Raw genomic sequence first — 72,089 nt, forward strand, 5'->3', positions numbered from 1 at the left:
TCCTTCATTTCAATCTTGGTGAATCTGACAATTATGTGTCTTGGAGTTGCTCTTCTCGTGGAGGATCTTTGTGGTGTTCTCTGTATTTCCTGAATTTCAGCATTGGCCTGCCTTGCTAGGTTGGGGAAGTTCTCCTGCAGAGTGTTTTCCAACTTGGTTCCATTCTCCCCGTCACTTTCAGGTACACCAATCAGACGTAGATTTGGTCTTTTCACATAGTCCCATATTTCTTGGAGGCTTTGTTCGTTTCTTTTTATTTTTTTTTCTCTAAACTTCTCTTCTAGGTTCATTTCATTCATTTGATCTTCAGTCACTGATACCCTTTCTTCCAGTTGATCAAGTCAGTTACTGAAGCTTGTGCATTCGTCACGTAGTTCTCGTGCCATGGTTTTCAGCTCCATCAGGTCATTTAAGGACTTCTCTACACTGGTTATTCTAATTAGCCATTCTTCTCATCTTTTTTTAAGGTTTTTAGCTTCTTTGTGATGGGTTCAAACTTCCTCCTTAGCTTGGAGAAGTTTGATCATCTGAAGCCTTCTTCTCTCAACTTGTCAAAGTCATTCTCCGTCTAGCTTTGTTACCTTGCTGGCAAGGAGCTGTGTTCCTTTGGAGGCGGAGAGGCACTCTGATTTTTAGAATTTTCAGCTTTTCTGCTCTGTTCTTTCCCCATCTTTGTGGTTTCATCTACCTTTGGTCTTTGATGATGGTGACGTACAGATGGAGTTTTGGTGTGGATGTCCTTTCTGTGTGTTAGTTTTCCTTATAACAGTCAGGACGCTCAGCTGCAGGACTGTTGGAGTTTGCTGGAGGTCCACTCCAGACCCTGTTTGCCTAGGTATCAGCAGCGGAGGCTGCAGAACAGTGAATATTGCTGAACAGCAAACGTTGCTTCCTGATCGTTCCTCTGGAAGCTTCGTCTCAGAGGGGTACTCAGCCATGTTGGTGTCATTCTGCCCCTACTGGGGGGTGACTCCCAGTTAGGCTACTCAGGGGTCAGGGACCCACTTGAGCAGGCAGTCTGTCTGTTCTCAGATCTCAAGCTCCGTGCTGGGAGATCCACTGCTCTCTTCAAAGCTGTCAGACAGGGGCATTTACCTTTGCCGAGATTTCTTCTGCTTTTTGTTTAGCTATGCCCTGTCCGCTGAGATGGAGTCTACAGAGACAGGCTGGCCCCCTTGAGCTGCAGTGGGCTCCACCCAGTTCGAGCTTCCTGGCTTTGTTTACCTACTTAAGCCTCAGGAATGGCAGGTGCCCCTCCCCCAGCCTCGCTGCTGCCTTGCAGGTAGATCTCAGACTGCTGTGCTAGCAATGAGGAAGGCTCCGTGGGCGTGGGACCCTCTGGGCCAGGTGTGGGATATAATCTCCTGGTGTGCCATTTACTACGACCCTTGGTAAAGCACAGTATTAGGGTGGGAGTTACCCAACTTTTCAGGTGTTGTGTGTCTGAATTTTCTTTGGCTAGGAAAAGGAATTCCCTTCCCCCTTGCGCTTCCCAGGTGAGGCGATGCCTCGCCCTGCTTCAGCTCTCGCTGGTTGGCCTGTACCCACGGACCAGCGCCAACAGTCTGACACACCCCAGTGAGATGAACCCGGTACTTCAGTTGAAAATGCAGAAATCACCTGTCTTCTGTGTCCGTGATGCTGGGAGCTGGAGGCTGGAGCTGTTCCTATTTGGCCATCTTGGGTGCGCCGCTGACAGTTAAATTTTTAACCTAGAATAAATGGTGAATTTAAAAATATAATGCAATTTGTTTTCATAAATCTGTATACATGTTTACTTGCAGATTTTCTATAGTGGAAAAGAGAAACATCTTTGGCATCAGCCAGAACTGGGCTTAGATCCTGGCTCTGCTACTTACTAGCTGTGTGACCTTGGTTTAAATTAATTAACCTGCTTGAGTGCCCAATTTCCATCTCCCAATACGCTTACCTCACATGTGGTTGTGGGGATTAATTGAGCTATCATATACAAGAAACTTTGAGTATACTAATGATGTATATAAGGAACTTCATGGGTATTTGAGATAAAAATGTGATTTCTTCTCCTTAAACTTATTCTAGGCAGATGGCATCTCATAAAGAAGCATTATGGAAATTTAGGCTTGAAATGAATTTTGGGAGGCAGTATAATGCTGAGGTTAAGAGCAGTAGCTTTGGAGCAAGACCAACCTAGGCTTGAATCCCAGCTTTGTCATTTGCTAGTAGTGTGTCCTTGTGTATCTAACACTGTCCCTGAACCTCAGTCGTGACACTTGGCATTGGGGCTTCAGCACTGCTTTTGCTGGAGTGTGGTGTGTGTGAGGAGAGGTCGGGAGTGTGAGCCTCAAGCTGCTTCCAATCTGTCCCACCTTGTTTGTTTTGGTTGTGTTGAGCAAACTCTCAGTGCATCAATGGACATTATTGTCACTGGATGATCAACAAGGGACCTACTGGCCACTGCAGATGGAAAATGCACACTGAGCTGTTCTTGGTACAAACAACTCTCAGGGTGCACTTCCATGGCAGTGCACTGCTAAGTTAGACTAGGCTCCCTTTGCTTCATCAGTGCTAAAAGGAAGTATCTATATAGGCAGAGGCTGGCACTCTTTTAAAGAAGATTCCCCTCCTCTTTCCATGACCCCGTCTGACCTCATGACTCTCCTCTATAATAGTTGCTCCTCCATGTCTCTTCCCTCTTGGTAGATGAGCTTGGGCAACCCTCGTCTACTTAAATCTATATCTTTTCCTCTTATTTCAATCACTTGCTCAGGGCATAAGCTCCAGGCTTTGCTTACTCAAGTATTAACACTGGATTCTCAAATTGTTCTTTTCTCAGGAAGCCTGCTTTATAAAAATAAAATGCTTTGGTCTTCAGACTGCTATTTTTGCTATGGTTTTTAAAATTGATTTAGCAACTAGAGACCAAAGCACTATTGGTTTCTTTTTGTACTCCTGTTGAGCAGTCCTAACTCTCTGAAGGAAAAATGAGGCCTCTGAGAGCAATGAGAGATGGGATAGAAGATCACAGGGGCAATAAGGAAAACTTCACATTTTATTTTGCTGCATCTGTTTTAATTTAGAATGTACTTTACTTTGATGTGATTATTTTAGCAGAGAATCCTAAGTATAATCTTGACTTAGGTTTTGTGCTTCAAGAATACTTGAATAGGAACTGCTGATTCTCAACTTTCTATCTGCCTTGTGAAGACAGGCATGTTTTATTATCTTGATCTCGTCCAGTTATTTTATTATCCATTGTTGTAACCATGGAATGAATGAAGTTGTTATAGAATTAAGATAAGAACTTTTTTTGGACAGCATTATTGCAAAAATCATGCTTTAAGGGTCAGGTTACTACTTGATGTTTCCTTGCTTCTAACATTCTCAGTCCATTAGCAAAATTTCTAGGGAAGACCAGTGATCAGATGGCAAATATAAAACATGTTCATGCTGTGCCTTCTACAGCGATTAGTACTATATGTTATAGTGGAGTCTTTCAATGAAATGAGATATTCTAAATGAATTAAAATGAATCATACCATAGTCTAGTCTAGGGTTGGTGAACTGTGGCCTGTGGGCCAAATTTGGCCCATGACATGAGTTTTTAAGCCCAAGAGCAAAGAATTTTGTCTTTTTAGAAAACATTTTTAAAAGGCTGTGAACAAAGCAAAACAAAACAAAGGAGAATGTGACAGAGACCTCATGGCCTGCAAAGCCTAAAATATCTAGTAACTTGTCTTTCACTGGAAAAGTTTGCTGAACCATGGTATAGAAAAAAATAAAACAAAACAAGAAAACCTCCTAGCATCCTACCTATCTTTATAAATGAGCTGTTTAAACAATGACACATATTTCTGATCACAAATCAGGTTACTAACCCTGTTTTCTCATGTACAAACTGAAGATGATAATAACAATGAAATGATATGCATTACAGTGTTTGTGGCACAGTAGATACGGAGTAGAAAAACCCTCTTTATTTTATTTTCAACTTTGTGTCTCTGAGATTTTGCAGAGTGCCTGGCCCCTTATAAGTGTTAAAGATTGTAAATGATTTTCCTGGGATGGAAACAGAAAAATATTATCAATAAGAAAGGAAGTCTTAATTTACAACCATTATGTCAAAAAGCCTTGAAACATGAAAGCTTTAAACTATTTTCATCATCAACCAGTGGGAGGATGGGCATGTTTTTGGCACTTAGACTTCATATGGCTTCCTTTCAGAGTAGAGGAAAAACGACCTATAGCTCAGCAGGCCTGTGGCTGTTTTTTAATGGATGTATTAAAAATCTTAGGGATGTATTAGGGAGCAGTACTTTTATTCACTTATTTTAAAAATTTTAAACTTATATTAAATTTATATTATTAAACTTTATGTCATGGAAAATTTTGAACATATATAAAAGTAGAGAGACTAGTGTGATGAACCTAGCTTAAACACTTATCAACAGACACCCAGTTTTGTTTCATCTGTATCTTCTCCCATTCCTCATGATCTCATCATATAGATTTTTTTTTTTTTTTGAGACAGACTCTCACTCTGTCACCCAGGTTGGAGTGCAGTGGTGTAACCAGGTAGCTGGTATTACAGGTGCCTGCTATCACGACAGGCTATTTTTTTGTATTTTTAGTAGAGATGGGGTTTCACCACGTTGGCCAGGCTAGTCTTGAACTCCTGACTCTGGGTGATCTGCCACCTCGGCCTCCCAAAGTGCTGGGATTACAGGTGTGAGCCCCCGCGTCTGGCCAATATAGATTATTTTGAAGCAAATTTTAGAGAATATATTACTTTATCTGTGTTTTTTCCAGCATGTATGGCTAAATATTTCAGTATGTATTTTTAAAGACCTCTTCAAAAACACAGTCATAATACTATTAGCATGCTGAAGAAATTGACAAGTCCTTAATATCAACAAATGTTGAGTGAATTCAAATTTCTCTTTTTTCTTTTTCTGTTAAAAACAGGATTTAAACATCATCTACACAAAGCTTCTAGTTGACATGTACTTAATTTTTTTAAATCTAAGTTTATCTTTATTTTAGTTTTATCCCATGAAATTTATGTACTGCTGAATTCAATTTGTTAATATTTGGGTGAGACACATTTGTGTCTATGCTCATGAGGAATATCAGTCTGCAGTTTTCTTTTTTGATTGTATTTTTGACTGGTATTTATAGGGTAATAAACTCATAAACTGAGTTGGCAAGTGTTTTCCCTCGTTCACTTTTCTGGGAGGGTTTGTGTAGAATTAATAACAATTGTTCCTTACATGTTTGGTAGGATTCCTTAGTGAAATCACCTAGGCTTGGTGTCTTTGTTGCAAAATTCTAAACTACGAATTTAATTTTTCAATATATATTGGATTATTCATGTCATCTATTTCATTTTTAGTAAGCTTTCATAGCTGGTTTCTTTCAAGGAATTTGTCTATGCTATGTGAGTTATCAAGTTTATTGGCATAAAATATTCCCTTATTATCCTTTTAATGCCTCTGGGATCTATAACGATGTCTTCTTTTTTTATTCCCAGTTTCAATAATATGTGTCTTCTCTTTTTATTATTTGTCAGTCTTGCTATCAGTTTATCAGTTTTATTAGTCTTTTCAAAGGACGAGCTTTTAGAACTAAATAAATATATTTATTATGTTTCTGTTTTGAATTTTATCAGTTTATGCTAATTATTTTTCTTCTGCTTGGTTTGGGTTCAGTTTGCTCTTCTTTTTCTCGTAAGGTAAAAATTCATATAATTGATTTGAGACTGTTTTTCTTTTCTAATATAAACATTCAATGCCACAATTTACCATGAAGCATTGTTTTAGCTGTGATATGATTTGGCTGTGTCCCTACCCAAATCTTATCTTGAATTGTAGTTCCCATAATTCCCACATGTGGGTGGGACCTGGTGGGAGATAATTGAATCATGAGGGCGGTTTCCCCCTTACTGTTCTTGTGGTAGTGAATAAGTCTCACGAGATCTGATGGTTTTATAAGGGAAAACCACTTTTGCTTGGTTCTGATTCTCTCTTGTCTGTTGCCATGTAAGATATGCCTTTCACCTTCTGCCATGATTGTGAGGCCTCCCCAGCCATGTGGAACTGTTAGTCCATTAAACCCCCCCCTTTTTTTAATAAATTACCCAGTCTCAGGTATGTTTTTATCAGCAGCATGAGAACCGACTAATACAAGCTGCATCCCACAAATTTTCGTATGTAGTTATCATTTTCATTCAAGTCCAGATATGTTTCCACTCTCTTGTGACTTCCCCTCTTATCCATGGGTTATTTAGAAGTGTGTTGTTCAATTTCCAAGTACTCGGGGATGTCCTGGTATTTTTGTTATTGATTTCTATGTAAATTTCTTAGAGTCAGAAAATATACTTTGCATGATTTCAATTTTTTAAAAATTTAATGTTTGTTTTATGGCAGTCTTTCTTGGTAAATGTTCCATGTGCACTTGGAAAACATGAGTATTCTGTTTTTGTTGGTTGAAGTGTTCCAAAAATGTTAATCAGGTCAAGTTGTTTAATGATGTTAGTAATGTCTTCTATATCCATACTGATTTTCTTTATACTATCAATTACTGAAAGAGGGGTGTATTAATTAGTTCATTCTCACACTGCTATAAAGAACTGCCTGAGACTGGGTAATTTATAAAGGAAAAAGGTTTAATTGACTCAGTTCCACAGGCTTAACAGGAAGGATGACTAGGAAGCCTCAGGGATCTTACAATCATGGCAGAAGTCGAAAGGGAAGCAAGCATGTCTTACATGACAGCAGGCAAGAGGGAGCAACTGAAGTGGGAAGAGCCCCTTATAAAACCATCAGATCTTCTGAGAACTCACTCACTATCATGAGAACAGCATGGGGGAAACTGCCCCCAGGATCCAATCACCTCCTGCCAGGATCGTTCCTTAACACCTGGGGATTACAATTCAAGATGAGATTTGGGTGGGGACACAGTCAAACCATAGTAAGGGATGTTAAGTTTTTTATTATAATTGTAGATTTGTCAATTTCTCCTGTCAGTTCTATTAGTTGCTGCTTCACTTTCTAAAGTTTTATTTTTAGGCATATATGTATTTAAGATTGTTATGTCTTCTTGGTGAATTCTGTCACTGATAACATTTCTTTGTCTGATATTAATGTTGCCATTCTAATTTTCTTATTAGTATTTGCATGGCATATAACTTTTCATCATTTTACCTTTAACTGATTATCAGTAGGCTTCTTTTAGACAGCTTATAGTTGGATCTTGCCCTTGTATCCAATCTGAAAATCTTTGTCTTTATTTGAAGTATTTAGACTATTACATGTTATGTAATAATTGACATAGTTGAGTTTAAATCTACTGCTTCTCAGTTGTGTTTGATTTAGTTCATCTATCTTTCCTTACTTTTTTGGCCTGCTTTTGGGTTAATTGAATTTTTTTTAGGATTCTATTTGGTTAACTAATTGTACCTTCTTTTTTAATCTTTTTAGTGATTTGAACAATATTATGCCACTTCATGTGTAGTTTAAGAACCTTACAAAAGTATATTTTCCATCTCTTCCTTACATCCTTTGTGCTACTTTGTTACTTATTTAAAGAAACTGGATCATTTGTCCTGAAAAAACTCCTGTAGAGTTTTCCACATTCTGGATTTTCTTATTGCATGCCTATGACGACGTTTAACATTTATCTTCTGTATTTTTTACTAATAATAGTTAGAACAGGAAACTTGGTCAGATTCAGCTATAATTTTTATGACAGATACTTATATCAGGAGGCATGTAAAGTTCAACTATTCCATTTTATTATGCTAACAGCCATTAATTATTATTGCCTGTCCATTATTTCATTAAGGGTATTAAAATGGTGAAGTTCTAATTCTATCATTTTCCCATTTATTAGCTAGAATATTTCTATAAAGACACACTTTTGCTCATTTATCTGATTACCCTGAAGGGCAGTTTATACAGAAAAGCAACTTAAATGTTTGATTATTTTCCTTTATTTACTAGTTCTCAACATGAGGTTTTTTTAGCTTTCTCCAAAGGTGAGCAATAGGTTTTTATTTTTTTGTATCTATGAATTCAGAGATTTTTAAGCATCTTTGATGTTTGATCCATTTTTCTATGTATGCTCAAATTGTTTCAGTTGACTTCAAAATTTTTCTGATGTAAACCCAGTGATTTTAAATATTTCTCTCTTTATAAGCTCTGACTTCATGTTATACATCATGTCACAGAGTTGGAATCAGACATTTCTGCAATGAACTTTGGTTGTTTTTGGTGACTGTGGAACTTAGAGAAACGAGCTGGTTGCCAGGAGTTTGAAGTAGAGTACTAAAATTGCCAATATGATTATTAAAAACAGCGATATTAGCTGTGGATTTTTCATAGATGTCCTTTATTAGATTGGGGACATTCTCTTCCACCTCTAATTTCTTGACTGTTTTTGTCATGCAGTGGTGTTAGATTTTTGTCAAATATTTTCCCTCCATCTTTTGAGATCATCATATATTTTTTTGCCCTTTATTCTATTAACATTGTGCATTACTTTGATTAATTTTTGCTTGTTAAACTGACCTTGCACTCCAGGGATAAATCCTACTTGGTCATGGTATATAGTCTTTTCTGTATGTTGCTGGATTCAGTTTGCTAGTATTTTGTTGAACTTTCTGTATTTATATTCATAAGAGATATTATTCTATTATTTTCCTTTTTGGTAATGTCTTTGTCTGAACTTGGTATTGGAGTAATTCTGGCTTCACAGAATGGGCTGAATTGCATTCCCTCTTATTCTGTATTTTGGAAGAGTTTGTGAATGATTGGAGTTCATTCTTCTTCAAATGTTTGATAGAATTTATTGGTGAACCATCTGGGCCTGGGCTTTTCTCTGTGGGAAATGTTTTGATTACTAAGTCAATTTCTTTAGGTGTTATAGGTCTATTTATATATCTTGTATTTTCTTGAGTCAAGAAAATACAAATAGTAGTTTGAGTCTTCTAGGAAGGCATCCAATTAAACTAAATTATCTAATTTGATGGCACATAGTTGTTCATAGTATTCTTTTATAACCCTTTGATTTGTGCATTATACATAGTGACACTTCGTATTAATTTCTGATTTTGGTATTTTGAATATTATCTTTTTTATTTTGGCTAGTTTAGCTAAAAGTTTGCCAATTTTATTTATCGTATCAAGGTTTCAATATTGGTTTTATTTTTTCTATTGTTTTTCTTTTCTCCATTTCATTTATTTCTGCCCTAAACCTTATTATTTCCTTTTCTTTCTTTATTTTGGATTTAGTTTGCTTCCATTTTTTCAGCCTCTTAAGGTAGAAAGTTAGGTTATTGCTTTGGGGTCTCTTTTTTTAAGCATAGGCATTTACAGCTATACATTTTGCTCTGAGCAGTGCAGTAACTGCATCCTGTAAGTTTTGGTATGTTGTATTTTAGTTTTCACTAATCTAAAATTATTTTCTGATTTTCCTTTTATTTGTTCTATTATTTCTAATTTTAATTTTATTTGAACCATAGTTTATTTAGGAGTGTATTTTTTAATTGCCACATATTTATATGTTTCTTGAATTTATTTCTGTTACTCATTTCTAATTTCATTGTATTTTGGTCAGGGAACTTTGTGTACTAGTCTGCCAGGGCTACCATAACAAAACACCATAGACTGGGTGGCTTAGACAGCAGAATTTTATTTTCCTGCAGTTCTGGAGGTCTGAGTTCAAGGTGCTGACAGGCTTGGATTCTTCTGAGGCTTCTCTCCTTAGCCATGTTCTCCTTGCGTCTATCTGTATGTGTCTGTGTCATAATTTCTTCTTCTCATATGGACATAAGTCATACTGGATTACGGCCCACCCTGGTGAACTCCTTTGAATGTAATTACCTCTTTAAAGACCGTGAGTCCAAATACAGCCTCATTCTGAGATACTATGGGTTAGGACTTCAACATATGAATCTAAGAGGGGACATAAACATCCCATCAAAACAAACGTGTACACGCATTTTATTTCTACCCTTTTCTGAGATAAAATAGCATACTGTACATACTTTTTTCCATCTTTGTTTTAAAATTTAACAATATATATTGTTAATAACTCTAAAATACTATTTAGAAACATCATTCTTTCTTATAGCTAGAGTCATCCTTTGAAATCTGAGTGACAATTATTATGCTATCAACAAATCCACTGCTTATTATTACTGGATCATTTGTGATGTTCACAAAATAATTGTATCTTTTTGGCTGCGTTAGAATGTTTCCTCAGAAGCAGATCCTGATAGGTAGCTTAGAGTCATGTATAAGTGATTCATTAATGACATGTTCTCCAAAGAAGTCACTAATGATATTGGGGAAGCAAGGCAGGGAAGGGGAGAAGCCAAGCTAGAGTGTGCAGTCTTAGGTAATGTCTCAGGAAGGATAGCTTCAGCATGATCCCACAGGGGGATTCTTGAGAACATGTCTCCAAATGGCCCCACTAAAGACAAGGCAGCTGGACTTGCATAGTCGTTGGTAAGTTTCCCCTCCCTTGGTCTCCCAAGGGACATATAAATTCCCAGGCATCTGAAGCCCTACACTGTGGCCCCAACAGGTACGAGTAGCATAAGAGCAGTGTCTGGAAAATTGCTACAGGTAGCAAATGCATACACAAAAGGGAATGAGGCTTAAGGTCGGAGGTGCTGCCTAAAGAGACAATAATAAGATAAATAATTGGGAATGGTGTCTGAGTTACCTGGAAGGAGCACTGACATTGTCCATTACAGTGGCAAAATTAAGACCATAGGTAATGTTAATAAGCCTATATGGTTTACTGAACAATAAATTTGTTCCCTACTTTATTTGTTAGAACAACTGATTTAAATATAAATGGTAGCCCATGAGGCTATGAGATAAAAATCTAGGAAATAGAAAATCACCAACACCCAGAAAAAGAAGGGTTTTCTGTTCAACAAACCTATTTATTAGCCTTTCCCCAAATATATGATTAGCAAACTAAAAGACATTAAAATTAAGGTTTAGAAGAAAATCTGAAATCTAAATTTACTAGAATGAGAGAAAAAAAGGTTTCAATTTCCACCTTGCCTCTCATTTTGCTTTTAATATGGCCAGAATCGAACAGATGATTGGTGAGGGCTTGGAAAATTAGACTGGATTCTCCAATGACTGAACTCACGCTGTGGCTGGACTTCAATAAAGAAAAGGAGGGCTCATTAGAACATAGCATGGATTTCCAGGTCTAAAATAATATCATCTGAAAGTGAACAGAAGTAATAAATACCTATCTTAACCTTTTTTTGCAGAAAGAAGGGAGTCAGTGGACCAGTTCTTTAGGAAATTCTACTGGAGATGTATTCCACAAAGACTGTTTTCCATTCTACAGTACCATCAGCTGCATTATCAAAAATTGACTGAATTAGAAAGAGAACACATAAAATCTCAGACAGAGAAGGCTTATAACCAGAAAATTCTTTAATACCTTAATGATGTATTTGAGCCAAAGTAGATACAACTGTATACTGGAAATCATGCTTATACTTGTTTTCCTTAAGGAATTCATTAAATGAAATATTGAGTAAAATCTTATTAAGATTAAGGAGTGCATGGGAATGGCTTCATCTGGAATACTCAGAGGAGAGATTATATTGTTGCTTTGATTGACTTCAGGAAGAGCCAAGAAATCTCCATGTTAGGTTTGCTTAGGAAGGGAATGATTATGGAAGATTGATGGCCTTTTTCTGAGACTGAATAGAGAGCTAATTGGGAGGGAATGAAGACCTATGACAGGCATCAGAATTAGTTAAGCAACCAGTATTATATATGCATTACAAGATAAACTCTGAGAGTTCTATTCTGTCTCCTCTAATTAGTGAACTGTTTATTCATTCTTTAAGAAAATTTTTTTTATCATACTTTAAGTTCTAGGGCACAATATGCAGGTTTATTACGTATGTATACATGTGCCATGTTGGTGTGCTGCACCCATTAACTCGTCATTTACATTAGGTATATCTCCTAATGCTATCCCTCCCCCCTCCTCCCACCCCATGACAGGCCGCGGTATACGATGTTCCCCTTCCTGTGTCCAAGTGTTCTCTTTGTTCAATTCCCATCTATGAGTGAGAACTTGCGGTGTTTGTTTTTTTGTCCTTGTGATAGTTTGCTGAGAATGATGATTTTCAACTGCATCCATGTCCCTACAAAGGACATGAACTCATCCTTTTTTATGGCTGGATAGTATTCCATGGTGTATATGTGCCACATTTTCTTAATCCAGTCTGTCACTGATGCACATTTGGGTTGGTTCCAGATCTTTGCTATTGTGAATAGTGCCGCAATAAACATATGTGTGCATGTGTCTTTATAATAGCATGATTTATAATCCTTTGGGTATATATCCAGTAATGGGATGGCTGGGTCAAATGGTATTTCTAGTTCTAGATCCTTGAGGAATCGCCACACTGTCTTCCACAATGATTGAACTAGTTTATAGTCCCACCAACAGTGTAAAAGCTTTCCTATTTCTCCACATCCTCTCCAGCACCTGTTGTTTCCTGACTTTTTGATGATCGCCATTCTAACTGGTGTGAGATGGCATCTCATTGTAGTTTTGATTTGCATTTCTCTGATGGCCAGTGATGATGAGCATTTTTTCATGTGTCTGTTGGCTGTATGAATGTCTTCTTTTGAGAAGTGTCTGTTCATATCCTTTACCCACTTTTTGATGGGGTTCTTTGTTTTTTTCTTGTAAATTTGTTTGAGTTGTTTGTAGATTCTGGATATTAGCCCTTTGTCAGATGAGTAGATTGAAAAAATTTTCTCCCATTCTGTAGGTTGCCTGTTCACTGTGATGGTAGTTTCTTTTGCTGTGCAGAAGCTCTTTAGTTTAATGAGATGCCATTTGTCAATTTCGGCTTTTGTTGCCATTGCTTTTGGTGTTTTAGACATGAAGTCCTTGCCCATGCTTATGTCCTGAATGGTATTGCCTAGGTTTTCTTCTAGGGTATTTATGGTTTTAGGTCTAACATTTAAGTCTTTAATCCATCTTGAATAATTTTTGTATAAGGTATAAGGAAGGAATCCAGTTTCAGCTTTCTACTTATGTCTAGCCAGTTTTCCCAGCACCATTTATTAAATAGGGAATCCTTTCCCCATTTCTTGTTTTTGTCAGGTTTGTCAAAGATCAGATGGTTGTAGATGTGTGGTATTATTTTGGAGGGCTCTGTTCTGTTCCATTGGTCTATATCTCTGTTTTGGTACCAGTACCATGCTGTTTACTCAATGGGCAAAAACTGGAAGCATTCCCTTTGAAAACTGGCACAAGACAGGGATGCCCTCTCTCACCACTCCTATTCAACATAATGTTGGAAATTCTGGTCAGGGCAATCAGGCAGGAGAAAGAAATAAAGGGTATTCAGTTAAGAAAAGAGGAAGTCAAATTGTCCTTGTTTGCAGATGACATGATTGTATATTTAGAAAACCCCATTGTCTCAGGCCAAAATCTCCTTAAGCTGATAAGCAACTTCAGCAAAGTCTCAGGATACAAAATCAATGTGCAAAAATCACAAGCATTCTTACACACCATAACAGACAAACAGAGAGCCAAACCATGAGTGAAGTCCCATTCACAATAGCTTCAAAGAGAATAAAATACCTAGGAATCCAACTTACAAGGGATGTGAGGAACCTCTTCAAGGAGAACTACAAACCACTGCTCAGTGAAGTAAAAGAGGACACAAACAAATGGAAGAACCTTCCATGCTCACGGATAGGAAGAATCGATATTGTGAAAATGGCCATACTGCCCAAGGTAGTTTATAGATACAATGCCATCCCCATCAAGCTATCAATGACTTTCTTCACAGAATTGGAAAAAACTACTGTAAAGTTCATATGGAACCAAAAAAGGGCCTGTATTGCCAAGACAATCCTAAGCCAAAAGAATAAAGCTGGAGGCATCACACTACCTGGCTTCAAACTATACTACAAGGCTACAGTAATTATTCAATTCTTTTAAAGCATCTTGTATGGGCTAGGGAGATAATGATAAGTTAGACAGTCTAGTTACCCACTAGACCCACTAGACAATTCCTTTCCTTATTTATGAAGAATTCAGTTTGAAGAACTTTAGTTATTTGATTTTGCTACCTTCAGTTGCTCTCAGAAGGTATTTGTATATATGTTATGCAGTGTTTGCTTTCAAAATTTATTTTTCCATCCATCAGTTCTATAAATATGTATCAAATACAGACTATATGTTTGTATGCCATAGTTATAAGATAGAAATTACAACCTTTTTCGTGGAGCTGCTAGCCTAGAAGGGTCTATAGAGAGAAAGGCCTATGGGGTCTATAGGGAGATATAGGTCTATCAAGCAATTATGATCCTGCGATATAAGTGTCATGAGAGGAAACTCAGAGTCCCGGGGTGTGAGTATATAGGAAATGCCCCTCTTGGACTTGCATGGGAGCAGGAGTCAGGCTATTTCTCTGACAGCAGATGACTTCTAAGCTGAAAATGGAGGATTGTGCTTTTATATATAGATGCAAGATAAATGATTGATCATTACCTCTTGCCTTAGATAAAACTACCCCTTATATTAAGTCTGAGGGCAACATTTTATATTGTCCCTTCACTTCTATTTTAGTCCCTAATTGTATGCATGAGAGCCTAGAAGTTATTCTGGGTAAGCAGCTTGTACTGATGCAAGAATAAAGAACTATGCTCCCATGCACTCTCTTTCTTTCTCCTGCCCCTACAAATCAGCTCATTTAATGATGTAGTTTTATCTTCACCAAATAGATTATAGGCCATTCTTCTTTATTGAGTATGAGAGTGATAAAAATATCTGACATTACAGAAAATACCCAAATATTAGTTTTTGTTTCCACTTCTCTCCTTACTGAAATCTTAGACCAGATTTTTCATAAAATATTTCCATAACAATCTCCATAGGATGTCTGCTTGACAGCTCTTTTAGTCTACTTGTCCGTGATACATCCTATAAACCTCCTCGTGGGTACTCATAAATGTGTAAAAACTTCTGTGTTCAGATCTGCTAAAATGCACTGATGTATTCTTGTTTATGTGAACAAATAGTCCCAGTTGAGATCGCCGTTTATTCAGGCCCAATTAAAGCCTTCGGAAGCAGGCATACCTTAACACAAGATACTAAGACGGCTTTGGTTTGAGGGATACAGAAAAACAAACATAAACAAACTATTGGGAAAGTCACAACCATGCAAAATTTTACACTTACAAAAGTCAATCCATGTGGCCTGTGGTGTTAAGTGGTCATGCAAAAGTGGTTTATTAATCAGCTTTTCTCTGAATTGGCAAGTCTTCTGGCAAATGGGCAACTTCTAGTTGTAATGTACTTTTTGGTTTGTTTTATTTACTGCTGTGTTCCAATGCTTGGAACAGTAGCTGCTATAGGAGAGGCTCAGTAAATATTGGCTGTATGTGAATAAAAGTTCTATAGCTTTGCAAAGAAATTGGTTCTGTATTGTTAGATGTTTCTAGTTTGTTTTGCCTGTAATAATTTATTTATACATTTTACAGATGAATTTATAATGTCTGTCTCCTTGAAATCCCCTGAGGGTAAATGCTAAGTCTTTTAATATTTAATAACTCACCAGTGTTTGGCCCAAAGTATACTAGAATGGGAAAACATATCAAAGGCATGTCTTATTGATGGTGAACGGCAACAAATGCATTTTTTGTCTTATGACAAAATTCTCATACATGCTAACTTCCTATCCTTGCAACCACTCTTGACAAAGGCAGAGAGAGTGGTGATGTTTCTAATGTGAGTAAACTGAGGTAGAACAGAGCAAATTGGCTTGCCACAGGTCTTATGGCCTGCAGGTGGAAGAACTATGAGAAGGACACAGATCTTGTGGCTCCTTTTGTGTGTGAAATGTTTATCCAGGTTAAAAAAGCACTTAATTTATATGTTTTATAGGAGCAGTGTTGAAGGAAGGCACTTCCACAGATTTAGATACCTCCTTTTATGTGTCATGTTAAATTTTAGTGACCCAAACTCTAGTTTTGGTTGAAGAAGTCATTATGTAACATTGAACACTTGCCTTTTTAGGCCTTTACTGTCTGAATGGTGGACTTTCTGAACTCTGGTGTGATTGTAATTCTATCACTCCATCACTCTATTTTCCTGCTATTTATATCTCTTTCCTAGTGGCTAAGTTCCAAAATCCATTTGTGTTTCAGTGTTCAATAGAAATATTGAATGGGATCCATATTTTTTTTAAACCCATTTAAGAATGGACAAATATGATAAGGTAAAATAAGCAAGACAGGAGGAAACAGGATCAGGTTCCAAGATACATAACTAAGGCACTGAAGATGTTGGAGAGGCTTTTGCATGAGTAGAAACAAAACAATTATTATTTTGACTTACAGGATTCCACTGTGATGAGTGTTAACTATCATTATTACTAAAGCAATTGTCATTAACATTAGCTACAATGTCCTCTCTATATCTCCATCTTCCTCTGAACTACCAAGGTGTCAAGCTCATCATGTAATGAAACAACAATACATTAAAGATTTTACTCAGATAATTTGTGGTGAATTAGATCATTGTTCAGCAAATATTCACTGTCTTCTTTCCAACTGCATGAGGATGGATGTATTTCCTTGCCCCTTGACTTTGTACATGGACATGTGATTTGCTTGGGTTAATGATATTTTGGCAAATGTGATGTAAGCAGAGGCTGATGCAGCTGGGTTATGCATTAAGGGTTAAACCCTTGAGCTTCTGCCATCACAAATGAGAACAAGTCCTGAAGAGCCCACTAGTCTCAGAAGATTGAGAGCGACATAGTTCAGACCTGAATGGAGCCTGCACCCTGGAGGCTTCCCAAGCCCAGGAAAGTCCAGCTGAGATCAGCAGTGTTTCCCAGTTATGTGAGAAGAAGGCTTTGAGGGCATATGTAATTAAAACAGCCTTTTCAAAGTCTCTGTGGATTATAAGAATAAAATTCATCACCATGGGAAGAGTTAGCTGTGATACATTTTATGAATGGAATTTGTTGTACTCTCTGGGCAGTTATATGACCAAAACTCGCATTCAGAGTGTCACCTTGGACCTTTTATTTTAAAAAGAAAAGGAGATAATTGTCAAAGCACATAACATTGGCCCTTAATCTTGCAACTTGATAGATTTCATGCATTGCACATGGTTCTGAATGTTCCACAATAGAGTGCAAGTGTTAGAAAAACATCTCATGAGTGGTGGACCAGGGGAAGTTCTGAATTGTGGAAAATATTTATTCTCACACAAAAATGAAATTAGAAAGTCATAGTTGGGGATAATCTGTGTAGGTACAGACAGGGTAGGAACAGAATAGTAGTACTGACTTTGTCCTTTGCTTTGCTGGTTAAATTCACCTTTATTAGGATTGTATTTGGACACGTGAGAAGACAATGGCTTAGTTCTTTCCTAGTAACTGTACAGGTTATTTGTATTTATAGGAAAGGATATTGGCTCTGTATCCAAGAGGACATGTGTCCAGTGTCCTTCCAGGCTTAAAGGTGAGCTGAAGGTACTTTTGATATGTAAATGCCTTTGCCCACTTCTATATTGGTAAAAAAATGGATCCTGATCAGTAATTTTTTTTTCAGAGCTTTGAACCATCCATTATGATTCAGGAAGAGATTTTCTCATAGATTATGTTTTCAGTAATTATCTATAGACCAAATTTCTTGTGCCAAACAAAGGGGATGCAATCACAAGACACAGTTCTTGTTCAGTATCTGATGGTCTAAATGGAGATTCAAGCTAAAAGACTATCAGAGGACCATATGATAAGTTGTATGATAAGGGTCTTCACTATACACTATACAAGCTAGCCTTCAAAGTAGGCAGGGAAAGCTTCCCAAAGAAAGCAGTTTCTGCAGATGAATGAGCAGGAGTTATATCTGGTGGAGGAGGTATTCTTATCTAGGGAGAGCTTTTGGGCAGAAAGACCTACAAAAGGCCTTGGGGTGATAGCATGAGGTATAAGAGTCATGGCCAGTTGGTACTAGACACATCAGCTGAGTGGGTTTCTCTAAGCTGGGACCATGGCAAAAGCACTGAAACACAATGGTAAAATCTTCTTTCATATGTATAAAACTGCATAAGTATAAAATCATGCAGTTTTTTTGCTTCCCTGGAATGTTATGATCATCTCTGGTCAATTTAAGGTAAAAGAATAGAAAGACAAGATACAACTGGCCCAGTTTTGAAGAGAGGTGGCACCCGAGACACTCAAATTAGTGCATTAATGGATCACTTTTGTATGAGTGAACACTAAAGCAATTAGGATTTCCAGTTGGGTAAAATGAAAGCTGAGACAACATATGTGATTAAAATTAATAAAAAAGGAGGAAGTCAGAAGTGGGTTTTGGATGAACCTCTCAGTCACCATGTGACAAGTTCTTAGTTCTGCATCTGTACCAAGAAGGGATCAGAGTAGGAACCATCTGTGGAAGTGCTCAGCTTTGGTGTTTACATGACCAACAGCCAGCACCTCTATTGAAGGGCTTCCCTCAGGCTTCCAGAATCTGCTTTACCTGAATGCATTGAGAGTCAGAAGTACCTGGGAACTTAGTCATCCCTTACTTCAAAGGCAGCCTTTAACCAAGAATGGATAGGTGGGGTGTGAAAATACTTCAGTTTCCTTAATCTCTGTTGGAGCACCTCTGAAGCATGACCAACATGATCTCTGAATGTCCCTGTGGGGTTGTCTCCAAGTTACCCTCTGTGGAGCTTTGCTTGATATTGTGCCCTTTACCACCTTCCCTTTCCCCTGGCACCTCCCATGCCCTTCCCCAAACTATTCCAACTTCATCCAATTTAGATAGTAGCTCTGGTATTCTTTAGTATCTTTATTATATTGCTTATTTACATATATAATAAATACATGTTTGTGGCAGACTAGAAAAAATACGTATTTTACATCTAATATTGTTTAGAACCATTGAGTACTATACACAAACGTACTCACTAATGAGTTCATTAAGTGTTCAATAATTCAGTAATTGGTGTTTTAAATGTTTGCATTCTGTAGAAATCTTTGGTGGACTGTTTATAGGTGTTCAAGGGTTTTAGTGACATTTGGGGCAATATGTCAGGAATTTTGGATGGGTTGGGAATACATTCTTACTTTTCCTATTTAAAATAATGAAATAGAGTCTTTCACTATTTGAAACTTGATTCAGAGTCCAACACAGTTTTAGAAATGGATTAGATATTGCAAAAATATCCCTGGGTTGCAATGGGCCTGAACTAATTAATCCATGGTAATCTAAAATTCTGTTCTGGCATTAGTAGCTACCATATACAACCATAAAATATAATAAAAAATAAACAAAAACATATAATTAAGCATGTCTAGTTTTCTTTTTTTTGAAACAGACTCAATCACTAAACAACATATTTGGTGGGGGGAAGAATGTGGGATGTAAATACTTGAAATAATATGGAGGTTATGGATATTGAAAATGGTTTATCCTCCCTGTGAAGTTCCCTTCAAGGTTAGGGAAGTGAGGGTAATTGATACAAACAAAGAAATATAAACAAGCCAGAGTGATCCCACAGGGAAATTTCTCACCAGTCCTCTCAAGTTCCACTTTAGTCAGAACTGGGGTATGCCCTCATGCCCACATCTTAACACAGAGCATCTGCTGCCCGGAGAGCTTATGAGCATCTGGTGCCCTTGGGCCAAGTTGATCCCCAGTGGTACGTGGGGGATAATAGGAGAGAAGTGTCCATGCTGAAGGCCAGGCTGGCCTTGGAAGACCCTCCATACCTCTTTTAGGTCCTCTGCAACAGAAGCTCCCTTTTATCTTGCCACTTCAAGGATGTCCTGTTGATATGGTTTGGTTCTGTGTGCCCACCCAAATCTCATCTTGAATTGTGATCCTCATGTATTGAGGAAGGGACTTGGTGGGAGGTGATTGGATCATGGGGATGGACTTCCCCCTTGCTGTTCTCATGATAGTGAGTGAGTTCTCATGAGATCTGGTGGTTTTAAAGTGTGGCACATCCCCACTTGTTCTCTCTCCCTCCTGCCAGCTTGTGAAGAAGGTTCTTGCTTCTCCTTCACCTTCTGCCATGACTGTAAGTTTCCCAAAGCCTCCCCAGCCATGTGGAGCTGTGAGTCAATTAAGCCTCCTTTCTTTATAAATTACCCAGTCTCAGATAGTTCCTTATAGCAGTGTGAAAATGAACTTATACACCTGTACTGCTCATACTCTTGTCCTCGTCTTGCTCCTTTTCTCCAGTCTAGCCTTTCATCTCACTGGAGGGAAAAGCTGGCCCTAAAGCCAAGCCTTTGTTTTGCTCTTAGATGGTCATTTCTTTTGAATTTTTGTTTCAGGCTCCTTGTGTGCTCAGGGAGAGAACACAGGCCTAGGGCACTTCCTTTCAATTCTGGTTGCACATTAGAATCACCTAAGCATTTTTTGACACCTGTACTCCATCAGTAGGCCAATTAAACCAGAAGATCAGGGTGTGGGACCCAGAAATCAGTACTTTTTAGCAGTAACTTTCCCAACGTTACTGCTGTGCTGCCAAGGTTGGAAATCATTGCCCTAGAGAGAGGGGTGGCAGGAGGAAGGGAAGGAACATCGAGATCAATACTCAGAGACCTGACCTTGTTATTAGAAATTATAATTGTGAATAGAAATTATCCTATTACTGGCTTTGTGAGAAATATACAAGGTCCAAACAAGAGTTGCTACTATGAGGATTCTTAGGATCAGATTTTAAACAGAATCTGAAATGTCTTCACCTTGAAGCTTAGGTTTTGATTAGGGACAATTCTAAGATATTAATTCCATTAAAGTCAGAATTAATGAGCATGCAACATTTGCAGATGTGACTCTTGTATTACAGATACTTGGGACATGAGGGTCTGATTATTTTCCAGGGATCTTGATCTTCATACTTACTGGCTAGAACCTCCATGCAAAAGCTTGGAAGAATTTCTTCCTTCGGTAGCTGGGTACTTGTTGGACACTTGCAAGCTTTGACATTTCAGTATTCTCTCTGAATTCTCTCTGCACCTCCCACAATAGCCAAAAAATAGATGCTGAAAAGCAAGAGCACAGAGTTCTGTAGCACCCTGTAGTGTGCATCATCCACCAAGGTATTACCAGTGTCTGCAGGCCTAACTCAGTCTGGATTAACTGTCCTTTCCACGGGAGGCACTGTTTCAGTCCAGTGGGATGACTCCAACTCTTCTCCATCTTTTAGCCCTTCCCTTGATCCTGACGCCTGCCAGTGACTTGCTTTAGGATCTGTTGATATCTTGGTACACTCTAGTATTTCTAGATTCATTTTTTGGCCTATAACTGTCCTGTGGAGCTTAGAAATTCATGTTGATTTGGTGTATCAGCAAAGTTTTCAAAATAAAGGATTATTTTTCTTGATGTAATTCTATTTGTTTGCAGTCCAGGATCTTTAGGCCAGATTCAGAGTGCTGAGCCCCAAGAGAGTTACTTGCAAGTTATTCATCTACTCATTAATTCATTAATTCATTCAAACAGCTAGTCAATTGTCAAATGCTTGTTTAACAATTATATTGTGTTTGGTACTGGGGACAGGCTCTGCCCTCAATGAACTCAAAGACTCAAATACAATAATAAACTTATTCCAGATCGTGTATACTTTCAATTTTCCCAATATTGTTTCCATTTTTTCCCCAGGAGAGTGCTTATTGTGGAATTAATTGTAAGATACCCCAATTTTCTCTTGATGTTGGAATTTTAAGCATTTGCCTAATGAAATAGAATGTTTGGTGGACCTTAGTGCTTTTGTGGTTCCAGACTTCATAACCCAGAGATGCATGGTTTTGTCATTGTATTTAGGTTTAAGGTACTAACTGAAGGCATCAACTGGGAGCATCTCATATTTATTTACATTGCATGTCAATGCTCTAGCTTAGGGATAGACAATTTCCTTAAATGGATTTAAAAAAAAGCAGTAGGTCGGGCGCAGTGGCTCACGCCTGTAATCCCAGCACTTTGGGAGGCCAAGGTGGGTGGATCACCTGAGGTCAGGAGTTCAAGACTAGCCTGGCCAACATGGTGAAACTCTGTCTCTACAAAAATACAAAAATTAACCAAACCTGATGGCAGGTGCCTGTAATCTCAGCTACTCAGGAGGCTGAGGCAGGAGAATCTCTTGAACTCGGGAGATGAAGGTTGCAATTAGCCGAGATCTTATACTACTGTACTCCAGCAGGCGAATGAAAGCATGTATTGCCTAGCATTCATTTCCTCAGTTTAGGTTTCTATATATTTATTTGTGCTAATCTTCTTTTGTTTTAAGGAATTTATTAAGACGAGAACTTAAAAAAAATTAATAGTTTATCTAGAATAAAAATTTAAATTGCAGAGTAGAAGGGACCATTTTCTTATTGTCTCTACAGTTAGAATAAATCTCTTCTTTGATGGTTTAAAGGAAAATCATTGCTGGGTAAAAATATAACCATAGATGCATAAGGCATGTGTGTTAGATGTACTTTCTGGAAAATAGAAAACTTTGTAGGTTACAAAGGGACCATGAGCAAGATCAAGTGACCCAGGACTTGAGAAGTGTACCAACGTGTCCCTTTTATTGGGCTCTAGGGCCAGAGCCGGAGCATATCCTTATTGGGAGTCAGAGGGCCCCATTGCAAGTCTGGGTTAAGTTTCAGCAAGAAACAAGGATGTAAGGGAGGCTGGCCATGGTCTGGAAGAGGAGGAAGGGGAAATGTCTTTTTCTCTTTTTTGAACAAGGATGAGAATCAATTGGCTAATTCTGAGGTTCTGAAAGACTTTGATGGAAGGGAATGGTCTGCCTCTGGTCTGGTGAGACAGATGTGGAGTAGGGCAGGAAGCTAGTTTTGAGAACTTAGGTGGGATCTAGGCCTGTCAAACAGAAGAGGCAACACTGAGAGGCAACACTGAGGTGTCAACAAGACATGGATATGGTGCTAGTCCATCTATGTTAACATGTCTTAGTTATTTGTTCCAGGAGACCTTTGTCTAGGAAAGATAAGATTTTGCACCAATACATAACCTGTTTGCTTCAGAAAATTCCTGCTGATCAATTATCAGAACCAGCTGTGTGGTTATGAGGGCAAAGAGCTCACTTATCAAACAACAATTTAGTTATCAAGATTTGCTTCCAGACTCTCACCTCTGTATCCACCAGTCCTAAACTATAAGGTCACAGACTTTGCCCAATTCCAGTTTCACACCTTGAGGGACAGGCCTTAAACCACTTTAGACCAGACCCCCAAGTAGAAGTAAATGCTCTACTTCTGTTAAGATGATGTTCTCCCTTACTGTAGTGAGAGAGAATAAACTTAGCTTTATTAATGAACTGTCTCTTGACATATTGGGGAGTTCAACAGAGGCCTTTGCCTATGCTTGCTGTGGAGGAAAATCAGGGTCCCCTGAGATAAGGCCGGAGGGCTGGTCTTGGCAGCAGTAGGTGGCAGAGGACAGCCATGTCGTATGGATTGCTGATATATAGCAGGTCATTGGCAATAGAGGCTGAATGACGAAGACAGCAGAAGAGGGGAGAATGAGGATGGAGGGTTTGTTTCTGAATGCACAGGTGGCTGATTGTGTCCTGGAACAGTCTTAGAAACAGCTGAAGTCATGAGTGGTAGCCAATTTCTGGCAATCAGGAAAGAACTTTGGTATAATAGTTTGAGTACACAAAAGAGAATGTGACCTCATTTTGTAGTCATAGAGGGACATATTGGTTATATAAAATCATTGGGTTATGATTGGAGCATTTTCTTTCCTATATAAATTATGGCTTACATTTCTTTCATTTAAGGGGTTTTGTATATATTTTGGAAATGCAAAATGAAATCCTTTCAGCATGGGGTCATTGAGACAGCACTAGAAATCAAAGAACATATACAATATTTGAAAAAAAGAAGATCTGTAAATTACATGAAGGCATTTTTATTTGCTTAGTAGAAAATTAAACCCAATATGCACAAAATGACTGTACCCTGCTTGCAATAAGCAGATTTTTTAAACACAGAAGCAGTAATAGGCAATATGGCAATAAAACACCAAAGTATCTCTTTCTGCCTACTTATCAGTCAGTATTAAAAACCAGAACCCAAACGAAACTTGAAACATTCACAGTAAAACTGTGTTTTAAATCAAGCGAATCACAATTTTTACATCAGCATTTAAGATTATTGGATCATCTGCTGCCAAACTCTGAGCCCTGCTGCCTTTGAAGGTTGAAGCTCAAATTCACAGTAGCCTAGAAATTTAGTTGAAAGCGTCAAGTCACCTTGTTCCCAAGGCGTGACCTTTTATTATTGATCTTGAACATAGATTGGATAAAGGACAAAGTTTTATGATTTGGTAACAAGTGTTTAATTCAAGATGATAGAATGCTTTCTTACTGCTGTTTGCTCTCTGGGTTAGTTCTGGGCTTTAGCAAGTTGCTAGATAAATAAATCAAATGCTCTGGGTTTCCAATCATTTGTTGTAATAAATGAGTTAGGCACAAACCACATCAAAGGTAAGATGACTTATCTCACATCGGGATGCTATAAATTACTAAGTCTATTCTCCACCCAACAGGCACAGTCTCCATCTCCTGTTCTTATTTAGCCTTCTGGAACATCTTCCCTTGCACCCAAACCCCCACCCCGCAGCAACCAGGCCTCTGTTTTAGAGCACAATCTCTTTTTTGTTTTGTACTAAACAACAACAACCTACAAGCTTTATTATTTTTCTTCCCACCGACTCTTTTTGATTAATCTTATTTCTTTCACTACACGGTGTTTTAAAAAAACAATCTGGCTAGAGGAAGAAAAGAGAAATATAATTGAAGACTTCTTTCCGATCTGTATCTTTCATCTGAACAGTTTTAAAGTAGGCTGTAAAAGTTCTCAGCAGGCCTGGTAGGGGAAACGCTTCTGCTTGGTTTTCCTTCTCAGCTGTGGCAACCTTTCTGCTGTTTTTCTTCTTGACAATACTTGTGTATTTTATTCTTGGCCATAGAAGACCTTGGTTTAATTAAAATTTGTTTTGTTTCCAAATCCTATCAAAGGGCTCTTCTTTGAATCCTAGGAGATGAGGGTATGTGGGGACAAGCAGTTCGCCAATGAAACTTGGTGAGTGCTTTGTTGTCTTCTTAATCAGCAGCCCCGTGGCCATCACATGTCATAGGACACTATATTTTGGTGGCATGTACACATGATCCTGCCATGGGTATTGCTTTTGAGGAATATGTAGGATAGCAGGTATTCATTTTGAAATAAAAACAGAAAAACATACTCTTGAGGCACAATGAAGGGTGGTTCTGGCAGAAGATGGGATATTCTTACTAAGTATCAGAAAAGCCAAAGAAAATGAATATGAGGACTTGTTGAACTAAAAGGGGAGCGAGCTGCACACTGAGCAAGTGGGCCTCACAATATGGATTGAAATCTGTGGGATAGTAAGCTTGTGGGCTGAGGTTTCTGAAATAGTTTCTGTTCAGCATCAGATCCTCCAAAAAGCAGAGCATGAGACAAGAACTAGTGGAGGTTGTTAATTTTGGGAACTGACCCTAGGGAATTGGAGCCTGGGGCTTGGAAAAGTGGAACAGAAGGAAGTAGAGCCATACTAAAGGCGTGTGATTAAACTGGTTACTGCTGGGGGCAACCTGAACTCAACTGTATTAGGACCTTGTAGGAATCTGATAGAAGTGTCTCATGATTGTTCACTGAGAGGCGGAAGACAGACTCATTTGCCCACCTGCCTATCCAGTGCCTGGTCTGCACCAGCTAATGGTTTTCCCAGGCCAGGTTTTGTCAAGGTCTTAGACCAGCAGTATGGGAATCACCTGGGAACCTTTTCACAATGCAGATTCTTGGGTGTCACCCCAGGCCTGCAAATCAAAGCCCTAAGGCGGGGGTGGGGACAGCACTCTGCTTTCACCTCCAGGTGACTCTGCTGCACCTCTTGGGTCTCCACCTTTAACGTCCATCCAATCATCTGCAGAGCTTGTGAAGCCACAGATTGCTGACCCTGCCTTGGAGTTTCTGATTCAGTAGGGCTGACCTAGGGCTGGAGATGTGCATTTCTGGCAAGTTCTAAAGTGATGCTGAGGCTGTTAGTCCAGGGGTCACACTTTAAGAACCGCTTCCTTATGAAAGTGAACTCCTGTGTTTTCGTTTCTTTTGGCAGCCGCTGGCAAGCATCTCACATTGCAAAGCCCTGCCAGAAGGGGCGTTGTCAAAGATTCCTTGTCCACAGTTGGTTGCTGCAGAAATGACCTCAGAATAAAAGGTGAGACATGAAAATATGAGTCAGGGCAAAAAAGATGTCTGGCTTTTTTTTTTTTTAAATGAAAATAATTTGTGGTACGTTGTATTTGGAAGGAAAATGGCATTTGACCTAGTTATCCATAGATCCTGGGCAAATTTACATGAGTAACTTGTGTTTTAAACAAGATATTGCTTGCTTCTTGACATGTTTTATTGTGTTTCAAATGGTCTTTCTGGTGCTGTGTGAAGATTTGTGTATCTACCTCTACAGCTAGAGTAAGTGCCTGTATAACTTGTTACATAATGGCAGGGGCTACCATAATATTCATTAGATCACTCCCCATTGCTGGCTAATGCTATGGATTCTGAGAAGGTCCCTAAGGTGAATTAGTCCAGAGCAATATTACAGGCCCTGGTGCAGTTGACATCTAACTTAAATTAATGGTCTTAAAGTTCTGAGAGCTAGTTCTAGTACCCCTTCTACCTGCTGCAAGCGGCTTCCCAACTTTATTGTGCAGAAAAACTTCATCTGGAATACTTGTTAAAGCAAATTTTCAACCTGCCTCCATTCCTTGCAATTTTCATTTAGCAGGTTTGTGTTGGTATCCAGAAATCCACATTTTCTAACAAGGTTCCTAGGAAACGTTGGTTCGGGTACTCTAAGAATCACTTTTTGAGAAATACTATCTTAGAGCTCCTGGCACTTGAATTTAGACTGAGTTTGGGGTATAACATTATACTTTCTGGTGTTTATATCAGAATCTGGAAGAAACCTTTATTTATTTTTTTCTTTCCTTGTTTTGTTTTTCAATAAAAGAATTCAGGAGACCAAAACAAAAATGAACTTTTTATCATTAATATATTTATAAGCCAATAAGAAAAAGATTAACACCTCCTTAGAAAAATGGACAAAGGATATGAGCTAGTAATTTATATAAGCAAAGTAATTCATAGAAAGGTAAATTTAGAGCCAATAAAATAGGAAATTCGTTTAACTTCTCTAGAAATAAAGAACGAAATAGCATTGAAATATTGAAATGCCATTTTTTTTTTTTTGAGACAAAGTCTCACTCTGTTGCCCAGACTGGAGTGCAGTGGCACAATATTGGCTCACTGCAACCTCTGCCTCCTGGGTACAAGCGATTTATGGCTAATTTTTGTATTTTTAGTAGAGATGGGGTTTCACCATGTTGACCAGGCTGGCCTCGAACTTCTGACCTCGAGTGATCCACCTGCTTCGGCCTCCCAAAGTGCATGAGCCACTGCGCTTGGCCGTGAAATGCCATTTTTAATCTTTCAAGTTTACAAAGGTAAATATTTGACTACCTTCTTAGCATAGGGGGGTAGAAAAAAGGAATTCTGTGAGTGTGAATTAGTGCAACCTTTCTTGACAGCAATTCAGCACTGTATATCAGAAACCATTAAAATGTACACCCCATTCAACTAAGATATTCTGCTTATAGGAGTGTGTTACAAAGAAAACATCAGAAATTCATTAACAGATTTATTTGCATAAACAAGATTGCAGTGTTATGCATAATAGTGAAAAACTGAAAATACATTAAAGGTCCAACATCAAGAGGAGCTGGTTAATTGAATAATGGGATATCCATATATAATTTACTTTAGAAAATGTTTATGATCTATTATTTTAAAAAAGCAGGTTACAATATACTTGTGAAGTATTATCTTTTTTTTTTTTTTTTTTTGAGATGGAGTTTTGCTCTTGTTGCCCAGGCTGGTGTGTAATGGCGCAATCTCAGCTCACCACAACCTCCGCCTCCCAGGTTCAAGCAATTCTCCTGCCTCAGCCTCCCTCGTAGCTGGGAATACAGGCATGAGCCACCATGTCCAGCTAATTTTGTATTTTTAGTAGAGACAGGGTTTCTCATGTTGGTCAGCCTGGTCTTGAACAGCCGACCTCAGGTGGTCTGCCCACCTCAGCCTCCCAACATGCTGGGATTACAGGTGTGAGCCACTGTGCCCAGCTGAAGTATTATTTTAATTATGAAAATATCCCCAATTATGATAGTGTGTGTCTCTGGGTAGAGAGGATTATGGGTGATTTAAATTTCCTTCATTGATTTTTTTTTTTGAGACAGAGTCTCACTTTGTCGCCCAGGCTGGAGTGCAGTGGTGTGATCTCGGCTCACTGCAAGCTCCACCTCCCGGATTCACGCCATTCTCCTGCCTCAGCCTCCGAGTAGCTGGGACGACAGGTGCCCTCCACCATGCCTGGCTAATTTTTTTGTGTTTTTAGTAGAGACAGGGTTTCCCCGATTTAGCCAGGATGGTCTCGATCTCCTGACCTTGTGATCCGCACACCCTGGCCTCCCAAAGTGCTGGGATTACAGGCATTAGCCACCGCGCCCAGCCCTTCATTGAGCTTTTATGTCTATTTTATTTTTCCAAAGTCTCTTTCTAATAACTAAAGGTGAATGTAAAGTGGAAAAGTGATGCTTTTTCAGTCACACACTGTTTTCAGTAACGTATTTCTATCCAAATTGCTTTTTTTTTTGTTTTTCTTCCCTTGTGTAAGTGTTCTTTTTTGGTGACCTCAACCAGTTTCAGCTTTAGACACCATCTCTACAGAGGTCACTCCTCAGATCACGTCTGCAATACAGACCCCTCCTCTGGTCTCTAGACCCGTACATCTGACTAATCGGCTTGATTTTCTACTCAAACAATTAATAAAAGCCTCACAACTAATATGTTCCTACCTGAGTTGGAAGTTCCTCCTTCCCTAGACCTCCTCATACCAGTAGATGGCATATGCCTTCTTCCAGGTGCTCAGCCTACAATTTTGGAGGACCTATGAGTCCTTTATTTATTTTCCTTACCTCGTTGGTGCTGCCAGTGAGTTATATTGCCTTTAACTTTAAAATATATCTAGAATCTCACTGTTTTCACCAACTGCACTGTTATCACCCTGGAGCCAAACACGGTCTTGCCCTGGCTGGGTCACTTTCCTAGCCGCCTTCTTGGTCTCCGTGCTGCTTCCTTTGCCCCTCAGCACTCTGCTTTCAGCACAGCCACCAGGGGATCGCATTCAGACCTAAGACATACCTCTGCTGGAATCTGTGCCTAATTTTAGCTGCGGTAAAAGCCAAGGTCCTTATGATGGCTTGGAAGGCCTGACATGAAATGGCCACTGCCTCTCACCCCAGTTGACCTCACTTTCTATTGCTCTCTCCCTGGTTCACCCCGACCAGGTCACACTGGCCTCTTTCCTGGTTCTTGACCAGCCGGGCACGTTGCTCCTCAGGGCCTTTGCACTCGCTGTGCCCCCTGCCTTCGAAGTGTTTGCTCCAGGTCCCTGGCCAGCCAGCCTCCCCTGGCTACTATATTTAAAATGCTAAGTCTTCTCCTGCTGTTCCTTCACATGTTTTACCTTTCTCAAGCACTTATTTATATTTCAGTGATTTTCTTCTATCTCCTTTCCCTTACTCCTGGATGCAAATTCCATGAGAACATGGATTTTTTTTTATCTGTTTTATTTTCTCTTATATCCCCAGGGCCTGCAAGAGTGTCTGGCTAATTTCTTCTTCTTATCTGACACCCAGGTAATAATACTAATAATAACAATTTTAAAAACCCCAAAAACTCCAAATTCCTCCCTCCCAGAAAAAAAAAAAATCACACCTTTTTGGATGATAATATTATTTGTGTTACAAAATATATTAGTTTTTATTATTAAAACACACCATACTCACAAGTGACATACTATATATTTATCACATGTAGCTTGTGAAATTTTCCGTGGGGTGGTGTGATTGCTGACATGCATCTATCCAAAGCAGAGAAGCAACTGCTCATTCATTTTGCTTTTCACTAATAGTATCCTCCATAAAAGTGAGGAGCCATGATTCGATTCCTTTGACCTTCAGGTTTTAACAAGGGGTATCAGGTATTGTTGTGGTGGAAGAGTTAATGTTTGGAAAAATAAAATCGTATTAATTCAAAATAGGAAAAGCATCAGTCATTAACTAGATTTGGAAGTATCTCTTAATATGTTTTTGGGAATTCAAATTTCAGGGTTATTTAGGACACTGATTCTGAAATGGCTTATCTGCAAAGCAGGCTGGCCTCTGCATTTCTTGCTTCATTATGGAAACTTCTCTTTCATATCATAAGGAAAGGATGTGTGCACTTTGATCTTCCTTCCCACGGTCGTTCATTCAGGGCTCCTTGAAGTGAGCATCCGCGCCTGCGGATCTGTGATACCTGACCCAAAGGCCAGCGGGGCTGAATATGTGACTGACAGATTTGAGCACAAAATACAGCTATTGTCATACAGTGTTTCATCAGTGGGGACAGGTTTGGACATTCTCTTTTGTATTTGTTTCCCTTGGTTTAGTTTTTGTCTCATGTGAAAGCGTGAAGGAGTTTAAGTATTTTGAGTTCTCAATCTGAAAAATACCGATTGCTCTATTCACTAAATGGGTGTGATGGTTAATTTTAAGTGTTAATTATTAATATTGTTAATATTTGGTCAAACATTATTCTGGGTGTTTCTGTGAGGACACGTGTTTTGGGATGAGATTGCCATTTAAATCAGTAGACTGAATAAAGGAGATTGCCCTTCCATATTTGGGCAGGTCTCATCCAATCAGTTGAAGGCCCAAGTAGAACAAAAAGGCTGACCATCCCTCAAGTAGGGGAGAATTCTTCCTGCCTGGTGGCCTTTGAACTGAAACATCAGCTTTTTTTTCTGCTGACCTCAGATTCCAACAGAAATGTAAGTTCTTATTGGGTCTTGAGCCTGCCACCTTCTGACTGGAACTATACCACTGGCTCTTCCGGGCCTGCAGCTTGCCAGCTCACCCCATGGATCTTGGGACTTGTCAGACTCCATAATCACATGAGCCAATTTCTTAAAATAAACCTGTTTTTAATATATACATCCTATTGGCTCTGTTTCCCTGGAGAACCCTGATACAAAGATCAATCAGAATTTCTGGTATGCTTTAGGGTAGAAGTAAAATATTTCCTCTTGGGTAAAGTATCAGTGATGATGGTGACACTTGGCCCACAGACCCTTCTCCTCGGATATTTCAGCAGACATCGTCTGTGCCTCATCTATCCCTCCTTGGTACCACCGGGAGGCTTTCTCTGGCAGTGGGAGTGTTCTTGGCCTACCTAGGCGGGCTAGATAGAGTGCCAGAGTATTAACACGCACAGCTGTAGCCTTCAACCCACAGCAGATAGGAGCCAATCGGTAAATACCCTGGTTCCCCTCAGGTGGAACAGCCCCGAGGCATGTTCTCTACTGTTTCCCAGAGATTCCCAGCGCGATTGAGCCCTACTTTCCTGAAGTTGCAACTTGATCATCAAAATTTGGTGATTTTTTTTTTTTTTCCTTTTCCCACCTTGCTTCCTGGCGTTCCTTCTGGTTCTTCTTGGGGTAGCCATTGAAAAAACTTGGCATTCAAATTCTTGCCTCAGGCCTGTCTGCTTCTGAGGGAACCCAACGTAAGGTGGGCATCTCAACTTTAAAAGCAGATGACAGAGATCTTTAAGAATAGTCACAAACCACAGGACCACATCCATCCTTAATTAATTAAATAGCAACAAATCTTCACAAAATGTCTACCAGGTGCCTCAATTAGAAAGTTAATGCATAATTTTTAAATAAGTCAATTATTTGATTTTGTCACAAAGCAAAAAGGCTCAGGTGGAGGTCACAGAATAATTTTGTTTCATATGCATCTTTGTTTATTTCCTGTCTTTACTAAATAATGACTCGTGACTAATGCAGGTATCTCATCATGGAAAATGACTCTACCTGCAGCTTCATCCAGGAACCATTAGGTTCTAAGTGTTTAAAAGTAAAGTGTTTTGAAAAACCACAGAGGTGTATAAGTAATGGGCTGGTTCCAGTTTAAAGGCTAGAAAATCTTGTTTGTGAATTAAACATCAGATTCCTTTTAATTAAGGAAATTGCTTTTTGAACTTCTGCTTCTTATAAATTTGAAACGAAAAAGCAAGTTATAACCACATATTTTAGAGTGTTTGTTAATTATGTGTTTTTGCAAGTCATTTTAGGATACAAATGACTTTGTTTTTGTTCAAAAGAGGCTTTAAATGGGCGTAATGATGACAATAGTAATGATAGTAGTTAAAATTTATTAAAGGTTTATTCTCTGCCAGGCATTAGGTCATCTGTCTGATGAATATTATTGTTAAACCTTATAACGGTTTGCAAGAACAATTTTCTTTTTAAAATCTCTATTTTACTGATGATGAAATGAAGAAAAAAAACAGAGACACTAAGTGATTTTCCTATTCACACAACTCGTTTCAGAACAGGAATTAGAACTGAGGTCATTTTGATTTCAAAGCCTGTTTATTTCATAACAGAGTGAAGAAAAAGTTTGGTTTTAAACTTCCAGGTCCCTATAAGGTTCTTGTGTTTCCACTAGTATCAGAATTATCCTTCCATACAAAAATTTATTTATTTATTTATTTATTTATTTATTTATTGAGATGATGTCTCACTCTGTTCCAGTTTAGAGTGCAGTGGCACAATCTTGGCTCACTGCAACCTCTGCCTACAGGGTTCAAGTGATTCTCCTGCCTCAGTTTCCTGAGTAGCTGGGAGTACAGGCATGCACCACCACGCCCAGCTAATTTTTTGTATTTTTAGTAGAGACAGCGTTTCACCATGTTGACCAGGGTGGTCTCAATCTCCTGACCTTGTGATCTACCTGCCTCAGCCTCCCAAAGTGCTGGGATTACAGGCATGAGCCACTGCACTCAGCCAGAAATCAATTTATTTTAAAATTTATAATGTGCTGTTGATATTTTTCACATACCATCCCATAAAGACTTATTGTTATTGTGATTCCTCACAACTCCTGATTGTTCCTTATAGCCTGTTCTCTCTGGAGCATAAACATCACCATGCTAATTGACTTGTAGTGAAGTTTAATTGACAAATAGGTGACTTTTAAAAATTGTTCTGGGCCATTTACCAGGTGCACATAAGTCTGTGATAGAGACTCAGTGACTTGATACTGAGTTATGCTTCCTGCAGGTAGCTCTTTATTTACTACTGTAAGGAGATGCTCTTAAACAATTTTGTCTTGTCAATTCTGTTTCCAGAATTCTTTCATGGTTTGTTCCTCATTGTCTTTTGAAGAAAATCTAAACCCCTTAATAGGGTGTTCAGAGACTGATAATCTTACCAAAACCCGGTTTCCTTTTCTTCCTAGACACACGGCTGGATACATTTCCCTGCCTGCTTTAAAATTTGCACTGACCACGTGACTTAGTTCCAGTCAATGGAAGAAAAACGGAAGTGATGTGTGTCATTTTGGAGAGAGGCTTTTAAGAAGGGACTAAGGCCCCTTCACACTATTTTTCTTTTTGTCTGCCAGATACGGAAGACAATGAGGCCTTAAGGCAGGAGTTGCCAAGCAAGCTTTTTCTGAAAAGAACCAGATGGTAAATATTTGCAGTGAATATTGCAGAATTGTCTCTGTCGATACAAATCTTTTTAAATTTTATTCTTTTTTTACAATCTTTAAAAGAATAAAAGTCATTCTTAGCTCACTGAGGTACAAAACCAGGCCATACTTATTTTCTCACCCCTGCCCGGGAGGATGTGGAACCACAAGAGGAAGGAGCCTAGGTTCTTGAATCACCATGTGGAGGAGAGGCACCCGCCAAATTTAGGAAATTTTGCTGGAGACAGTTACAAGAATAAAAAACAAATATTTATTTTGTTTGAGCCATTATGCACATTGGGACTTGTAATCACACCTTTTTCTACTATGACTAAGCTTTTTAGGATTAGGTTTGAGGCTATACTTCCACACTAATTTCTACACTTTTTCTTTTAATGCTTCCTATATATTGGTCAAAATGGAATAGTGTCTATTTCTTCAGCAATACTCTAACTTCTCATTTTCATGAATTTATTTATGTGATTTCCTTCTGGGCATAAAGTTACTTTAGCCTGTTCCTGTTCTTTGAAATTCTTCTCTTTGAGGACCTATAACAAATTTGACTTTCTTGAAAGGACTTCCATGATATTTTCCCCTTGACCTGGCAGAAGTATTTATTTCTTTTTTGGAGTTTCATATTTCCTTTTAACTAACATAAATTAGGATTTTCTGCCAAATTTTAGAGTTGTTTGTGTACAGGCCGTTGTCTCGCCTACCACAGTGTCAGCTTCAAGGGGTCATCTTGGACAATACATCATGTAAGATCTGGCGCTTACATATGCATCTCATATAGGAGACAGAATGCCTAATCCAGTCTCAAGGCAAAAATTGTGTACAGTCAAAATACTCTTAATAATCCCTTAATTAGGCACTAAAGTACATGGCTGAGTTTGGGGGCCATGTGCATGAAAAATATTTTATTTAAAAGACCAGATAATATTCAGGGCAAAGAGACATTAAAATATTGAGGAAAATGAGACCAGTTGCTCTCTCTGTGGCACATATGCTCGCTGAGTGGAATGGCAGGTAGGGTGGTTGGCAGTCTTTGTAAAGGAATTTTTTTCCTTGCTGAACATATACATTTGAATTCACCAAATTTAGATACACACAGTGGCATGCCTTCCATAAATCTGTGAGTTAATCGAATGGTTTAACCATATATTTTCTTCTTATAATAAGCATTTCGGGAAGATGTCATTTCCTTTGCCAACTTCACTTAAGGAGAAAAGAGGCTGCTGGGAATGACCTTGAACTCCTGAGTGATAGCAATGTGCTACCAGGAAACTCCTGGATAAACTTCAAGGGAGAACTTCTCCTGGGCTCTGTGCCGACATCTGCCAGGGAAAACACTGATAAACAGAAAGGGAAAGAAAAAGCCAAGTTCAAGCCACATGTTTCTGTGCTCCTCTTAAGATACAATGGAGATAACATTGAAATTCAAAATGCTGTCTATGTGTTCCTTTGAAAACAGCCTTCCTTTTAAGGTCAGTTAATATTGTTCATGCAGATTTCCATAGCAGTTGCGCAAGATGCTATGAGAGCTGAAAGGGAGCTACCTTGGGGATCAGCAGTTTTGAGCCCCTCATTTTATTTCTTTGATGTGCAAGTTGTAGATGGGAAAGTTTGAGCTTCACTAAATTGATGAGATCATTAGGCACAGAGGATGGCATGCAGGAAGAGCTGAGGATACCTAAGAGCTGGCTTCTGGCCCTCAGGCCATGCTTTTCAAACTAGGTGCAATGATTTTCCTGTTTTTAAGGTCTTAATTCCTAGGAGCTACACTGTTCAATAGAACTTTCTGAGATGGTGAAAATATTCTATGTATGTGTTGTTCGTTATAATAGCCAATAATCACAAGAGCTATGGAGCATTGGAAATGTGGCTTGTGTACATGGAGATGTCCATTGGATTTTGAGGACTTAATATAAAAAATGTAAAATATCTCATTAATAATTATTTTTGTATGATTATATGTTGAAATAATGTTTTGGCCATGTTGGATTATATATAGCATATTAAGATTTCTTCTTTTTCTGATGTGGCCTCTAGGAAACTTAAAATAGCTCATGTGAGTTACATCTCTCTGGACAGCACTGCTGGAGACAGTGTTGCCATTGATTGTAACAGAGTGAAACAGTTTTACTTTTCCTTCTCTTCTAAATTCCTCAGAACCTAATGCCAACAGTGGAACAATCCAGAATACTTTTGAATCTCAAAATAAATAATAAGACTTTGGGAAATATGGGCTTATATTTGGGCTCACTTAAGGTATAGTGACATGTGTGATACTACATCTTTGTCCTGTAATATCCAGTCATGACTAAGCTCCAAAGAGGTTAAATAATGTTCACAGAGCCATTCAACATGATTTATCCACACCTGAGGTTTTACCATGTATCTTTGTTACTGCTTCTGAGATATGCATGTGTTACTTCTCCAACTGACATTTGTACTTGCATTTAATTTAGGAAATATTAATAGAACAATTTTTTTTCTTTAACTTGCATTAAAGTACATATTTTATTATGTTAGGAAACCACTTATATGTGTTGACAGATGTAGTGAGTACAAACATCGAAATATTGCTCTTCTGTGATACAAGTATTTCTTAGGTATGGATTCTTTGAGGCTATTGATTTTTGGCTCCTTAAAAATCTCAGGCATTTAGCCTGGGACATTTGCCTTTTGAAGTGAAAAAAATAAACTAATAAAATTCACAAAAAGAAGTTACTGTAAATGTATAGGTTTTAAAAAGTGAAAAACAGGTACAGTTTAGGATAATCTGAGTTTAACAGGAGATCTAATTAAAGATATTTTGGATCAAGTTACCCTGAAAATTTTCTCCATTTCCCACATCCCACTGAGAGTTGGATGGAAAGTCATTCTAATGAATGAGGAACAGAATGCGTCTCCAGTTTTCTCTTCAGGTTTTTCCAAGATATTTAGGTAAATTATCATTTTTTGTTTTGTTTTTCGAAGAATCTCCTTTCCTGACAACCTCCCCAGCAGAAGCAGTCTCCCAGGATCACAAGAGATTGTCTGAATGTTGCACATAAAAATCCAAATTCTTGGATCATTTTGTGGATATAGAAAGTGTTCCAGGAAGAGCCTAATTGGCTGTTTTACTCATTATTCCTGGAGAGGAATAGCAGAACTAAGGCTGCCTTGAGAGCTTATTGTGTGTAAATAGTGAGATGAGAGAGCTTATGATACTAGTAGTTGATATTTGTAAGGCATCTTACTCAAACCTTTCATGACATTTTTTCTTTTCACAATTAGCAAAAGATGGTAGAGTTAATAGTACTGGGCTAGAGGAAAGTAAATTCACATGATGTCATAAAATTAGGGTCTGGCATGTAGTAAACAGTAATAGATGCTAGTTTTAGTCTTTCCTTCTCTCCCCACTTGTTGGAGATATGCAGTGTTCAGTCCGTTTGTTGTGACACAAAATCTGTGCCTCATCTTTCACCACGGAATGTGGTTCTTCATATTTTAAAGATATTTTTGCCTTAACATGCTGCAATGCTCTTGCAAGCTTCAAGAATCCCTGTTGGGGAAATGAAAGTGTAGCTTAGCACCAGTAAGTTATAATGAAACAAGGGTAGTCTTAAATAGCAAAATGTCAATATTTTCTTGCTAGAAAAGTATACCTATGTAGGATTACTCTGACTTGTGAATGTGGTATAATTATACAAGACTAAGATTCTTTTGGCCACAACCTATTCAGAGTGGTATACTGGATGGTCCCACTAATGGGGTGATATGGTTTGGCTCTGTGTCCCCACCCAAATCTCATCTTGAATTGTACTCCCATAGTTCCCATGTGTTGTGGGAGGGACCCAGTGGGAGATAATTGAATCATGGGGTGGTTTCTCCCATACTGTTCTCGTGGAAGTGCATAATTATTACGAGATCTGGTGGTTTGATAAGGCAGAAGCTGCCAAGGCTATACCTTGGCCCCTTTTAGTCATGGCTAAAAGGCTGGGATGTCTTTTAGTCATGGCTGGAGTGGCTGGATGCAGGGTACCAAATCCCTAGACTGCACACAGCACAGGGACCCTGGGCTCAGCCCATGAAACCATTTTCTCCTAGGCTTCCAGGCCTGTGAGAGGAGGGACTGCTGTGAAGACCTCTCACCTGCCCTGGAGACATTTTACCCCATTGTCTTGGGGATTAACATTTGACTCCTCATTACTTATGCAAATTTTTTCAGCCAGCTTGAATTTCTCCTCAGAAAATGGGATTTTCTTTTCTATCACATTGTCAGGCTGCAAATTTTCTGAACTTTTATGCTCTGCTTCCCTTATAAAACTGAATGCCTTTAATAGCACCCAAGTCACCTCTTAGATGCTTTGCTGCTTAGAAATTTCTTCTGCCAGATATCCTAAATCATCTCTCTCAAATTCAAACTTCTACAAATCACTAGGGCAGGGGCAAAATGCCACCTGTCTCTTTGCTATAACACCTTTGCTCCAGTTCCCAACAAGTTCCTCATCTTCATCTGAGACCACCTCAGCCTGGACCTTATTGTCCACATCGCTCTCAGGCTTTTGGTCAAAGCCATTTGTGGTGGTTAATACTGAGTGTCAACATGGTTGGATTAAAGGATACAAAGTATTGATCCTGGGTATGCCTGTGAGGGTGTTGCTAAAGGAGATTAATATTTCAGTCAGTGGGACTGGGAAAGGCAGACCTACCCTTAATCTGGGTGGGCACAATCTAGTCAGCTGCCAGTGCAGCTAGAATATAAGTAGTCAGAAAAATGTGAAAAGAGAGACTGGCTTAGCCTCCCAGCCTATGTCTTTCTCTCATCCTGGATGCCTCTCATTCTGTCTCTTGCCTGCTGCAATGTAAGACTTGCCTTTTGTCTTCTGCTTTTGAAATGAGTTTAGATGAAGTCTAAGAAGGCACACATGTACATACCCCTCATATGATTCAGACAAACTATGGGCATTTCGTAAAATCATGACAGGTGCCATTAAAAATAGAAAGTGCTCTTACTGTATTCATAGACCTTAAAGCAATGCCTTTCCTTTCTACTTTATTTGAATTGCACGATACATTACTTTTGATTACTTAGAGAATTTTTGTTGTTAAAAGAACTAAATGCTCTTAAAATTTTAGGGACATATCTAAATTTTTTCCTATTAAAAAAATAGGTGAAGAAGGGGGCTTATTTTTTCCTCAGGGTTGCTTCCTGTTGATGTGAAATCTTCAGTGTTAGTCATCTTTGATCCTGCCTCCTTAATGTTGAGCTGGTCATGGAGTTTCTGAACTTTTCCTTGGGCTAATATGAGTGTCATTCAGTCACGACTGTGTGATATGCATATTTCATCAAGGGGAACAGGCCACCAGTTAATTAGGTGTCCCTTTCTACCTGCTGTGAAATCCAGAGACCAGGTTTCTTGCTTCTTTGAAGTGTTCTGTCTCCCCAGTTTGGCGAAGGGGAGATAAATGAAGGCTAAATATTGCTTGCTTATACACAGGTTTACTCTGAAATACTTTTTCATGAAATGGCTGTGTTTCCACAACTGTATATCACAGTGGAGCAGCTTCATATTTTAAATCTGTTTTAAGTATTTTCAGTTTTCTTCCATTTCTCAATCAAGAATTATTATTTGTCAAGTACAAGAGTGAAGCTGCCCAGTCCCCAAATCATTTTAGAAAGAATAACAGGAAATCACATTTCTCAAGTACTGGACATGCAGGGAAGGGCAACTTTACCTGAGAGAAGAGAGTGGGAGAAGAGCAAATGCAATATTCACTTGGAGGAAAAAAAAAAAAAAAAAAAAAAAAAAGTAAAAAAACTACTCTGTAACTGAGGAACTCTCCAAATTAAGATATAGCTTTAAGCAAGATGAAACGAAACAGAGTTGTACTGTGGCTCTTTCAACATTTGGTTCAGAAATGTCCAAATATTTTCATTTTAAAAAATGTTTGTTTATTTTTTACTTTACTACATTTAATTGTAGAGTTTTGTTACTGCAAAGTGGATTTGGAGGTATTTTTTGTCTGGAATGGTTAAAAAATTGTTGAGGCTAAGAAACATGCCTTAGTAAGTGGATGACATTTAAAAATTTAGAAACTCTACCCCCGTTTTTTTCCACTGGTAAGTTAATGCTGTGATATCTTGGATTTAGTTGAAGGCGGAATACAGTATGAAAGCCTAACAGAATTACCTTGACTTTGAAAGTCCACTTTCTAAGGGGAAAATGAAATCCCTTGGGGCTTGGTTTGCTCGCCAAGTCAGCTAGTATAAAGCAGTTGGTGACTACACATCTTAGCTTGATAATGCACTTAGAGAGATCAATAAACCTGACTGAGAAATACAACTCTTTCCCACCCTGTGTCTCCCTTGGCCAAATAAATAAGTAAAATAAAAATTGGTCTTTTGGCAACCTAGATGCAAACAGTTCTTTAAGTTGTTTCATTAATTTATTTTAAAAGGTAGGATGCTGACATAAGGTGACAGTATAATTCTCCTCTAGCATTTTTTTTTCATACTTGTAAGAAATGTATAAGACTTTCCTTTGAGGATGTTAGTACAATATTTAATAGTGAGATGGAGCATGGATATTTTGTCTTTCACCATTTTTCTCCTTTTGAAAATTTGGAGATCTTTTTCTTCTCAAAATAAGGCTCTTTCCTTACCCACTGTAGTCTTGCTGATTCCATTTGCTGGTCAGAATAGTGATGATCATTATATCAAATCGTAGCAGCTAAGTTTTGTTAAGTGCTTACTATGGGCCAACCCTGTGCGAAATGATTTGCATAGATTATCTCTTTAAACCAGATAGTAATTCTACTAGATAGGTACTGTTGTTATCCACATGGTAAGGTGGAAGAATCCCATCTAGGTTCATAGCAGTTAAATAAGGCGACCAATATTGTACAGGACAAACTGGACTCAAATTGGACTTGAATCCATGCAGGTAGACTCTAGAGGCAGTGGTCTTACCTACTGCAGTATCCCAGAGCTTTGAATTAGTGCAGTAGATAATCGTAATGACTTTTGCTCCATTGCATTTGAGCACAATAACTAGGATGAGGATGAGTGGGCTTTTGCCAGCTCTAGGACCAGCATTAATGAGCGGATAATGGTGACTGGTAATGAGTACAAAGCCAGGCTTAGCAACGCTGGCTTCTGCTTACTTCGCAATTACTGTGCTTGTTTGAAAATTACAGGCGAAAGTGCTTGGAAATAACTGCTCTCTGTTGCAGGCAAAATTCCCCTCCCATCTTGTTTATAGCATTAATTAGCTTAGGAGGCCCTTTGTGGCTATAGAACAGGGGATAAAATTCAGCCCAATCTCATCCCCAAGTGAATCAGTTAAATCTCAATTATAACACTGCCGGACTTTTAAGAGTATTTGAGGTAAAACTTTGAAGAGAAAATCACTGTGGCTATTCAGAGGCACACAGTAATTTTCTATTTGTGTTCTTATTTTATCACCATCATCATCGTCACCCCATCATAATCATCAGCATCTTTACCATCACCATCATTATGTCTACATAATGTTCTATGAGAAAGTTGACTTCATAAGTGCAACAGGGGCATAATGCATGGCACATAGTAGCTACTCAATAAATACTTATTGAATAAATGTGGAGTAAATGAAGGAGGTTGTTGAGCACTTCTTGTGTGATAAGCAGTGCACTAAGTGCTATGCATTGAAGATCACATTTAATCATTATCATCATCCTGTGGATACGTCCTGTTGTTATTCTCATTTGTAAAATGAGGAAACTGAGGTACAGAGAAATTAAGCAACTTGCTCAAGTTGACTCAGTGAGTGAGTGGGAGAATTTGGACTTACTCTCAGTCCCATTTGAATCCAGAGCCCATGATGCTGTACTATCCAGTATTGTCACTACGCCAATCATTTTTCCTTCTCTTATAATTCTTCTAGAAATGGAAGCTTACACTTAGTTGGCTTGGTATCATGAGGAAAAGTGGGGGCCCAGCAGTACTAGTACTAGAGGTGGATGAAATCAGTGCTACCTCTGTGTTTTAAAAGCCTTTAAAATTTCTACTCAGAGAGTGATCTGCCTTGATAAATACTTGGTTATAGCTTAAAGTCTTCCTCTTGGGCATAATTCCAATGCTCTTTCTTAGAAATTTTCCTGCTAATGGAAATGAGCAATGGTGAACTCTTCTGAGAAGATTTCTACATGCAGAACATCTTCAGAATAGGAAGTCCCCGATATATAGACAGTAAACTATGTCTCTTAAGTAATGTAGATTAAAAACGCTGCCACACTGCTTGAAGACACTATAAACAAATCCCACTGCAATCCTTTCAGGCAGGTTCTTCATTATAGAACATTCACAGGCATCTGTATTTAATCTTCACCTTTAAACTCTTTGGGCTCATGTATATCTAAGATCTGATTTTGGAAAAGTAGCCAAGCTGCTTTCTCTCACCTAATTGAAAAGAATTTGTAGGTAATGAGAAAGTGCTTTTATTCAATCATCATTGTTGCTAATCCAGTTAGCTAGGGAACTCTCACTTCCTCAGCACACTGCTACAATTTATATCCTTTGCATTTAGGTTTTACAGGGACCTTATTAGTTGCCTAAACTTTTTACGGTATGGAAATTGTACAAGAGTCTCTGAAGTTGTAAGAGGAACTGAAAACATATGGTTTGAGCATCAGGTGTTTTCCTGAGGTGCGTGCACAAGCTCTCTTTTCCGATATGTTTATTTGCTGTATTCCCACACATGTATAATTCTAAGGGCAGAAATTTTCTGCCTCATTTAAAGTGTGTTTCCTTAGATTAACAGAAAAAGAAAATGATCTATTGTGAAGGAGAGAAAATGACATCCTGAATCTGAGGTAGGAGCCTGTGGTTATCTTTGATCAATAGTGCATAAAGGAAGAACAAAATGTTTTGCTTTGTTCTTCAGTTGTAGTTAATATTTTCAGTGGAAAATAGCTAATATTTAATCATCCATCTGGAATCTCTTAGCTGACTCTGAATTTTGTAATTTTCCAAATGCCATGTCTCATTGACAGTGTCATTTTCCTTCACCAAGATACTGGAAATTATAAATAAATATTTTTTGTGGTTGTGGTTTAATATCTCTCTCCCAACCTTTGCCAGATTTGGAAGTTCCAGGTGGAAGAGCTCCTGTGTTGCTCACCACTGTGCTCCCAAGTGGTTGGCCTTGGGTCTGGCACTTAGTAGATGCCTGAGGTTGGATTCCCTAAAATCTGAGTCTGAAGTGTAGATTCTTGTGCACACGGGTTTTGAGTGCCCCCTGGAGTGAGGGAAGGAGTGACACAAGGCCTCCGCTCCAGATGACCTTCAGCCTGATGCCATGGTGAGCTCATTACACCACAGTCAGTTTCATCTTTTCTGTATCCTCCTGTTTTCCTTTGGTCTTGGGCTTCCCTCATTCCATCAGGAAAGAGATTTGCATAACCTTCATGGCAAGGCAGCACCTTTTTTGCTGAAGGCAATTCTTTAATACTTTGACAGTGGCTCTGGAGACAAAAGTGTAACTCTGCTAGACATCACTACTTCATCTTTCTGCTTTACTACTGGCTACCTGCTGATTGTTCATGACTTCTGTGGCTGTGTTTTTATCTAGATGCTTCTTTTCTTCTGTTCTTATTTATTCTCCACCACTGACCAAGTTACCTTCTCTTAACTGCACCTCATCTCCTTAAACTGTAACTTTTGCTTTATTGCTTCTTGCTACTGCCTTTGTAATTTTCCTAGCAACACACGTTTCATTTCTTCAAGAGAGATAAAATCTATTTGGGTTGACCAGTTGCTACCCAAGGGAGTGGTCACTGTTTATTAATTTAATTCATTTACTCATTCACCAATTTGACATAGGCTTATTGCATACCTACAGTGAATCAGGCACCATGCTAAGTGCTAGGACTACAATGATGAACAAAACCACATGCGCTCCTTGCCTTTATGGAGTGTAGAGTTGAGGAGGCAGAATTCTAATGCCTGGACCTATACCTTGAAGATGACTGTGGGCCTGGCTCACAAACTTCAACATCTCAGGCCTCAGCAAATAGCTTGCATGGTCTTTCTGGAATGCTCTGTTCTGAGATATTCTGTCTTGATTTTGATATTTGCCTCATCCTTGTCCCCTTCCCTCTGGTGTGTGTGATTCCAAGCATCTTGCTCACTCCTGCCATATCCTCATTCCAGGAAGGGTAGATGCTGTGGGTCTGCAACTGCTTCATTTTTGATGCGGAGGTTATGTCACAAAGTCCGGTAAACCTCTTTGAAGGGTTGAAAACAAGACTATCAATAACTATTGTAAACGCACTTTTAGTCACTACAGGGATATAATTAGTTTGTGTAGTTCAGGGTCTCAGTAATAGAGTTTTTCATATATCATATAGTTAAAATCAACAAGGACTTACTATTAAAAGATCATTATATACTGACAGTGTGAAGTATGAATTATGTTAGTAATTGATTCTAGAACAGTTGTGTGGTTCTTTATATGTGTGTTTTCTTAAATAGTGGGGCATTAAAAAATGCCTCTCTATTGATGTAACCTTTGGCTATCTTATCACCAGCATAAATACACACACACACAGACACACACACAGAGGGAGAGAGAAAGACAGGGGAATCAACTCTCACATCTAGAGATTGACTTTTCAGCCCAGTAAATGGATAGCTTGGTTCTCAGATACCTTATACTAAATATCTTCAGTTATTTGGGCTTTAAGTTCTGTGTCTTTCCACTTTCTTCTCTGGATACTAACATTCCATGTCTTTCTCTGTGATCCTTTTGATAGGGTGGTGGTAGTGCATGGAAGAATATATTACAAATTTTTAATTAGAGAAATATTAGCATTCTCATTAGTATGAGAGGTGATTACATACATGATTAAGGAGATTCTTCATTAATAGTGTGTTGCTCCACAACCATCTGATCTTCGACAAACCTGACAAAAACAAGCAGTAGGGAAAGGATTCCCCATTTAATAAATGGTGCTGGGAAAACTGGCTACGTATGTGCAGGAAATTGAAACTGGACCCCTTTCTTACACCTTATACAAAAATTAACTCAATATGAATTCAATACTTAAATGTAAAACCCCAAACTATAAAAACCCTGGAAAAAAATCTAGATAATACCATTCAGGACATAGACACGGGCAAAGATTTCATGACAAAAATGCCAAAAGCAATTGCAACAAAAACAAAAATTGACAAATGAGATGTAGTTAAACTAAAGAGCCTCTGCACGGCAAAAGAAACTATCATCAGAATGAAAAGACAACCTACAGAATAGGAGAAAATTTTTGCAATCGTTCCATTTGACAAAGGGTTAATATCCAGGGTCCACAGGAACTTAAACAAATGTACAAGAAAAAAACAACCCCATTAAAAAGTAGGCAAAGGACATGAACAGACTCTTCTCAAACTGCATGCTCATGCAGTTTCTCAAAAGAAGATATTTATGTGGTCAATAAACATACAAAAAAGCTCAACATCACTAATCATTAGAGAAATGCAAATCAGAACAACAATGAGATACCATCTCTTGCCAGTCAGAATGGCAATGATTAAAAAGTCATGAAACAACAGATGCTGGCGAGGTTGCAGAGAAAAGGAATACTTTTACCCTGTTAATGGGTGTGTAAATTAGTTCAACCATTGTGGAAGACAGTACGGCAATTCCTCAAAGATCTAGAAGCAGAAATACCATTTGACTCATCAATCCCATTATGGGGTATATATCCAAAGAAATATAAATCATTCTATTATAAAGATACATGCACACATATGTTCATTGCAGCACTATTCACAGTAGTAAAGACATGGAATCAACCCAAATGCTCATCAATGATAGACTGGATAAAGAAAATGTGCTACATGCATACCATGGAATACTATGCAGCCATAAAAAGGAGCAATATTGACATGGATGGAGGTGGAAGCTGTTATCCTCAGCAAACTAATGCAGGAACAGAAAACCAAACACTGCATATTCTCACATAAGTTGGAACTAATGCCAATAATGGCATTATTTTGTATAAAATGTAGGAAACTATTTTTATTTGTGTTTTTTGGTGTTTCAGACAGTCTTCAATTTAGGCTTTAATACTACTAACTTACTGTCATATTTCACAGTGAACTGTGAAAGCTGGACAATTTGATTTAGATTGTCTGTATTAGGTTCAAATGACTACATGGTCATAGAACAACCTTTACTAACTCTCTACTGTCACTTTATTAGTTTTTGTATAATGAGAACAAAAAAGGCTGGAAGCTCATCCTGATGATGCTACAAAAGAGATATTCAATCTTAGACAATTATTTTGGCATTTTTAAGCCTCAGTTTCCCATACATGAATGTGTTTATATAGAGCAGTGGTTTTCAAACTCTATTAGGAATAGCAATTTTTAGGGAAGTTGTTAGCATGCGGTTTCTGGTGATTCTTATCTACCAGGTTTGATTACATACCTTCCTACTAGCATCTGTGCCCATTTAGGTTGCTCCCTCTCTTGAGAGTAAGAATAAATGGCTAGGCCAGAACCATTCCTCCACTTGTCCACTATATTCATATATTTTATTCCCTATTTCCTATTAAAGGGAAGGAATCCAGAAATTATCCCTTAACTCTCATATATCATCATATTTTCCCTTCTAACAGACTCATACACACAACACACAGATATGGTTTTATTTTACCTTAAAACTGATCCTCTAGATTTCACTTCTCCCTCTACTTACCAAACCATTTCTTTCCTTTCTTTTGCTACAGGACACATTAGTCCCAGATGTTTCACCTTAAGTCATTCTCAGTCTGTTTTCCACCATGAGGAGAATTATATTAGAAGTAATCCCATATTTTTTCAGTCCAATAATGGTGAGAATAGTTAACATTTACTGAGCACTTATTCTAGTCCAGATGTTTTCCAAGTGCTCTACCTCTGTTGATTCCTTCAGTGCTCACAGCACTCTTAGGAAGTTGGTCATTTCCTTTGGCCTTTGACTCTTTAAGTCCTCAGGTTAACAGTTTGCTCTTCAAGACCAACTTTAAAATCATTTTGTCAAGTCTCAAAATAAAATACCATTGGAGTTTAGATTCAGAAGCATATGTGTTAAACTGATAAATTTACTTTGGGGACAATGGCATCTCATGGTATGATATGTTCTACCCCTCAAGAACATCTATTAGTCTGTATCTTCCCCCTCTCTTTTTTTTAAAAAAAAAATAGGCTGTATTTTTTAGAGCAGTTTTAGGGTCATAGCAAATTGAGCTGAAGGTTTAGAGAGTTCTCATATACCCGTATCAATTGCTGGATCATATGATACAAATATGTTTAGTTTTGAAAGAAGCTGCCAAACTCTCTTTCAAACTGGCTGCGCTCTTTTGCATTCCCGCCAGCAATGGATAAGAGTTCCTGTTGCCCCATATACTTGTCAGCATTTAGCGTTGTTAGAGTTGTGAATTTTGACCATTCTAAGAAGCCTGTAGTGGCGTATCATCATTGTTTAAATTTGAAATTTCTTATTGGCGTATAATGTTAAACATTTTAAAATATGGTTATTAACATTCTCTTTTTAAACTTACTTTAAATATGGTTATATAGTTCTCTCCATGTGGTTTCTGCATATTTCATTGTAGATTTGGTGGCTGATTTTTTTTTTTCCATAGAAAATTGGAATATATTCACCATACCTTACAACTCTTGCCTTGCCTCCATCAAAAGGTAAAGTCAAATTCTCCTCTCCTTCAATCTGGGTGGGTTTGCAACTCACTTGCAACCGGAAGTGATTCTTCATGACTTCATAGGCTAGGCTTTGTATGACATAAAATACTTTCCCTTTCCATTCAAGGCTAGCCTATGAGGCAGATTTTGCTTTTGTAAAGGTGGAATGCTTTCACTTAAGGCCTTCAGTTGCCGTGTAAGAAGCCTGATTGCAAATTGCCTTGAGGCTGCCATTTTCTGAGGAAGCCCTGCTGCTCCTATTACCTGCTGCTTCAGTTTCAGCCACTATCTGTCCTCAACTTCAAGGGAAGCCCTAAGTGTTTGAGCTGAGGCCTTTCTGAGTGCCTGGCCCTAAGATATTATGAGAGACAACCAAATGATCATTGTTTTTGTAAATCACTAAATATGGGGGTGATTTACTACATAACAACAGATAACTTGAGCAAATTTATTCGTAAAGTTTTAAGCTTTTCTATTGCTGTTGTAATAATTTTTAAAAAATTGTCTCTGTAATCATTCTCAACTTTTGTGACTTTGTCTCATGCAACTTGCACATTTGTATATCATACAGTGTAATGCTACCTCTAAACTGTTTTACATTTGCCAAATTTAAGTTTTCATCTCTCAGCTAATGAACACACAACTTAGGCTATTTTAAATGCTAACCTGCCTCCTTAACAGCTGGTAGTTGAATTTTGCAGTCTGGATATTTTTGGGTCTATGTTTGTGGAAATACTTGACTACATGTTGCATTTTTTTCTTATCAATTTTAAAAAATGACTGGGAAAAGTGGAAAATGAAAATGCTAATACTAGTGATAAGAAGCACAGGTCTTCTAAAATTAGTTACAATTGAGGCAAAAATGAGAATATTCAGACTTGCCAAAAAACTCAAACCAATCTCAACTGAGTACTCATTGCACATATGCAATTGTGTTTAATTGTAATGGAAATGAACAAAAGGGGGCATATATTAACTGTTGGAAAGATAGTACTAAATAATGTATCTAAACAGCGAGTTGTAAATGGGGATTCTATAATTATCTTATGACTTTGGACTTAGTAAAGCTATTATTCTCTTCAGCTCTATTACTAGGTTAAGTTTCATTGAAGATACTACCAAGTAAATATGTTTCTAAATTCCTTTGGAGAGAAGACACTTATCTAAGATAATAATACAATAATGAGAAAACATCTATGTATAAAATGGACCGATAGGCTGGGTGTGGTGGCTCACACCTGTAATTCCAGCACTTTGGGAGGCCAAGGTGGGCAGATCATGAGGTCAGGAGTTCAAGACCAGCCTGACCAATATGGTGAAACCCCATCTCTACTAAAAATACAAAATACAAAAATACAAAATACAAAAATTAGCCGACTGTGATGGCACAGGCCTATAATCCCAGCTACTCAGGAGGCTGAGGCAGGAGAATCGCTTGAACCCAGGAGGTGGAGGTTGCAGTGAGCCAAGATCGTGCCACTACACTCCAGCCTGGGTGACAGAGTGAGACTCCATCTCAAAAAAAAAAAAAAAAAAAAAAAAAAGGACTGATAAATTTTGACCATGAGGTATCATACAGGTGCCATGACTTCTCTTTTAATTCCTGCTGTGAAAGAAAGAATTTAGGAGCCAGAGGAAAAGAACATGTTAGCTTTTAGGGGTTAGTGTGAAAATACACATAAGTGCTTCATTGTATTAGCCTTACTTCCTATCTCATTTACTAAAGAAATAACTTTATTTAATATGTTCGTAAAACTTTTTATGTTATGTTCTATATTCTGTCTTCTCTTTATTATCTATATTCATTGTTTGGCTTTGGTAGTGTCTTTCAGAAACACATTATGCATAAAAGTTGAGATATCTGTGAAGGGAAGGTATTGATTTTGCATATTAATTTTGTAAACAATTTCCATTAAGACACACCTTACTATTTAATGATTTTTAAATAGATTACTTTGGGGTTTCCAGATAGACTGTCATATCATCTGTAAATAATTACAATTTTATTTCTTCCATTTCAATATTTATATTTTTATTTTCAATTACTTATTTAACTGTGTTGGCTAACACTTATAAAATAATGTTTACTGCCAGTGATGATAATAAGCATACTTCTCTTGCCCCTGATTTCAATTTTAGTTTTTCACATTACTTCTTAATTTGAAAGTTGTATTTTGTAAAACCTTATTAAGGAAGTGACCTTGGATTAAAAAATTGAGGAAATTGAGAAATGAAAGCTGAGTTTCAAAGTAAAATAATTGGAGATACATGTTTTACTAATTATTTGTTTGTTTCAGGTTTTCATACTTGACATTTAGAAATCCTTAGACATGTAACAAAGATTAGGGTAGCTGTTTCCACTTCATTTGACTGGTGAAGCCTTCTGGGTAGCATCACATTGTGTTAGAAGGCCACTAGCAGTTATCCATACTTAGAATGGCTGTAAAGATAAAGAAGGAAGAGAAGTATTCAGGTAGGTCAGAATAGGAAAGGAAGGTGAGTTGCTGTTTTCCTTTCATTTTAGCCAGTGCCAAAGATTTGATTGATAATTTAGACCCATGCCTATCCTGAAATAGACAAATTATGAATTATTTTAAAATATCTCTGAAAATTTGTTAGAAGTGGTTACTGTTATACGCCTTGATAAAAAGCAATAAATGAAATTATGCTACTCATTTTCTATTTTTCTCTCTTTTTTTTTTTGAGATGGAGTCTCGCACTATTGCCAGGCTGGAGTGCAGTGGCGTGGTCTCAGCTCATGGCAACCTCTGATTCCCTGGTTCAAGTGATTTTCCTGCCTCAGCCTCCCAAGTAGCTGGGATAACAGGCAAGCACCACCATGCCCAGCTAATTTTTGTAGTTTTAGTAAAGACGGGGTTTTACCATGTTGACCAGGATGGTCTTGATCTCCTGACCTCATGATCCGCCCACCTCAGCCTCCCAAAGTGCTGGGATTACAGGTGTGAGCCACTGCGCCCAGTCTCTGTTTTTCTCTTTAAGACAAGTCTGGGCCGGGTATGGTAGCTCATGTGTGTAATCCCAGCACTTTGGGAAGCTGAGGCACGCATGAGGTCAGGAGTTTCAGACCAGCCTGGGCAACATTGTGAGACCCCATCTCTACTAAAAATACAAAAATTAGCCAGGCATGGTGGCACATGCCTGTAATCCCAGGTACTTGGGTGGCTGAGGCATAAGAATTGTTTCAACCCAGGAGGTGGAGGCTGCCATGAGCCAAGATTGTATCATTGCACTCTAGCCTGGGTGACAGAGTGAGACTCTGTCTCAAAAAACAAACAAACAAACAAACAAAAAAAAACCACATCTGTGGAAGCACAGTCCTAACGGCTGGGAAAGAAGAGTAAATGTGATCAGGATGGGACTGTTAGAGTAGGTAGCTAGGAAGACATGGGTAGGGCAGGAGAGTGCCCCCCAACCAAGAAATGTCAGGCAACCATCAAGTGATGGTCAGGCAGTTGTTAAACTGTCTCTCTGAAATAATAATTGATCACAACTGATGCCAGGGAAAGGCAGTCTCCCAATCAATAGAAAATACTGGAAGCTGGTGATCCACAGCTTCCTGATAAGATCTCAGGAGTTGGGGGAGTGGGCTCAAGCATGCGCACTGAGAGGCAAAATGGCAGAGTTTAACTGGTTTATGACCTTCCTCTAGGAACACTTGACAGGTAAGGGAACAACCCCTCGAATGAACCTGTGCACAACTTCAGTAAACACACTGCATATGTGGTCCCTCCCAAGTGCTGGCAGGCCACTGTGCATGTGGGCAGTGCTCCCCAAAGGAAGAAGCAGGGAAGAAGAGATGCAAACCTCCAGAAGCATGTCAACATGTAAAACCCCAAGTCAAAAGCCAAACAGTACTCTTGATCTCTCAAGTCACCTGCTTGGCCCTCTTCCAAGTGTACTTTAATTTCCTTTTGATCCTGCTCTAAAACTTTTTCATAAACTTTCATTCCTCTCTAAAACTTGCCTTGGCCTCTCACTCTGCCTTCTGCCCCTCAGATGAATTCTTTCCTCTGAGGAGGCAATAACTGAGTTGTTTCAGACCTGTATGGATTAGCTGCTGCTAACATACTTTGGTGCCACATGACTTGAAAACATCCCCTAGTGGTAAGGCACCCCTACAACTCACCTTCTTCGGCTAGATGTGTTCAACCCCCATACATGGTTTTCTTCTCCCCTTTTTCTCTCCTGCTTACTAGCCAACCCCCAGAATGATTCCTCTCAGCTGCAGTTGCTCTGTGTCCGTGCACTGATCTGTCAGCTCACCCTGAAGGGTGGCTTGTTTGGGTGGGAAGGACCTTGTAGTCCACACTGAGTAAACCTCAGACACTAATGGCTCTTTTAGACAGGAGGCTTGTGAGAGTGGCAGGACTAAAGCTGAGATCCTGCAATGTCTGGGTTTTCCTCTGCTTTTTCTACTAAAGTTGGCTCTTTTCCAAAAACCCACACCACCTACTCTCCTGTTTTCCCTGTGTGTACTCTGAAATGACCTTGTGCACCTGCCAGAGCATCAGCTTTGGAGGTAAGTCTGCATCTTTTCTACTTTCACTTTGAATGCCATGTGACTTCTTTCTTTGCCTTAAACATACACTCTCTGTTATTCTTGTGCCCACAGCTCTTGCTGTATTTTTGCAGGAGCAAAGAAACAGGCTCCTTTGCGAATGTCTATTGGTTCATTTCCGGGACAGATACAAATTGGAACCAGAACCCCTGTTCTGCGAGCTCCTCATGACTTACTATATACTTTCCATCCCTGTTATGCTCCAGGGCCAGGTTTTTTGGTGGTTTTTGAAATAGTTTGTCCACCTGCATAGGACCTTACTTGTGCCCTCTTTAAGGACCCTACCTACTCGCTTGTTTTGAGTTAGCACCCTTTTGGGAGGAGGGAAAATTTTTCCTTTGCCACTTTCCAGCCATTATCCCAGGCCCCAAGTCCTTTGGAGGTTTCTCCTTTATGTCAATAGGGTGAATAAATGTTACCCTCTCGAATCCAAGGGTGCTGTTTTTGTAAGTATATGAAGGTTTTCCATGAATATCCCTCTCGCTTCCTCCCACTTCCTCCTATAGCAGAGGAATTGTCGTTGTCTGCTTAGGCATTTGTTCTGCGTGTTAATCCAGGAGGACTAGTAACTCCAAATACAATTTTTTCTCCCTTCCTCTAAATACTTCGATGCTCTTCTCAGTGTACTTAAGGACCTTCAAGGTCATATTAGAAGGGAGGGAAGTATAGCCCTCTTGTGGCACTTGGCTGAAAAACTGATTTCTTGTCTACTTAAAGAACATAGGAAATGGGAATCTGAGGAAAGAGATAATTATTTGTTGCTGCAATGCTTTGAGCAAGAGTCACTATAAGGTCATGGAGACAAGGATATAGGCCAGCTCAAGGCCACAGGCACAAGAGACAAAAAGTGTCTACAGGGGGTGGGTATGGTGGCTCACACCTGTAATCCCAGCACTTTGGGAGGCCAAGGGGGCAGATCACTTGAGCTCAGGAGTTTGAGACCTGTCTGAGCAACATGGCAAAACCCCGCCTCTACAAAAAATACAAAAAAGTAGCCAGGCTTGGTGGCATGTGTCTGTAGTCCCAGCTACTCAGGAGGCTGAGGTGGGAGGATTGCTTGAGCCTGGAAGGTGGGGGTTGCAGTGAACTGAGATCCCACCACTGCACTCCCACCTGTGTGGCAGAGTGAGATCTCATCTTGGAAAAAAAAAAAAAAAAAAAAAAAGGTATCCATAGGACGGAGATAAGGCTGGTCTCAGGATATAAGCACAAAACAGATTACCATGAGAACAGAGATGAAGGCAAGGTTAGGGGTACCTGGTAAGGCCAGTTCATTCCAGAACCCCAAGGATATAGGGGGCCCCCTGTTTGCTCTGGTATTGTGTCTGTTCTTAAGTGGGTAATTGTGATGAGATGAGTCCCCAATTAAGGGTACCTGGTAAGACTGGTTCATTCTGGAACTCTAAGGATAAATGGGGGATGCCCTGTTCAGGAAAGGATAACAGAGAAATAAGAAGGGATACCTTCTTTTCCTTTTTTTTTTTGCTCCTCTGTTCTCTCTTCACAGATAGGGAATCGGATCTTCATACCACAGGACATGCCCCTTGGATGCATCTTCAAAACTTGGAAAAGTGGCCGGGAGCGGTGGCTCACGCCTGTAATCCCAGCACTTTGGGAGGCCGAGACGGGCGGATCACGAGGTCAGGAGATCGAGACCATCCTGGCTAGCACGGTGAAACCCCATCTCTACTAAAAAATACAAAAAACTAGCCGGGTGAGGTGGCAGGCGCCTGTAGTCCCAGCTACTCGGGAGGCTGAGGCAGGAGAATGGCATAAACCTGGGAGGCGGAGCTTGCAGTGAGCTGAGATCCGGCCACTGCACTCCAGCCTGGGCGACAGAGCGAGACTCCGTCTCAAAAAAAAAAAAAAAAAAAAAAAACTTGGAAAAGTTTGATACCTTCAAACCTTAAAATGACAAATTAGGTTTCATTTGTAATACTGTTTGGCTTTAAAATAAACAGGGAGAAAATTGCAAAATTCAGACTTAGAACCCAGTGCCCTTATGCAGGAGGTTCTGAGATTAGCCTCCTCAGTTTTTTATAACCAAGATCAGGACAAGGAGGATAGGGCTAAAGAGAAGGAGAAACGCAGGTACAAGAGACAGGCTCAACTATTAACTGCTTTACAAGGACTCCAGCCCGTTCCAGGTTGCCTTCAGAATACACTTTCTGGTAACTGCCATCCATGTGAGAGGCCAGGCCACTGGAAAGTAGACTGTCCCAATGGGATAAACAGGAAAAAGTCTCACATAACTTACCCCCTATGCCTCAAGCTCAACTGCTGGAAATGGGACTACCCTGAGGATCAAAGGACCCCCAAGATGGAATTTCAGTCCTGGTGGCCTTGAGCTGAAGGGTCTCTCTGCTCCAGGGGGCTTCCAAATCAGACATCATCAACAAGACAAAGCCAAGGGCAACTCTGGAGGCAGCAAGTAAAATGATAAATTTCCCATTTGGGTTGAAGAGTTGCCTACTCTGTGTTAATCTCCTCTGAGCAACTCATCTCCAAATCCTGTCAGGTAATGGGGGCAGATGGCACCCTCTCCTTCCAAAAGAAAAGATTCACACTCCTTTATATTACTTAAGGGACCAATAAGCATTGTTTCGCTTGTCCCTGGTAATGTCTAAGTACCCAACACCTTTTTGAATCAAAAATATGCTTTCCGAAATGGATGCCAGGTTAATATTTACCCAACCTCTAAGTTCATCTTTCTCTCTAATAGCCTTATTTCTCCCAGAAAAGCTACCTAAATCTTTCACAAATTACTTAAACCTGGACAGTTTTACTTCAGGGGTTGAAATAGCCCACACTTATTTGGACAAGCCCTAGCAAAAATCTAAATGAGCAGTCTCTTGAGGGAAGATAACTTCTACTATATGCAGATAACCTTCTTATCTGTTCCCCCTTCACCAGACTTGCACAGCAACATGTTGTGCAAACCATAACTTCCTAACAGAATAAAAAAGACTTTTGTCTAAATGCAAAGATTATAAAGGTAAAAAGATACCTTTTGGTAAAGAAGGTTATCATGAAAAGAGGTTTTATATGAGAAAGAATCTTGTAAAGTAAACACTTGCCATAAAGTAAAATGACTGGTTGTTTAAAAAGAGGGATGTTTAGGACAAGTCAGAAAGTCCAAGTATGTCATAGATGGTCTGTGTAAGTCACAAAGCGATTCATGAAAGGGAATTTATTTAAAAAGTTGTACAATTTTATTAGGCCACTAAATGCTTCATAACCTGCTACTATGACTCTTAACTGTACACCTTGCCTGATTTAAAGCAATTAAATTCTAGGTAAGGCCTAAAGACATCTGGAGTTAGACATGGCCCCAGTTATAATGAAGAGAGTAAGAATCTTATTTCATTTGGACATCTCCACTTGTCTTAAAAACTGAAGGGTCTTCCATATTTGTGGCTAATCAGTTCACCACTGCCTCCCCACTAACTGGACTGGAACTTGTACCACAGGCTATGTATCTCTGGACATGTTCATAAATCCTGGCAATCTTTCTCTTCCAGTTTTAATCTATGGGCATTCCATCTTGCCCAAGGTGAAGAGAGCTATCCAATTAATACCCCTTCTCATAGGACTTGGCATTATAGCCAGTACAAGAACCAGAATTGTTGGAATCACAAAATCCTCCTTGACCTATAGCCAGCTCTCACAGAAAATAGCCAACAACGATGACACCATGGTTAAAACCTTAAAAACTATGCAAAAACAAATTGACTCTTTAGCAGCCACAGTGTTCTAAAATTGCCAATGATTAGATATGTTAATGGCAACATAGGGAGTAATTTTTTTAGCCTTAGATGAAAAATGTTGCTTTAGGGTAAATCAATCAGGAAAAGCTCAAGACAACATCAGACAACTTGTAAAATGAGCCTCCCATTTAAGGGAACAAGCCTCTCAGGGTTAGTTAAATGGGGAAGGAACCTGGAAATGGTTCTCTGTATTCTTTCCTTTTTAGGTCCACTTGTTAGTCTCCTATGTTTGCTCCTTTTTGGTCCATGTCTTCTAAATCTAATAACTCAATTTGTTTCCTTTTGCCTTCAGGCAATCAAGTTCCAGATGATCCTCAGTAAGGCATACTGTCCTGTCAATATGAAGTGTCACCCTTCTACATAGGTCCTAGACTGCCCATCAGAGGGACATGACAGAGGCAAAACCATACCCTTGTCTCTCTTAGACCTAGTGGAATAACACTTTCACCAACCCATGGAGCCACCCTGCCCTGACAGTTAGCAAGAGGCCAAGACCCATAGAACAATCACCACCACCCCTCTGTCAGTAGGAAGCAATTTTAGAAGACTGATCTTCATCCATTTTCCCAAAAAATTGGGCTGTTGGACTCTTGAGTGGGGCAATGTTAGAGTAGGTAGTCAGACATAAGCATAACAGGAGAAGGTCCCATCCCCCACCCCACCAGGACTATCAGGCAACCATCAGGTGATGGTGATGGTCAGGCAGTTGTTGAACTAGCTCTCTAAAGTAATAATTGGTTGCAGCTGGTGCCAGGGAACGGCAGTCTCCCAATACATTAAAAAACACCTGAAGCTGATGATCAGTAGCTTTCTGATAAGATCTCAGGAATTGGGCTAGTGGGCTCAAGCATGCACACTAAGGGGCAAAATGGTGGAGTTTAACTGGTATATGACCTTCCTCTAGGAACACTAGACTGGTAAGGAGAAAATGCCTCAAATTATTATATGAACAACTTCAGTAAACACACTGCACAACTTCAGTAAATACACTTGGGCCCTTCTCAAGTGTTGGCAGGCCATCAAGCACGTGGGAAGCCTGCCCCAAGGGAAGAATCAGTAGTGAAGAGACTCAAAACCCCAGATGCATACCAATGTATAAAACCCCAGGTTAAAGATCAAACTGTGCACTTGAGTCTCTCAAGTCACCTGGTTGGCCCTCTTTCAAGTACACTTTACTTCCTTTTGTTCCTGCTCTAAAGCTTTTTAAATAAACTTTCACCCCTGCTCTAAAACTTGCCTTGGTCTCTCACTCCACCTTATGCCCCTCAGATGAAGTTTTTCCTCTGAGGAGGCAAGAATCAATTTGCTGCAGAGCCTTATGGATTCGCAGCTGCTAAAAGGACAGTTTATCTAGGCTCTTGGTAATTATGTGGTAGGAGGTCTGAGATCCAAAGATTCTGTAATATTGAACTAAGTACTCGACATAAACTTTCAGTAATAATTTAGCATCTTTTGATTATGAGTTTAAAATTGTATAGAGACTAATAAAGAAGCATTATTGAATACACTAAATGTTTAACAACATAAATTCCAGGGAGGTTATGTTTTTCCCGGAACTGCTTCTAATGAGGATATGTTTGAAAATCTGAGGATAAGTATGCAAATAGATGTGTTTGCATTGTCAAGTGTGCATAATGCTAATACCAGGGTGTTATCTTTATCTGTAAAATTAATTGTTTGCAAATGCTAAGCCTATTAACTAAGGCTTATTTATCTCAAATAATAGTAATTTAAAACAATGATGCAAAATTGGCAAACAAATGAAAGATATAAAGGGCTATTTCTTCCTTGAATGAAAATGACTGGCTTTACCAGGTGGAAAGTTAAACATTTTTTTAAGAAAACAATTTTATATAATTTTGAAAGCAAATTTTTACAAGCAAAACAGATATTAGAATGAAGGTCTTGGCAACTGATTTAAAAACTAAAAGAAGGAAGCAATAGAAAGGCCTTATCATGAAAACTAGTTTTAAAATTTAATTTTACATAGGTTTTTTATGAAAGTTATGGAGAGTGAAATATATAATTTAACAACATGAAGCAAAAGTCAATAATCGACTTTGAAATGCACCAGTTTTTCTAAAAAAACCCCAGGAGATTCCAGTCAATCTGAGTCAGCAACAACAAGTTTTAAAAAAAAAAAAAAAAAAAAAAAAAAAAAAAAAAAAAAAAAAAAAAAAAAAAAAAAAAAAAAAAATAAAAAAAAAAAAAAAAAAAAAAAAAAAAAAGAAGTCGCCTCTGTTTTAATCGTACAAGGAAGTAATGTTGAAATGACTGATCTGCTTTTTTTCTGTTTCTGCTTTCTTCAGCTCTTTTCTGCCTATACAGCCAACCTCCTCTGCTCAGCTCAATGGAATAATCACTCTGTAAAACAGAATGAGGTGTTGCTCCATTCTAGAATCACAAATAAAATCCAACTAGATCTTTAAGCTAAATTTGTTGTAATTTTGTCTTTTGACATACATATAACAAATGAAAAAGCATAGTGCTTATTGTCAACAGACTTGGATTTAAGTTCTGAATCTGCCACTAATAAGCTTTCTGACTGGGAAGTTTAATTCACCTGTTTCAACATAAAATGGATCACATCAGTAGTACTTACATTATCAAAGTTTATATAATTTATGGAAAATGTTTAGCAGAGTACACAGTACATAGTACAGTTTTTATTAAAATACAGTGATGCCTACAGCAATGAATGAAAGCCTTGCCCTACTTTAAGTGAGGGTCTTGAGGAACTTACATTTCTCTGAAGGAGGTGAGGCAGATACATAAGTTATCACTGAATCTATTCCCTATTCCTGTGCAGTAGAGGCCAACACCAACACAAATGTGTGCAGTAAGAGAAAGAAAAGCATTTATTGCAGGGTGCCAAGCAAGGACAGCAGGCAGCTAATGCTGAAGACCTGAACACCCTGATAAGCTTACAAGCAAGGGTTTTCAAAGGCAAGGGTGAGGGGATTGATAAAAGGGTGAGGGGAATTTCTGGGACTTCCTTATCCAGTTTTTGGTTCTAGTCTGTCTAAGGTCTACATGAAAGCAGTCAGTGTTTTGCATCTGGTGGGGGACCTTGTTCTTCTGATAAATAACTCAAAGACATATGTCAAGTTGATATCTTTAGTTTCTATAGAAAACAAAATATCTTGTGACTGTTATGTTAGTTGAGTGATTATTGATTAAGCTATTGTTATCTTCTTGTTTAGCGGGTTGTTCATTTACTTCTTTAATTACTGGTTGCAGGGCTAGCTAGGAGAATTTCCTTTGAAAGAACTATTTTTTTTTTCCTTATCTCCATGCAGTGGTGAGAGGAGGGAAGGGAGGAACCTAGTAGGCTCCAAAAAGGTCCTTGCTCCATCTCAAAACAATTATAACTTTTTTCTAATATTTAATAGATTTCAGTGACATTCACAAGTATCAAGCCTCCAAGACTTTGGTTTCAGTGTGCCAATAATTTGTACAAGTGGAAAAGGCTGGATGTACTTCCATGATACTGTACATTTACAATGATTTGTATGACAAAATCTTTGACTATGTCCATTGGTACATTGACGATACTGAGGTTTGGAAGTGAATACTTTCAAATCTTACTTGTATAAAATGATACTCTGTACAAATGCACACATGCGTGTGATGTTCAACAAAGAGTTTGGGGGCTTAGTGAAAGGTGAAACTAAAAAGGAAAGAAAAGTGGGAGACAGTATAGGGTGGTGGAGAAAAATCACTGAGCCCAAAGCCTGAAGACCATAAATGAGCCAAGGAAATTCACTGCCATCTTTTCTATAGTGTCTGTGTTCTGAGTTCTAGACAACTGACTTATAAATATAGTTGGAAGACAAAACTTATTTGCATATTGGAGAAAGCTGGTACTAGAATTATGATAGAATTTTAGGAGTAACCCAACCACTCCAGAAAAATTTCAGGTTTCTGACTGGAATTTTAAAAGTGTGCCAGTGCTTTTCTATTTTTGAGGAGAATAAAAAGAAGCAAGAACGCAGTGTCTATAGCCACAAAGAAAACTCTTCTGAGTAAACTGCCTTATTAAGATAATTTTAGCTCACAAAGGCGTATAAAACAGATCACAGTCCAGCATTTCCTCACAAAAAAAAGAAAACATTCTCCACAATTCCTCTTAGCACATCAGACTTGTTCTTTGGTGCTTTCTGAAATATGAGCAAATATTGCTGTACTCCAGCCATGCTAAATTTATTGTGGTTTCTCAACCATGCCATGCTGTTTCTGATTTTCCTACCCTACTACATGAATCCTATCTGCCTAGAGAACACTTTCCTATTATATCCACTCCTGCAATTTGTCCATTTTCCTTTGCTCAGCCTTCAAGATGCACTTTATTTTATTTTATTTTATGTATTTATTTATTTATTTTTTGAGACAGAGTCTCACTCTGTTGCCCAGGCTGGATGGAGTGCAGTGGCTGGATCTCAGCTCACTGCAAGCTCCGCCTCCCGGGTTTATGCCATTCTCCTGCCTCGGCCTCCCGAGTAGCTGGGACTACAGGCGTCCGCCACCTCGCCTGGCTAGCTTTTTGTATTTTTTAGTAGAGACGGGGTTTCACCGTGTTAGCCAGGATGGTCTCGATCTCCTGACCTCGTGATCCGCCCATCTCGGCCTCCCAAAGTGCTGGGATTACAGACTTGAGCCACCACGCCCGGCCTCAAGATGCACTTTAAAGATTATCTCCCCTAATTCTAAGAAGCGACTTGGGGAACCAACACATATTTTGTTTTGATTGATCTTTGTATCCAATATTTACTGAGTGTTTCCTGTATATAAGGCCCTATACTAGGAATTGTGGAGGAATGATAAAATTACAAAGCAAAAACCTTCACTTGCTGCCTCTTTTTTTGCTTCAGATATAAAATGGACTATACCATGAGAACAAGTAACTATGACATTGTGCTACAATCTACAGTAGGAAGACAGATCACAGTCCAGAAGACAGATAACAGTGAGAAAGAAAAAGAAAGAAAAACATTCATAAATCATAGGCTTTCTTTTTCAGGCATGTCTTCCTCTTTTCTTCTCGGCTACCAGAGTATTTGAGCCATTAGTATGATTTTTTAAAGAACATGAACAATAACTTCCATTTATTTAGTACTTTCTACGTATAAGTTGATTTACATGTATTATCTTTTAAAATCGTCATAAAAAGCTCATTGAGGTAAGTACCTCCCTATTATTGCCTCATATTACAGAATGAGGAAACTGAGATTTAGTTAAGTAACACCAAATATTACATGGGAAGTAAATGTTAGAGCCAGAATTTGAACCAAAGTCTGTCTAACATCAAAACCCACATGATTTTCTTATTGCAGGAAGTTGACCTTTATGAACAGAGTATATTGCAGCTTTCCCTAAAGACATTATTATTTTTATTATTGTTATTATATTATACTTTAAGTTCTGGGGTACATGTGCAGAACGTGCAGGTTTGTAACATAAGTATACATGTGCCATGGTGGTTTGTTGCACCCATCAACCTGTCTCATCTACATTAGGTATTTCTCCTAATGCTATCCCTCTCCTAGCCCCCAACCCTCTACAGGTCCCAGTATGTAATGTTTCCCTCCCTGTGTCCATGTGTACTCATGGTTCAACTCCCACTTATGAGTGAGAACATGTAGTGTTTGGTTTTCTGTTCCTGTGTTAGTTTGCTGAGAGTGATGGCTTCCAGCTGCAACCATGTCTCTGCTAAGGACATGAACTCATCCTTTTTTATGGCTGCATAGTATTCCATAGTATGTATGTACCACATATTCTTTATCCAGTTTATCATTGATGGGTATTTGTGTTGGTTTTAAGTCTTTGTTATTGTGAACAATGCTGCAATAAACATACATGTGCATGTGTCTTTATAGTAGAATGATTTACAATCCTTTGGGTATATACCCAGTAATGGGATTGCTGGGTCAAATGGTATTTCTGGTTCTAGATCCTTGAGGAATCACCACACTGTCTTCCACAATGGTTGAACTAATTTACACTCCCACCAACAGTGTAACAGATTTCCTATTTCTTCTCCACATCCTCGCCAGCACCTGTTGTTTCCTGACTTTGTAATGATTGCCATTCTAACTGGTGTGAGACGGTATCTGATTGTGGTTTTGTTTTACATTTCTCTAAAGACCCGTGATGATGACCTTTTTTTCATATATTTGTTGGGCACATAAATGTCTTCTTCTGAGAAGTGTCTGTTCATATCCTTCACCCACTTTTTGATGGTTTTTTTTTCTTATAAATTCGTTTGAATTATTTGTAGATTCTTGATATCAGCCCTTTGTCAGATGGATAGATTGCAAAAATTTTCTCACACTCTGTAGGCTGCCTGTTCACTCTGATGATAGTTTCTTTTGCTGTGAAGAAGCTCTTTAGTTTAATTAGATCCCATTTGTCTATTTTGGCTTTAGTTGCCATTGCTTTGGTCTTTTAGCCATGAAGTGTTTGCCCATGCCTATGTCCTGAATGGTATTGCCTAGGTTTTCTTCTAGGGTTTTTATGGTTTTAGGTCTTACATTTAAGTCTTTAATCCATCTTGAGTTAAGTTTTGTATAAGGTGTAAGGAAGGGGTCCAGTTTTAGTTTTCTGCACATGGCTAGTCAGTTTTCCAAACACCATTTATTAAATAGGGAATCTTTTCCCCATTGCTCGCTTTCATCAGGTTTGTCAAAGATCAGATGGTTGTAGATGTGTGGTGTTATTTCTGAGGCACCTGTTCTGTTCCATTGGTCGATGTATCTGTTTTGGTACCGGTACCATGCTGTTCTGATTTTGTTCTTAGGATTGTCTTGGCTATGTGGGCCCTTTTTTGGTTCCATATGAAATTTAAAGTAGTTTTTTTTCTAATTCTGTGAAGAAAGTCAATGGTAGCTTGATGGGGATAGTATTGAATCTATAAATTACTTTGGGCAGTATAGCCATTTTCACAATATTGATTCTTCCTATCCATGAGCATGGAATGTTTTTCCATTTCTCTATGTACTCTCTTATTTCCTTGAGCAGTGTTTTCTAGTTCTCCTTGAAGAGGTCCTTCACATCCCTTGTAAGTTGTATTCCTAGGTATTTAATTCTCTTTGTAGCAATTGTGAATGGGAGTTCACTCATGATTTGGCTCTGTCTTTCTCTGTTATTGGTGTATAAGAATGCTTGTGACTTTTGCACATTGATTTTGTATCCTGAGACTTTGCTGAAGTTGCTTATCAGCTTAAGGAGATTTTGGGCTGAGACGATGGGGTTTTCTAAATATATAATCAAGTCCTCTGATAACAAGAGACAGTTTGACTTCCTCTCTTCCTATTTGAATACCCTTTATTTCTTTCCTTACCTGATTGCCCTGGCCAGAACTTCCAACACTATGTTGAATAGGAGTGATGAGAGAGGTCTTCCCTGTCTTGTGCCAGTTTTCAAAGGGAATGCTTCCAGTTTTTGCCCATTCAGTATGATATTGGCTGTGGGTTTGTCATAAATAGCTCCTATTATTTTGAGATATGTTCCATCAATGTCTAGTTTATTGAGAGTTTTTAGGATGAAGGCTGTTAAATTTTGTCGAAGGGCTTTTCTGCATCCATTGAAATAATCATGAGTTTTTGCCATTGATTCTGTTCGTGTGATGGAATATGTTTGTTGATGTGCGTATGTTGAACCAGTCTTGCATCCCAAGGATGAAACCAACTTGATCGTTGTGGTAAGCTTTTTGATGTGCTGCTAAATTCGGTTTGCCAGTATTTTATTCAGGATTTTTGCATCGATATTCATCAGGAATATTAGCCTGAAATTTTCTTTTTTGTGTCTCTTCCAGGTTTTGGTATCAGGATGATGCTGGCCTCATAAAATGAGTTAGGGAGGATTCCCTCTTTTTCTATTGTTTGGAATAATTTCAGAAGGAATGGTCGCAACTCCTGTTTGTACCTCTGGTAGAATTTGGCTGTGAATCCATCTAGTCCTGGACTTTTTTTGGCTGGTAGGCTCAATTGTTACTGCCTCAATTTCAGAACTTGTTATTGGTCTAATCAGGGATTTGACTTCTTCCTGGTTTAGACTTGGGAGGGTGTATTTGTCCAGGATTTTATCAATTTCTTCTAGATTTTCTAGTTTATTTGCATAGAGATGTATGTTTGTAGTATTCCCCAATAGTAGTTTGTATTTATTTCTGTGGGATCAGCAGTGATATCCCCTTTATCATTTTTCATTGTGTCTATTTGATTCTTCTCTCTTTTCTTCTTTATTAGTCTGGCTAGTGGTCTATGTATTTTGTTCATCTTTTCAAAAAACCAGCTCCTGGATTCATTGATTTTTTTTGAAGGGTTTTTCATGTCTCTATCTCCTTCAGTTCTCCTCTGATCTTAGTTATTTCTTGTCTTCTGCTAGCTTTTGAATTTGTTTGCTCTTGCTTCTCTAGTTCTTTTAATTGTGATGTTAGGGTGTTGATTTTAGATCTTTCCTGCTTTCTCTTTTGGGCATTTAGTGCTATAATATTTCCTCTAAATACTGATTTAGCTGTTTTCTGGAGATTCTGATGTGTTGTGTCTTTGTTCTCATTGGTTTCAAAGAATATTTTTATTTCTGCCTTCATTTTGTTATTTATACAGTAGTCTTTCAGGAGCAGGTTGTTCAGTTTCCATGTAGTTGTGAGGTTTTGAGTAAATTTCTAAATCCTAAGATCTAATTTGATTGCACTGTGGTCTGAGAGACTGTTATGATTTTTGTTCTTTTGCATTTGCTGAGGAGTGTTTTACTTCCAATGATGTGGTCAATTTTAGAATAAGTGTGATGTGGTGCTGAGAAGAATGTATATTCTGTTGATTTGGGGTGGAGAGTTCTGTAGATGTCTGTTAGGTCTGCTTGGTCCAGAGCTGAGTTGACATCCTCAATATCCTTGTTAATTTTCTGTCTCATTGATGTATCTAATATTGGCAGTAGGGTGTTAAATCTTCCACTATTATTGTGTGGGAGTCTAAGTCTCTTTGTAGGTCTCTGAGAACTTGAATTATGAATCTGTGTGCTCTTGTATTGGGTGCATGTTTATTTAGAATAGTTAGCTCTTCTTGTTGCATTGATCCTTTTACCATTATGTAATGCCCTTCTTTGTCTCTTTTGATCTTTGTTGGTTTAAAGTCAGTTTTATCAGAGACTAGGATTGTAACCCCTGATTTTTTTTTCTTTCCATTTGCTTGGTATATATTCCTCTATCCCTTTATTTTTAGCCTATGTGTGTCTTTGCACATGAGATGGGTCTCCTGAATATAGCACACTGATGGGTCTTGACTCTTTATCCAATTTGCCAGTCAGTGTTTTTTAATTGAACCATTTAGTCCATTTACATTTAAGGTAAATATTGTTATGCATGAATTTGTTCCTGTCATTATGATGCTAGCTGGTTATTTTGCCTATTAGTTTATGCAGTTTCGTCATAGTGTCTGTGGTCTTTACAATTTGGTGTGTTTTTGCAGTGGCTGGTACCAGTTGTTCCTTTCCATGTTTAGTGCTTCCTTCAGGAGCTCTTGTAAGGCAGGCCTGGTAGTGAGAAAATCTCTCAGTATTTGCTTTTATGTAAAGGATTTTATTTCTCCTTCACGTATGAAGCTTAGTTTGGCTGGATATGAAATTCTTGGTTGAAAATTCTTTTCTTTAAGAACGTTGACTATTGGCCCCACTCTCTTCTGGCTTGTAGGGTTTCTTCAGAGAGCTCTGCTGTTAGTCTGATAAGCTTCCCTTTGTGGGTAACTCAACCTTTCTCTCTGGCTGCCCTTAACATTTTTTCCTTCATTTAAACCTTGGTGAATCTGACAATTATGTGTCTTGGGGTTGCTCTTCTGAAGGAGTATCTTTGTGGTGTTCTCTGTATTTCCTGAATTTGAATGTTGGCCTGTCTTGCTAGATTGGGGAAGTTCTCCTAGATAATATCCTGAAGAGTGTTTTCCAACTTGGTTCCATTCTCCTGATCACTTTCAGGTACACCAATCAAAATTAGGTTTGGTCTTTTTACATAGTCCCATATTTCTTGGAGACTTTGTTCATTCCTTTTCATTCTTTTTTCTGTAATCTTGTCTCTATGATTTATTTCATTACGTTGATCTTCGGTCTCTGATATCCTTTCTTCTGCTTGATCCCTTCACCTACTGATACTTGTATATGCTTCAAGAAGTTCTCATGCTGTGTTTTTCAGCTGGATCAGGTCATTTATGTTCTTCTCTAAACTGGTTATTCTAGTTAGCAGTTCCTGTAACCTTTTGTCAAGGTTCTCAGCTTCCTTGCATTGGGTTAGAACATGCTTCGTTAGCTTGGAGGAGTTTGTTATTACCCACCTTCTGAAGCCTACTTCTGTCAATTCGTCAAACTCATTCTCCATCCAGTTTTGTTCCCTTGCTAGCAAGGAGCTGTGATCCTTTGGAGGAGAAGAGGCATTCTGGTTTTTGGAATTTTCAACCTTTTTGGGCTGGTTTCTCCCTATCTTCATGGATTTATCTACCATTGTTTTTGATATTGGTGACCTTCAAATGGGATTTCTGAGTGGATATCCTTTTTGCTATTCCTTTCTGTTTGTTATTTTTCCTTCTAAGAGTCAGGCCTTTCTGCTGCAGGTTTGCAGGAGTTTCCTGTGGTTTACTGGAAGTCCACTCCAGATCCTGTTTGCCTGGGTATCACCAGTGGAGGCTACAAAACAGCAAAGATTGCTGCCTGTTCCTTCCTCTGGAAGCTTCATCCCAGAGGGGCACATTATTTTATGGTGGAATCTGAAATATTTCTTTGCTTGAAATATGGAGCAAACAATTTTACTAAGTCTAGTTGGATGAGTTTCATTTTCCCAATAGTCAGGCACATTTTCTAATTATGCATTGTATTTGCCAGATTTTAAGACTAGACAGGATTTCACACAAATGGCAAGGCTATACTTTATTACAAGCTCATGTTCTGGGGTACATCTTTATGTAGTTTGCAGAAACCAAGTGGCATGCTTAAATAATTTTATTCCCCCTGATTCTTTTGTAAGTAAAGGTTTGCAATACAATGTGTCTGCTTAAATTAAGATGTTGGCATTAGAATAGAGTCAATTCCACTGAGACAGTATCCCTTTAAGCAAATATCTATAGGGTATTGCCAGCACAAAAATCCATTTTACAGTATTTTCTAAACCTTGAAAGACATCCTTTTGATTATAAGCATTATGTAAGCTGATTTGAGATGGTCATGTCTTTCCATTAGGCAAATGATCATTTTTCTTATTCAGCTTCAAGGAAAAAAATCAATCAGGAAATACACTGGAAAATTCTGTTTAAATATTTTCAAGAGCCGGGGGTTGGAGAGACTTTAAATATCATTCTAATGATAATTAGAATGCAGGGTTCCCTGAATTTTTTATAGGAACGTAATCTTAATATTTCTTTCTTTTCTTTTCCTTTTTTTTTTTTTGGTTTGAGGTGTTATAATAAATGGCAATGCATTGCTAATTTTGAATCACAATGGGTATAACCAGTCTATATTTCCTAATATTTTATTATGGCTACTACTGCCCATTTTTTTTCGATAGCTGTGACCCTGGGGTTCCCTGTTAACCCAGGAGAAGGCAGAGCCATTTGACCAGAAGTATCTCTGCACATTTTCTTGGCATGTGATGAGCAATGTGGTCTGGGCCAATGCAATTTCCTATCTCTACCTGACTGACACATTTAATGAAAGCCCAGACCTGCCACCAATTTCCATTCTACTCTGTCTTCACATTACTCTACGGGACAGATGGAGTCTTTTTCTGATGCTGTTTAATCCAGGCACCATGGCTACACTCAGCACCACATTGCACATACTGAATATCCTAACCTGTTAGATTTCTACAAACCACTTCAGGAAACTGGATATTCTTCACTTTCTCAGTTATTTCTTGGCCTACTGGGTTATGTGACTAATCCCAAGTAAATGTGTTCCCAGAGCCTAAGAGTACTGTTCTAACCCAATTAGTCAGGAAAACAAAACAACAGTAGCAACAAAGAAAAAAAAATACGCGATTGAGCTCTCATGTATGTTTCCTTCAGTTATTTATTTAACTGATTTTTATTGACAGTGTGATGTGTTTCAGGAACTGTTTTAGGTAATCAGGATACATCCATGATAGAAATTCTTTCCTCATGAGCTTCCATTCTAAGAGAGGGTGGGGGGTCGATTTGAGAGCAAAAAATCATAAGTGTCATAATTTACAAAATAGAGGAATCAAGACAAGAGAGTGTTAGGTAAGTTGCAATGAAAAACATTTATGTTTCTTAAGGATGACATCTCACTATGTTGCCCCGGTTGGACTCAGAGTCCTGGGCTCAAGCAATCCTCCCACCTCAGCCTCCCAAGTAACTGGGAACAAGTGTACACAATTGTGCCTGGCTAGACTTGTATTGTAAACAGATGGTAAGGGTAGGTTTCACCAGGAAGGCAAGGACTGAGTAGTGATTCCAAGTAGATGGAGAAGGAGGCCACATGAACATTTGAGGCAAGAGCAGCAGGTAGAGCCAGCTCCCAGCAACTGAATCAGGGACATGCCTTGCATGTTTGAAGAACAGGATGCAGATGAGGGTGGTTGTAGCAAGGTGAGCAAAGGGGGACAAGTAGGAGGTGAGCCATGAGAGATATAGAAGGTAAGAGCAAGTGGGGCCTTGTCATCATGGTCAGGGCTGCGTTCAGCCTTTATGCTAAGTGAAATAGGATTCACCGCAGGGTTCTGGCAGAAGAGTAACAAGATCTGGTGCCCATTTAAAAATAGATGCTTTCATTACTGATTGAAGAAGTGACTTGAAACAGGAACACTATTTGCCAGCTATTGTAGTAATCCAGGTGAGAGATGATGGAGGGTCTCAGGAGGTGGCTACCCATGGAAGTGGTTGGATTTTGGGTTCATTTTGGGAATAGAGGAAGCAGGAATTACTGACAGGTTGAATGGGAATTGTGAGAGAACAATTCCCAAAGGTTAAGAATGACTTAACCTTTTTGAGTTTCAGTAGTAATAACACCCTTCTTTATTTCACAATGTTATTGTGACAAATAAGTATACATATATAACTTTTGGTAAAATCAAATTTATAATTTTATTGTAGAGATAGAATCTTTGGATTTCTAAGTCACATTTTAGCATTTAAAAGTGGACAGAGCATGGAAAATTTTCAGCTAACTGGAACACTCACAGTGGCGATAGATTTTACATCTGACTTTAACTTTGAAATAGAAAATAAACTGAGGCCAGAGATTTAGTTTCTAGAAAGTAGGTTCCAGAAGAAGAGTTGGGATTGTTTTTATGTCTGAGAAATAAAGTGATGATAACTGACATTCACAGTGGTGACTACAAATACATGTTCACTCAAAGGAGCTATAGATAATAAACCAGCACCTGAATGGGGTTTGTTTTCAAACCTAAGGCCATCAGACATTTAATAAAACTGAACACTCCATGACCCAGACATTCCAGTCGTTGAGGTCTTGCATGCAGATTTTACTCAAAGAAATTGATTAATTCCTAAGAGTCCCCAAAAGACAGTGAAATGTGGCCACAAATCTTTTCTTACTATCCTAGTGGTTGCAAATATTTTTAGGTAATTGATCTTGGGGATTTTCTTAAAGAAGGAAACAATAACAATTTGGCATTTAGTTATTTTATTATTAACATTCTTTTTTTTTTACACGTTTAGTGGAACAATTCTGACTTTTTCAAGGATTCCCTTTAACATACTGTCCAAGGACTATTGACAATGATAGATACTTCGGTGGCCATATAATGCTGTCTCTTGTTGGCATTACATTTTATTTTACACATAAAACAAATTCACAGGTAACATAAGCTGCATAGTTATGCTCCAAAAATGACTGTTGATTTTGTAAATTCTTAATATGTTTTTTCAGTGTAGGCAAAAAAATTCTCAATGCAGCAAATGGTATGAGGTTCAATAATGTACACAGAGCAAGTCAACAGGTAACAAGGTAACTATGAAGCTTTGGCTTCTCTTGGTGTTATGATGTTTAATGGTACCTATGGTACTTAGAGACACCACTGATGGGCACTTTATCTCATGTACAAAAGGAATTATCAAGACCTCACCTGCCTCAAAGCAGGAGCCTAGATTTTCCCAGTGGACCCTCTAATTCTATGTTGAGGATTTTCTTCAGAGAGACGGCTGTGATCGATACTTTCTTTTTCTATGACACAGCACAATTATTGATGACTCTGGCCATGATAAATATAAGTGTCCCGTCTGCTGTTAGGTACCATTTTTATTTTACATTCCATCATCAACAAAATGCTGTAACAGCAGTGACAACTACAAGAACAACTCTTGAATTTTTTTTTTCTGTTTTCATTTCTACTCAATAATGCATTTTAAATCTGTATCCTTTACTTGGTTATTCTTAGGCTCATCAAAGTTTAAGCGTAAACATTTTATCAACTCTGGTTTGGGTTTCTAATTCACAGATGCTGCATCCTTGCTTAGTTTCTGTTTTAAAGATTAATACCACTTAATATTCCTCCTTCCTTGTCTAACAAATAATACATTCTTCCTAAATCTATGTAAATTATTCAGGAGAATAATCACAAACTGTTTAATTCAGAGAGAAGTCTTCAGTCATTTTAACTCTCCTTAACAAGCTATTTTTCTGAGTTTTTTGAATTTTGAGGAAATATAATATGTTTTATTATAGTAAAATAGTTATAACAACTATTATAATAGTTTTATAATAACTATCAGCCCAAAGTGTTTTTTTTTTTTTTTTTTTTTTCGGTGAGAATTGTGGGCATGGTTTCAAAGCTCCCAATATCTTGGTGTGCTTATCATGTAAGTACAATTTTCAGTTATTCTTTGAAAGGTGATTTTAAAGTAGGTTATTTGAATAATTTGAAGATATAAGTTCAATATAAAAATTGAAAGATAAATAAGGAAAATGGATTTTTCTATTAATAATTTGAAGGCAAAATGAAAATGTGCCTTCAGAGGCTGCATAGTTTATTGGGAGAAACACCAGACAAGAAGGCCTGAAGGGTTCAGCCCCCCCATTGGTTGGCTTCATGACTCAGCCAAGTCACTTAATTGCTATGGGCTTCGTTATCATCAAAAGTTCTTCTGGCTTGACTATTTTGTGAGTCTATTCTTTTATTCATTGTGTGTTACCGCTCACCATTTCATTTTACTTCAAGCTTTACTTAACGTTTTTTCACTCTGAGCCCTTCTTTAAATTATACTTCCCACTGGCTTTTACTATAATGACTTTTCTAGTTGTCTATTTTATGATTATTATTTTGACTAAATAATTAAATCATTAACCAACTTTAGCCACACTGTTTCTCTTCATTTTCAAAGATACAAATTGGGGGATGCAATCCTGCATTCATGATAACCCCTAGCATTCTTTATAAAACAAATCTTTCCTATTGGATCCAACACTAGCTCACAGCACTAGTGATTATTGTGTAGTTCAGTATGAAGGTGCCCTGGGCCAAATCCTTCCACACTATTTCTGTGTGTCCTGGAAGCACATGCTAATGATTTTCCTATTACATCCTGTCCCCTGTGAGCTGGACCCACTTCTAGAGCATCACACACAGCTCAATAAGTTGCTGGAGAAACTGCCCTCTGAGGAAATCCTAAAACTTTCAGTTAAATACTTGGGATGATAACTGGAACTAATTACCTATCTGGTTCTAAATGATTATGAAGCCACATCCTTTCTGCCACACTTATTCCTTTGTATCAGCCACCATAATAAATAGTCCTGTTAACTCACACCATCCAGACCTCTAGACCCTTGCCCCACCTTGCTTCATTCATTGCCTACTCAAGTGTCCCTCAACCATTTTGCATTATTACCTTGTTAAGAAGCCTCTTTAGACATTGTTCTCCCCACCCCTTGTCCCCCATGAAATTTTAATACCTACGCATATACTCTACATTGGTTAGTGTATTGCATGTGTGTTTATAGTATATATGTGCTTTAGGAATAAAAAGAATAGATTTTTTTTTTCACCTCCAAGAACCAATTTTTGTCTCCTTGAAGGCAATATCACCCTGATTGAGAATGTATCACCTAGTCTGATTATATCTTTTACCTCTCCACCAGCTTCCCATACCTTTCCCCTGTATGAATATTTTGTTCTTCTAAATTTATTCTGTTGCTCCTGGACAATTTTGTTGTTTCCACTTTTGGTTATTAAAAGCAAGGCTTCTATGTACATTTGTATACATGCATCCTGGCACAGAGTTAGCAATAAGTGGAATTGTATGGCCTTAGGCTATTTGTATCCTCATTTTTTTCTAGATAGTGCCAAGCTGTTTTCCAAAGTGCTTGCATC

Source organism: Macaca thibetana, chromosome 2 (genome assembly GCF_024542745.1).
Source record: "Macaca thibetana thibetana isolate TM-01 chromosome 2, ASM2454274v1, whole genome shotgun sequence".
Classification (NCBI taxonomy): domain Eukaryota; kingdom Metazoa; phylum Chordata; class Mammalia; order Primates; family Cercopithecidae; genus Macaca; species Macaca thibetana.